At 45.3% G+C, this 70,682-nt stretch overlaps 1 protein-coding gene across 1 annotated transcript; it reads right to left on the minus strand.

Moving 5' to 3' along the window:
• Positions 1–2,628: 2,628 nt before the first annotated feature.
• On the minus strand, positions 2,629–56,738 carry trabd2b (TraB domain containing 2B). The gene is made up of 7 exons (XM_034531139.1): positions 56,595–56,738; positions 53,795–54,364; positions 24,537–24,683; positions 20,142–20,316; positions 5,893–5,989; positions 3,434–3,712; positions 2,629–3,335 (listed from the first exon to the last, which is right to left on the minus strand). Exons 1-7 carry the CDS (start codon positions 56,706–56,708, stop codon positions 3,098–3,100), a joined length of 1,620 nt encoding a protein of 539 aa, XP_034387030.1. The 5' UTR covers positions 56,709–56,738; the 3' UTR covers positions 2,629–3,097.
• Between the last annotated feature and the right edge of the window lie 13,944 nt (positions 56,739–70,682).

Consider the following 70,682-nt stretch of genomic DNA (forward strand, 5'->3'; position numbering starts at 1 on the left):
ATTTTATCTTGTAGATATTGCTTGGATGCATTTCATTAAAACATCATAAGCGGTGTTGGTAGCATCAGGTTAAAGCTGATGTCAAAATTAAACTCACTGTACTTTAGACATAGGTAAACTACATGTTTTGCAGGTTAGTGCGATATATATGATTTATTCATGGGGTTGATTATTTATTTGAAGTTTTGATATGGCTCTTTTAATGTTGGTATTGCTTTGATATCACAGGCGCACGTTGTAGTCAGTGACATGTATTTATGTATCTGGATTCAAGGCCAACGTCGAGCATAAAGAATTCAGCTGATGCCTTTAAATGACGCAGAGACGATTAAATGATTAAAAGTCGTTATCCCATATCATAAAAGTGAGTAAAACTAAGCCATGATGTTCCTTCCATTTATTACGCAATCACACATGAATGTCCTTTCTTGTTTTGAAAGTGCTACACAATTTTAACTGAGTCGGCATGAAATACAACCTACATTATACACGTCGTACATAATTTAAATCTTAGATTTTCTTGTAGAAAAAAAAACCTATATTATACACGTCGTACATAATTTAAATCTTAGATTTTCTTGTAAAAATACAACCTAAAACCAAATAGAATTTGTGTGTGTGATATTTAATGGTCAGTGATCAGTGTAATGTGATACACGTTGCAAGAGATGCTTGAATAATTTAAAATATATCGTTTCTACATAAATATAGGAATCATGGAATATTTGTGAATGCATTCGGGTCTACATGTTTTTGGGATGATTTTAAAATACCATGCAAACAGAAGCTCTGAACTATGTGGAATACAAAGTTGGAATCAGATCATTGGGTCCAGTTTTCATTGGTTCATCTAAACTACACTTGTAAATGATTTTTATTGGATTAAATATCACGTCATATTAGATTGTATAATTTTTGTTTTGAATATAAATATTGTCTACTCAGATATGGTATCCATAAAGCAATGCCTTACTCTGTTTCTGCATATCTACAGTCTCGTGCTCCGGTGATGAGGCCTTTACACCGATGCACAGGCGTTGTGCCGTTTGTGCTGTAGCTCAACTTATTGTGTGACGCCACCGCCACCTAGTGGCGAAAGTGCCAACTACAGCAGTGCGACACAGTTTGTCTTGTTTCATTTAAATGGCCTCAGTGGCCACTATGTTGACATTACATTTAGTGATAAACACATGGCATAAATCAATGCAAGGAGCCCATTTGGGTCGAGTGTCTGCCACTCGGGCAGCTGGACGCTACGAAAAGGTTCAGACTCTTAAACTGCGACTGCTCCTCCATCTTCTCGCCACTTTCTACAGTAAAGATATCTCTGTTACATAAAGAGTGCTGCCCTGTGGATGTAAAGCTTCAGACAAATAAAAGCAGAACTAGAATCTGGAAAAGATTGTTCTTCTTCTTCTGGCAATGAACTTTCAGCGTCCCTTGAGACGCGTGTAGAATGTATAAACTTTATTATAAATCACATTGCAATGAAGGAGACTCCTCCAAGCTAAACGCATTTCATCAACGCAACAATCTGTGCATGCCAAGAAGTCCTCTCCCATGTCACATGTATTTGACCATGACACAGTTGAATGTCCATCAATCAGCCGACATCAGCAATAACTTCTGTAGGCCTTGTTTTGACCACCGAGCCGTTACAGACTGGGCTCTTCATTGCACTTATTAAGCTTTAAGTCACCTGCAAGAGAACATATTCTTCTCCTGCTCGCACATCTTTTTGCAGCTTTCAGTGAGTAAACAAATAAATCTTATCATCATTTTTCATTATGCTCAGCGCACAGCAACGACTTTAACTTCGAAGAGCGATGTGAAAAGCCGGTGGCCATAATCAAAGGTCACATCATCAGCGTGTCGTGACTGTGGACTCAAACCAGCCGATCATGTGAGAGCACAGCAACATGGCCATTTGTTGGTGTCATCGCTCCCCCGACTTCCTGTTTCTCTGAAGGAAAAGAGCTGCAACCCTCTCTCTGACTTCCCCTGATGGTTGTGGTTGCCTGGTGCATCACCCCGAGTGGCACTTAGTCTCATCAGAGGCTGCAGGCGAATGGTGGTTCCTGGTTTTATCCAGCAGGTGGCAGATTGAGACCACTTGTTGCACACGTTTCCCCCCTTCTGCACTCACTGTCAACTCCATCTGCTTTTAACTTGCTAACTTATGTTTTCAGTACATCATTAATGAGAATTTACGGTATACACGAGGTTAACTCACAGTCCAACATCATGTACACTCATTTTTTTTTGTATTGGAGTCAATAAAAGCATTCGCATGTTAAACTAAACATGACACATTAAGTTTTGTAATATACATCTTTGACATGTACACGCGTCTCTGAATTTTGCTTAATTTTCAACACATTTCTGTTGAATACACCAAAATGCATTGACGCCACATACTTCATCCAAAGAAAGCTTACTGTGGTTAATCAATATAAAAATGTATTAGAAAGGGAATATGTCTCTATTATGTCTTCCAACAAGGAAAGAAAGTAATCGTGAATCACGTTTTCAAAGTTTATTCGTTTTTTCATTCATCTTCAAAAAGCAAGAAAATATACTCTTTTCTTCCAGAAATAATAAATATACAATATTGGGTTTTTTTTTATGAACAAAATGCACAATTTACAAAAAGCAGTGGCAACAGAGTGCTCCACCTCCTACACAGTCCTGTTTGACTGAATGTATTCAACTCATTTATCACAGAGCTATAACTGTTATTAGTACGTCCTACTCTCGTTATTAACGTCTTACTTTTCTACACAGTATTACAGGTTTTATTCGGCAGGAAGTTCCACCACTCAAACTCGTTACATCGTCTTCGTGGCTCTATGTGTTTGTTATTCTACCGTAATACTTTCACGAGGCTTGAAGAACACAGTCCATTCGTTGCTTGTGTCCCGCACGTTTTTTGAGACTCGACAAGCTTGTGGAGACTTCGGCGGAACCGGAGCGGATCCCTCGCCGTCGATGGAGGCTCCGCCTCCGTCTCCTTTCTGCAATACGTTGATGCTCATTCCTCGTTTATCACAGTCCACTGCTTTGGCGTGGAGGCAGCAGCGATAACGCGGTGCGGTGGTCAGGAGGTGAACAGCATGTGTGTTAACAGCCAGGCGAGAGTACAGGACAGCAGCGTGATGGCGCGGTGGGCTGAGGCCGGCCGGGCCGAGCTGGGGTCGGGCGACGTGGAGGAAGCTGGACTGGGAGGTCGCTCTGTGGCAGAGACCTCCATCCGACTGTGCTGCTCCTGATGGGTCAGCGGAGGCTCCGCTGTCACGTAGCCGTTGATTCTCCTCACACTCGGCGGCGGAGTCGTGCTGCGGGGGGGGGGGGAGGGAAGAGGGCAAGAAGTCAGGGCTGTTCTGGTGTCGTCAAGCTGAAAGTGCCCGCGGTGAACCGGTCAGGTATCTCTCACCTGTCCCCGATGCGAACCCACAGGTCGCTGAAGAGGCGGGGCCTCCCGTGGCCCCGGTGGGCTTTGCGAGGCCGCTTGTGTCGTCCGAACTCCTCCAGCTGGCTCAGGCTGTCGGGGAGCAGAATGTGAGGCAGCTCCTCGTCTCCGAGGCCGGGCAGGCCCTCCTCGTAGTCCAGCTCCAGCTCGGACGGACTGGTCAGCCAGCTGTCGGGGGACGACGTGCTGCCGTCGGTGGCCTCCGCGCCGGACCGCGCCGAAGGCTCTTTAGCCGGTTTGCTCCTGGAGCAGGAAAAGAAACAGATGGAGAGGATATGGAGTCAGTCGGGGGTGTTAGTCGTATGCAAAGGTATCACTGAAACCTTTGACTCATAGATGGAAAATAAGGAAACTATAACGCTGTCTCTCTTTTTAAATGTTATCGTTTGTGGTTTCTGACCACCATTGCTTTCCTCTCGTCATCTCTTTACCTCCATCAAGGACGTGGAGGCGTTGCTCTATAAACGCTGCGCTGAGAGGCAGAAATACCCAGCAGGCAACATTAGAGGAAGTGACCGTACCTTTGCATCTAAACTGACATCTGCCCAAAAGCAGACCACCCAGAAATGCCGACCACGCCACTTTTGCCATCCTCCTCTAGCTTCCACCCATTACTCATACTTTCTCCTCTCCTGTTCTTTAACTGTCAATATGGCTCGCATGTGACTTTGTGTTTCAAGCTAGAACATAAAAAAAAAAGCCTATTGCACACATCATCTAAAGGAGTTATCCATTGGAATACAAATAAAAAACACAGGATTTCTTATGCTCGTGTCAAACGTTAATATTACTAAATAATGTATCAAACATGATATGGATCCTGGGATGGGACTAAGTCAGGATTTCTACAGCTCACTCATTGGTCTAGTCCCTCCGGTCATCCTGAATTTGATGGTCTGCACTTCTACTTCTACAGACATCCCCCCCCCTCCCTCTCAGTCAGGGTGATGATAGCTCCAGGCCTGCGGTCAAGCTACTGTGGAGCCAAACCCACCTCCAGCCCACTCTGTCTGTCAGTCATACAATAATACCCTCTTTAAGACCTTCTGCCAGACGGCCGTAACACTCCAGCTCTGAGGCGAACAGCTTTCCTAAACACCTATTCTGCCATCTTGTGGTGTTTTTCCTTCGCCTGTCTTGTCACCTTCCATCAGGGAGGTAAATGTGTCTGTGCACACATTTGAGCGTGTGTGTGTGTGTGTGTGTGTGCACGCGCAGAGTGTTTCGTGACCACAGTAAGTCAGTCCACTTGTCAGCTTTTGAAGCCAGAACCACCGGCTAAAGCCCACAACTCCACACACTCCGTAAGGGAGATCGGGAGGCTGCGTTTACGGATGTGAAGTTTGCACGGAGAAGTCAGTGAACGCCTCGCCTGTAATGTTTGGATGGAGGCGTTTACTGTTTCTAAAGGAATGCCTTGTGTTGTTTCCAATTTCGCCCTAATTCAAGTGGCTTTCGTTCCGACATTCTCATGGGACCATGGATCAATCTCTTCGGTGAGTGGGGAGCTGCTCTGCGCCAAGGAATGGGGGTGCACACACACACACACACACACACACACACACACACACACACTCTGAGTTATTAGGAGGGGTTGTGTAAGGTTGTTGTGAATGTGCAGCAGGACGCCAAGGCTTCGTGAGTTGAAGTGTGTGTACAAACCTTCCTTGGCACTGTGCATCCCTCCACTCGCCCGGCATACACACGGGTAAGTGTTTGTGTGTGTGTGTGTGTGTGTGTGTGTGTGTGTGTGTGTTGACCGTGGTACCAGTGGCTGCTGAGAACAGGCAGAACCCCCACTGGCTGCTCGCCTTTGGCAAGCGAGGGAGGAAGGGAGGGGGGGGGGGAGGAGGTAGGTGAGGGAGTTGATGTGTGCAGTTTCAAAGGATTCCTGCATAGTTTTATTTGTTACAGAGCCCAATTTGGACCGTATCATCGTTGCGCTTCAATAAATCTACTGAGGTTAAATAGCTCGACTCTGTGTGTGAGATGGATGTTGCCTGGCCGAGGTGATGGATGTCCACGCGTATCTGCTCGCCGGCCAAAAACATAAGAGTGCACAAATGTTTTCTTTCGCAGTCCATATTCCCGTACAGTGTGTGTGATGTCACACCCTCTTCGTCTTTTTTTTCCGTACATCCTCTTTTTAGGATATCAAGTGTAACCTGTGATTGATTGCCGGCGCAAAACTGGCATCCTCCGGTGCTCGTGATTGCATTATTTTGCCTCCCAGAATAAAATACGAGACGATTATGAACTTTGGTAGATTCCGCGATGTCAAACAACCCCTGCATGTTGTCGTTTATGAACCCAAAAGCAATCATCTGCTTCTCCTGTTGTTTTAACAACATATTTATGTTTGTGCGTCTTTGTAACCACAGCACTTTAATCCAATCACATGCTCCGTGGGCTGTTGCACTCACTCTGGGATGGGCTCTTGGTGATCAGAGGGCACGTGGACGATCTGGTAGCCCTCCTGCCTCAGGATGTCCAGCACACTGTGGTTCCCCAGGAAGTGACCTAACGGAAGAGAAGAAAAGGCCCAAAAAGTCACGGCAGATCGGAGAGAAGCGGAACAGAGTTTGAAACAGGTTTTCAGACTCAATATCATCTTGAAAAAAACATTGTTATGCTTTTAACAGCGACTTCAGCGTCTTTAAACAGTGGACCCTCGTCAACCAAAGACGATGTTCATCCATCCGAGGTGTCGGGATCCACCGGATTGTGGAGGATCTGTGAGATAACAAGGACTGTTCAAGTCTTCTGGGCCCACTCGTTGGCAATAAGCTGTGATGTAGCCTGACATCACCCACACACACACACACACACACACACACACCCTAACAGAAGAATTCTCATCCAGAAATGTTTCAAACGCGCAGGAATTCACACACTCGCACACCTCCGCTCTCGGGCCGCAGCTGATTAACAACACGTTGACAATATTCCAGCCTCTCGCTGGCTTTTTTTGTCCGGGCCTTCTGCTCCCACTCAGCTCCTCGCCCCACTGCCAATTTTCATCATTATGATGTTCCTGATCATTCCTGAGAGTCGGAGAAAGAGGCACGCGGCGTTGCACTTTCTTGGCAGCCGAGTTCAAAGGCAGCGCCGGGAGAGAGCGGAGGCTTCTAACAACAGAGTGTCGGCGAAATCAGATGGGATTACACACAGGGAGAGAGCGTGTGTTTGTGTCTGGGTATGAGGCGTGCCTTTTATTTGTGTGCGTGTGTGTTCTTGTTTCGCTATACATATGCAGACAAAATATCCTCGCAGTTTGCAGGTTGAGGATGCATTTCTCAACGTAAGACGGTTGAAAGGGATCTCGTCAATGCAAATAAAATGCATGTGTACACAAGAGTTCAAATGACCTCCCTTCAATGACCACGACATGAAGACGCGTCGTCGTTCACCATAATCATGGTGCACGCACGCATGTCGGTGAATTGCAATAACTTTTGGAGAGTCAAAAGAGCTCTGAAGACGACGTCGATGGATTTAAGTCAAGGTCACCGTCTGACTGTGAGGTAAAGTGGTGAAGATACCGTCAGTGCCATTTAGATTGATTTATATGTTTAGTATATAGAGATGTGCCTTTTCTTATAAGCTAAAATATATTTTCCGCCCCCGTGCTCGTACTCCCGTCCTTTCCCCCCAAACTGACCGCAGTACACTGACTATGGATCCCTTTAAACTTTTCTGTAGTGTCACCATCAGGATAAAGATTACTTTTGTCCAATACTTTGGTTTTTACAGCCAGCGTGTGATGCCATGCGAACGGCAATCGATGTACTCGAGGGTTGACTTATGTCATAACATAACATATACAATAAGTAGTAGCTTATAATACCACAGTTAAAACACAATGATATATGAAAAAAAAAGCCCACGACACAAAATACCTCAACCTCGGGCATTCTTCTCTCTTTGCTTTCATCCCTTTCTCCTAAAGAGAGTCGGCTCATGACCGCATGCTGACAGATTCAAGCGCCCTCATATCTGTGTCAGGCAGCTATTTCATTAATTTCTGCAGGCCGGGGGCAGAGAAGAACACCTCCTGTGTGTCCAGCCGGGTGTGAGGTCAAGCGGACTGTTTGATGTGCGGACTTGATTTCCTCTGCTCTGCTGTCGGGCGTAGCACACACAGACAGCGTGTTTGTTTGTTTATTTGTATGATGAAGTTGTAGTTATTTATTATTATTATTATTTGTCTTTCACAGCCAAACCGACCACCTGCTTTTCATTCCTGAGACACACCTGCTGTAAATGTAAGCACTCGATCTGCCGAGTGTCCCCGTCAGTAAACCCCATTCTTTTGTTTCCTGCTGTAAACATGCAACCACTTCTTAAACAACAACATGCTGTATGCACAAACAAACACGACAGCGATGCAAACACACATGTCTGCAAGACACAATTAAACATTACATTACATGTCATTTAGCTGACACTTTTATCCAAAGCGACTTACAATAAGTGCATGCCACAGCGACACACATACGCCCCCCCCCCCCCCTCCCCCTCCCTCACACACACGCACACACACTGTCCTAATCAAGTTGAAGATCACCATGAGTTGGCACAATTTGTCAAATTAATAGAAATGTTTATATGACTTTTGGAAAAAAAGTTTATTCACAAGCTTTTCATCTGTGGCATGTGTTTGTTTGTTGCCGTGTGTGTGTGTGCGTGTGTGTGTGTGAGTGAGAGAGACATGTTGCACTCGTTGTCTGACTGCACTGTAGTACACTACACAACATGTAGCTGATGTGTGTGTGTGTGTGTGTTTTGTACATAAATAACTGTCTCTTTTTTTTTTCCTGTTTAAACATCAAGTGATTGAGACGCATTTCAAAGTCTTCCATATGGAGGAACTATAATTCACAACAAAGTCTGTGAATTATCTCGAGCAACCGGATCATGATTTATGCAAAGAGACATTGCAGTTGAGTCTGTGAGATTAATTTGGGGACCAAAACGATCGAGACTGCAGGCGAGAGGAAAACGTGTATTTGTGATTTTGTCCCACCAGCAATCGTTTTTCCAAAAACAGTAAAAGAAGAACAATAGGAGTCATACTTTTCTATTTTCTGCCCAAAGTCTTTAATAGAACATTGACCACATGACTTTGGAAGGCCTCCGCCAATTATAGATTTAACAATGAGAAGGCCAAATATTATTCCAAAGACATAATACTGTTTCCTCATGTTGTGTCACCATGAGCACATTGTTTTAATGTTTTGCAGAAGTTCCTCCATTTCCATGATTAATATTTGTATGGTTTTGTTTAGGGCCTCACTAAGAGCCTTTGCGTTTGAAAGATCGGGGTCTTGGTCAGTGAGTCCAAAGTGACTTGAAGCACGAGACGGGACGTGTGCACCTCACTTAACTTAACGTCTAATCGGACCCCGAACCTTAAATAAAGAGTTCGTTGCCGAGACGTCAGGAACTTGGAATGCTCTGATTACGATGCGTATGTTGGGACATCAACATCCCACTCAATTTAACATCATGCAACCCAGTGAAACCAGTGAAACCAGTGAGCCGGCCCTCAGCTTCTGTACCTTGAGCATTCGCCGCTGAAAAACATAAATCGGGTTTTTTGTTAAATAGGTGCACAATAAGACCTGGGATGTGATCTAAAAGTGTTAGAAAGACATTTATCATTTTATCTCGACTAAAGTACTGATTTGTCTTTAGCATACTTAACGATTCATTTCCAGTGTGAACTATATACTCAAAAGTCACTTCAAGGAGACGCATACTTCATTCTTGTGTCACTTTAATATGCATTTTGTCACTTTTAATATGTATTTTTTGCAATTGGGACCAGGCTCCGGTCTTTATCATGATCTGCATCACAGTGTCGTATCGGCAGAGTGCCGCGTGGTTTCATTCAAGACGGAAGCGACGTAACTTGTGGTAAAGTGGCTTTTAACCACTTACAACCACTTTCCCATAACGCCCGACCCACCGCTCTGCTGTCATCACAATCAAGAACATGTGCCTTGAATATTTCCGTTGGTAAAAATAAGAAGATTCAGGAGCAACTGGGACCTCATGGTGTTCCCCCTCCCGAGAGTAGAGCTAATGACCCAGTTTAATAACCTCTCATACTGATTTCCACCTACAGTAGCGACTGAATACTCAGTCCTCCACTTCTCCCCCCGTCTGTCTCAGTTTACTGTCGCCGCCTCTCGTCTCGCGTCATCTCTCTGACCCAATCGAGTCTTTTTAAACCAATCGTGCACGTCCGCTTGCCACTGCGGCTCCGTCGTCTTCCAGGAACTATTTATTTGTCTCTCAGTTTTTTTCTCTCTGTGTCAGTTTGTGTATGAATGAGTGTTTGTTGCAAAAAAGGAGGTGTTGTAGCGTGTCTCTCAGCTGGGCTCCACTCAACTCAGCTTTACTAACACCAGCCTGGGCATGCACTCCTTCTATATCTCTAGCCTCCTTGTTTGTTCCCTCTCTCTTTCACACCATGCCTCCTTTTATGTATATTCACCTTTCTACATCCCTCTGGACGACCTCTGCAAAGACAAGTGTAATGGAAACAGGGAGAATGTTAAGCCTTGGAGATGGGGGCCGAAAGAAAAAAGACGCGCACAGGAAGAGAATTATGTTTTTGTTTTTTTTCAGTTCCACGCAAACAAATGTGTTTGCAATTACACTGTGTAAACAATGGATCAACTGATGCACGCTTGCGGTTTAAAAACATCCCACGTGGCTTGCAAGCAGACCACCTCGTATGAAAATTGCAATCAGAGGATAAACAGTCCGAAAACACGAGGGCGGAGAGTTTACTGATGGATTGAGGTTATCAAAAGAGGAAGGACGCCGAAAAGATAGATGGATATGGAGGATAGCTTGAGGGAGTGGAGTGGAGGTGGAGGATAAACGTATAGGGATTGCATTGCCGTGCATCCTCCAGCAGCCAGAGTGCATGCTGGGTGCTGTTTCCACATTATGGTCCAAACAAACACAAGCTGTTGCCTTCCAGCCATTTAAACTACAGCTGAAAGCGGGATGAATACAGTGAAGAGAGAACCCCGGTAAACAGCGGAAAAATACTTCTTGATATTTGTTAGGAAATGTGTTCCAGTGTCGGTGTGCTTGCAGGCATCTCCATGTGGTTGTGTGTGTGTGTCACATTAAAGGAAGATTTTTACCATGTAAGGTATTGGACCACCGTGAGTCTCAAGGATCAACATTCTTTCATAGAATATCCTCTCATTTGGTGTCGTGATGTGTGGCGGTGGAGAAAGCCGCCTACTCGCTCGGTTTGATATCCCGGTAGCAACATTTTTTGCTAAACCCCGCCCCCAAACAGAGTCTGTCCAATCATTGCTTAGCAACCGTGTACGCTACAGCAGTGTGAACTACAGGGGAACCAGGGAGAGCGTGATGTTTGTTTGTTTTTTGTGGGGGGGGGTTCTCAAAAATTTTGACAGTTTGCTATTTTTCCTCTATCTTCATCATCATCGCAGATTATGCGTAAAAGAATCGGCCCGATCAGCCGGAGATTGAATTCTCAACCAGCTCTGAAGTTCGCATTAGCCGACGCTAGCTCGCTACAACTGATGAAATTAGTCATGGACGGTTGTCAGTTCAGCCAAATATATCCACAGCTTTGAAATAAAAAGCCTACTTTCTTTTGTATTTCTTTCATCGTAATATGTGCCAAGGAAGAACAAAGACCAACGCTTTGCTCAGGGTCATTTGGGTTGAAGGCTCCTCGTGCCTGATATGGAAGCGCCCACGTTTGTTACAATTTCATGGATTTATTGAGCTTTTATTTTTATTTTCTCACCTGTTAATCTGCCCACCGTGGTTGTCGTCCACCTGAAGCGTAAGACTCTCTCCGTCTTATCCTGCGTGGCACTGACACTCTTTCCTTGAACAACATATGACTAATGCAACAGAGATTTTAATAGGCCCAGCGTCCCCGCGCCTCGCTGTGCATTTCCAGATTTACAGTACTAGGATCCCTCTATAAATCACACAGCAGCCTTTGGATTACCAGCGCAGGAATACTTGAACCATTGCCTTGACAATGAAGCACCGCTTCCACTTGATGTGTAAATCTAACGATTCAGGATGTTAGATTCCATCTCTCGGCTCGTAGGCTTGAAGCAATCTGGTTCCCCCCCCCCCCACCCCACCCCGCCCTCGTCCTTCCACATCTCTCACTCATTCCTCATCTCCATAATGACTTCACTTCTCATCCATGCGGCATGACGTCTGTCTGTCTCCCGTCGAGGTGTCACGAGCAACGGCTGTTGACGGGGCTGTTCCCATCCAAGTTCTGGTCCTGGTTCTGGTCAACTCTGGAGATCAAGAGAGCTAGAGGGGGACCAGATCAAGAGGCCGACTGCTGCGTGCCGTGGGCCCGATTCCGGTCCATGTCAGAGAAGCACTCGGCGGTTCAGTGTTTGAGGCTTTAAAGATTCTCCACGTGGAAAATATTTAAACTGTGTGAGTTTGCCGTTGCAGTTTTGCAGAGCACTTATGGTCGGAGGAGACAAAAGGGGGTGAAGCGAGGGAAAAACAGCAGGGGGCACAGGGGGAAAGTGAAGGAGGCATACAAAGGAGAAATAAAATAGAGGAAGGTAGGAGCTGAGCTGAGTGGAGCGAACTAAATTTAGTGAAAATTGCTCCAATTGTTTGTTTTTGTTCTGGTCTCCCTGCTTGGGCAAGAGGAGTATAGGGAGCAGCTGGTCAATAGCGTAGAAAGAGACACACACACACACACACACACACACACACACACACACGCGCGCAGGTAGACGTGGAGTCCTAACGGAGCTCTGTCTCATGGCGGCCTTTATCTTTCTCATCTCATTCTTGCACCGTCGGTTCATTTCCTCTCCTCCACCCTTCAGTTAAAGTTGAGAAGGTTTCTTCCCTTTTTTTCCCCCTGTGAAAGGGTTTTTCCTGATCCGATGTGAGGTTCTGGGACAGGGGATGTCATATGTGTAAAGCCCTCTGAGGCAATTTGTGATTCTGGGCTATACAAAATAAACTGAATTGAATTGAATAGAAGGAGCTTTTTTTTTGGTTTGTTTATTTGTGTGTGCGTTTGTGTGTGTCTGTGTCTGTGTGTGTGTGTTTTGCTGGCACACATTACCCGGAGATGCTGCCCAGCAGGCATGAGTTCAGAGATAAAAGTAAGTGCATGTAGGCATGTGACTGTGTACGTAGCTGTATGTGTGCGCACACTTTTGTGTTACCGTGTGTGTGTGTGTGTGTGTGTGTGTGTGTGTGTGTGTGTGTGTGCGCTGGCAGAAACAATGTTCCACATCGGTTGGTTCTCAGAACCAGAGGCCGGCTGGTTTTCATTCTTTAATCAGGGTCTGATTTACACCTGGGACTCCAGGTGAAGGCAATTAACTACCAGGTTGGTTGGTACACCAGCTGTGCTCCAGGTCTCGAGAAGTGAACCTTTGTGTTGTTGTAGTCTTCGCCGTGTGCATGTAGGGCCAATGTTAATGCTCAAAAAGATCAAAGCGAGCAAGACTGAAGCACCCACGTGTTTATGAAATGTAGCATGAAGCTTGTTGGCTTTAAGAAAAGGATGTGAGATGTTCTTTCAGATGCTAACGAAGTGTGTAATCTTTGAACAAGCTAATGAGCTGTGTTGATTTCATTAGAGGCGGCGGAGCTAAAAGTTACCACAAGATGTTTTCACGCAAACTCACATCAGTTAGATTCCTGAACATTTACTAGATGTTACATGGGAACCACGTTAGAGCCAACTTGCTACAATAGTTATACGGTATGTGTGCTTTCATCTATTTTCTAAATGTTTGTGTTGTGTTGTGCACAACATTTAATGAAAGTAATAATGCGTTAAATGTTGCTTTTTTCAAACCAATTTAAGCAATGATTTTTAAAACATGTTTAAATACAGTAACGTTACTGTAAAGATATGTGCAAAATTATATATATAATATGTATATATATATGTGTATATATATATATATATGTGTGTATATATGTGTATATATATATATATATATGTGTATATCCATCCATCCATCCATTTTCAATACCGCTTATCCTCATTAGGGTCGCGGGGGCACTGGAGCCTATCCCAGCTGACATAGGGCGAAGGCAGGGGACACCCTGGACAGGCTGCCAGTCCATTGAGGGCACATGAAGGGACATACAACCATTCACTCTCACATTCACACCTATGGGCAATTTAGAGATCAATTAACCTGCAGCATGTCTTTGGACTGTGGGAGGAAGCCGGAGAGCCGGGAGAGAACCCACGCTGCCACGGGGAGAACATGCAAACTCCACACAGAAGGACCGCTCCGACCGGGAATTGAACCCACGGCCCTCTTGCTGTGAGGCGACAGTGCTAGCCACTACACCACCGTGCAGCGGTATACACATATATATATATATATATATATATATATATATATATATATATATATATATATATATATATATATATATATATATATATATATATATATATATATATATATATATATATATATATATATATATATATATATATATATATATATATATATATATATATATATATATATATATTTTAAAGTGTACACTGTTGCAATATAGCCATATTGGAGAAGCGGAAGGAAGCCAAGAAGAAAAGCATATTTTTTTTCATTTTGGTGACTTGGATGGAATTTAGCATTCTCCTTTGTGTATGAAACAGACCATCCATAAATTCTGATTTCTTGAAGATAAATGGTACATACAACTTTAGGTGAGAAGCCGGTTTTACTGCTGGGAGGGACATTTTCACTGTAGTGGACAAAGTAGCCCTGTAGTGGACCAAAGCACCACACTCTGCAGTGACACACATACACCGTCACCCTGCTGCTCATAACCCTGACCTTCAGGCCAAATCACATTCCATTTAAAAACAAATGAAAATGTGTGCTCTGTCCAAACTGTCAGAAGGAAAGCACTAATAATATCTCTGTATCTCTCCCTCTCTATTTGTCTTCTCCGCCGAGCAGAAGACAACACATGACGCACGTATATGGCATCTCCCTCACTTCATAAAATGTCTCTGCGCCGTGCAGAGGAGAGGACGGAGTGAAGCAGGCGAGACAGCAGCGAGGTGTGGCGTCAGTTCCATGAAGACCAGGCGGCAGCAGAGGAAAAGTAACAGAAAGATAGCAGCTTAAGACAAATAAACTGGCAGAGAGGCAGGTGGAAAGATGGAACTAGAGCCGGCAGCAGACAGTCGAGGAACAAAAAATGAATAAAAAAAGGTTGAGGAACGCATATATGCAAAAAACGAGGGGAAGAGCCACAGAGACGGAGTGACATGCAGGCCAAGCAGGCTCTCTCCCTCAGTCATCACTTCAACACCACAAGCAACTGCAAAACACATGGGCCCACTCTGCCTGCACAATGGGCTATTATGGGCCCGTGCAACAACTTTCAGAACCAAAGCGGCCCAGACTTCAAAACAAGCAAGGCTACATGTATATTTTTTGACAGTAACTACTCAATTTTGGTGATAGAAATCTTTGAAGATCTTATGACTTTGTGTCGCAAACATGACGCGTGTGAGTGTGTGTGTGTGTGTGTGTGTGAGTGAGTGAAGTGGTGTCCAAGCTGCGGCAGCGTCAGGAAATTCCATGGGATGTTTTCAATAAGGCCGGGCGGCGGCAGCCAAGGAACTGGCAAATGAAAACCTGCTGAAGCACACCACAGAGCTACAATAACACACTGCCTACCCTCGCAGAAATCCTGCACTCTTCAGCAATGATATCTCTGTGTTCGTGTATGAAAATGACAGTGTATGTTTGTTGTTTGCCTGTAATTGAGAATACATATTATACTGAGGGAGGGATGGAAAAATAATCGCATTGAGGCTTGTATCTGTTTACAACGGCGACAAAACACGTGTTTAATGTGTGTACAGTGTGTCTGGAGGCATGCTTTCCCCTCACTGCTATCATCTGGTGCTGCTGTGTCATTTTGTCCAGAGGGAAACAGTGATACGTTCCCTTGGCCTCACCAAGAACACTTACGTCATGCCATGATGGGTGCATTTGATTTTTTCCCCATTACATAACACTGGTAGGGACCACGTGGTGAAAAGGATGAGAGGCTGTGAGGAGACAGAGAGTTTTTCTTTTTCCCATTCCCAGTGTTTGCGCTAAGCTAGCTTACTGGCTGCTAGCTTACTGGCTGCCAGTTTACTAGATCCTAGTTTACTGCATCCTAGCTTCCTGGCTGCTAGCTGTAGCTTCATATTTAACGGACAGCTATGAGAGTGGTATCAATATTCTCATGAAACTCTCAGCAAGAAAGATAATACGTTTATTTAGCCAAATGTCAAACAAGCTGTGAGACCCATAGCACAAATATCTCCGTATAAATTTGTTGTGGCTAACGTGTTAGCACATGTGTGATGTGACAGTGTTCTGATGACCCATTATATATATAAAAAAAATTGTCATTGCTTCCAAAGAAACACATTTTCAATGCAACAAACAGAAACTTATTGTAGCTAAATATGCAAAATCCCCAGACCTTCCCGGTAACAACATGTTTTTTTTCTTACCATGGTGAAGGCATGACCTGTCCTATTATATTCATATATTATATTTATTAACCTAAACTTGACTAATAAAGAAAAAGAGGCAGTAAGTAGAAAACAATGATTGAGAAGGTCTGTTGAGCATAATAATTACCAACTCCTGTTACACTTCCTTACTTGCTCGATTCTGTGTCCCTCTGGTCTGTTGCTCGGCTAATAGAGCACAGCGGTTTTAACTGAACAATTTATTGTGACTTAACACTATAAACCAAATTAACAATGCTGATTAGCTGCTTAGAGCTGCAGGATTAAATGACCAGGTTCATTTAATGAACCTGGTCAAGCAACATCTTTAACATGTAGTCACTTGATACAATGGCAATAAAGAATACTGACTAATGGAGTTTTACTGATGTATCTTCGGCTCATGTTAATGTTCTCTCACTGCATAATAATTCAACTATTCCAACTATATGCTTCATTAGCGTCTGAAATATGAATATGAACACGTGAGACCGCGAGACTCAAGTTGACTGAGTTGCTTCTGTTGACCATCGCTATCATAAACTCTTGGCCCGACAGCGCTCTCCAGTGAGAGAGTAATACTGCCCGGTCAGTCTCCTCTATACCGCCTGGGGTCATTAAATTATGCCTGCTGGAAAATGCCGTCTGTAATTTGCATTAATAACCTGTTAGTGAAAGTGTAGAAAATAAAGAATGTCTGTTACAACATATGTGTGCGAGATGGAGGAAAAATAGAAAGAAAGTGCTTTCGCAAGTACAAAAGCATACATTTTGCACTTAAAAGTACTTATGCTGCAGGAAGGTGTAGGTGTACAGCGAGAGGAAAGGGGGAGGCTGGGAAGTAAGGTGCTGAGCAGAGATGGATTTCCTGCCTGAACTATTTTATACACACGTCGTAACGTTTAATTACCCCGTGAAAAAACTCCTGGACGGACTTCGACATCGGTAACTCTAGAGGGCCTTGACCTGAGCGCTGCCCCGACAGCCCTGTTTTCCTTCTGCGTTTTGGACACGGTTCAGACTGGAAGTGACGGGTCCAAGGGAAAGGCAGCTAGAGGGGCCATTAATATTTATCTGTCGAACGGCAGAAATGTAACCTGATAAACACAAAACTTGACACGGACATAAATAGATGCAATTATTATGAAGTTATGACTATTCTATTTTATATTCCCCAAGAATCATCCGTGGAGAACCGCTGCCTGCGGTTACACACGTCATGTTAATGTGATTCTATTGAGATCTGACCCCAAAGATTGGACTTTATGGGATCACATTAATGTACGCCCACATTTGGCCTGTAAATGGCAGTTATACGTCTCCCCAGGCTGTATTTATTAAAAGAATATGTCTGGTCAATCTTAACCCTCACACCTCCGATCCTCTCAGATTGTTATCGGACTGTAAGCAGAAAGAACTCCTTTCACTAAGCGAGCCTGACCACTTCCAGAACTCCTTCTTGAAATCTTAAAATGTCACGTTACTGGGAGGCCGGGCAGTCACTTAATACGTCTTGGCATCATTGGATGATAACATTTCATGGCTGGTTACGGCCAATGGGAAACTTCTGTAAAGACATGAGTCAGATTCTTAAAGACAGAAATAAGAGATGAGAGAAAGGAAGCTTTGTGATTAGAGCGTGGGGGAGACTTTTTTATGGCTCATTTACGAGGCCCTTTTTTCAATCTTGTTTTCAGTACATCTGCATCTAGAGACGTGTGTGTCAGCTGACAAAACCTGAGACTCCATTTATGTATAATCAGCAAATTTAATCCGTGCAGTTCCAAAAAGATTGAAATTACGGCTGCAGAAGGAGACATGATGAGTGTGGCAGACAGATGTTCAGCTGTCTGCCACTGGAGGAGATTAGGAGAACTTTAGGAGACTTTTTGCTTAGGGAAACGGTGTGGTGGAAAAGCTTGGGTTTTAATAACCTGTATTCTAGATCTGCAATGAATTACTGACAGTTTGTGTGTGGTCATAAAAGTCGTGCATTGGTGAAAGCATTCAAGACAACAGTGTTAAGTGAGTGGCTTTTATCAGTTGTTGGTTTCAATCATTACATTCTTTTGATAACTACAAATTATTCGCATTTAATCCGTGATTTCTAAAGTAATACTTTAATTCTTTTTTTATAATTTTTTTTAAAGTAATTTAGTATGCATAATTTTTTTTCTTTTAGAAATTCAAAGTTCTTCTTGAATGAACCTAGACGACAGCCCGCGTAACTAGTTGCGTAATTAGCCTCGGTCGTAATAAATCAGACACTAATTACATGCAGATTGCGAGCGCAAAATTGAGAGAACGTGCAGCACGAATTCTTTTCTGTGCTCTTTTATGTACGTGAATCTGGCCCTCAATGCCTACCTGAGGCTTTTACTGAGCCTTCTGTGTTAACTCTCTCTCTCTGTGTGTGTGTGTGTGTGTGTGTGTGTATGCGCACACGGCTGGCTGTAACTGTAGTGGTTCCCATCACTTCACACTAGCTGTCTGTTCTCCACACGCACATGTTCCCCTCCGGTCTGTTCAGGTAGAACACGCTGCAAAGCTAACGCAAAGCTGCCGTCCTGAATCTGGAAAACACGAGGCTGCATCAGAACCGATTCTCATGGTGAAACTGCCCGTCTTATGAGGCAAAACAGGAAAGCCGGTTATATCCACATACAGAGCAGGTCCATGTTTCTACAGTAGCCCAGAACGGACAAACCAAACTCGGTACAGTGCAGCTTTAACTTTGCCTTATTAGTATAGAAACCATATGGATGCTATCCTGCAAATAATAAAGCATAAAACAATAATGTCACTTTTTTTTTTATCCTAAAGGTGATGCTCTGTTTGCTTTTGACAAAAGCCAAAGACATATCTCCCAGTTTATATTAAATATTGTCATATCTTATCATGTCGTTGTGCATGTAATAAGAAAAAAAATAAAATATATTTTTTTAACTTTCTTACTCCCTACTCGCAGGAGTTGGACTGGGTCATTGGTTCATAAACACAGTTTGAAAACTAGAGGGACGTATCACCAGTCCTTATTTCTTCATACGCACACTTCAGAGGAACACTTATTGAACTATAATTGCACCATGTTACTCCTCCATCGCTATCATAGTTCATACGCTTGCTTACAGTGTTCAGTCCTTACGCGCGCACACACACACACACACACACACACACACACACACACACACACACGCACACACACAGCTGGATGGTGCAACAGCAGCCTTGTCCAAACAATACCAAGAACAGTGGGAGCAAGAACTGCTCAGAGGAGGAACCAAGGCAGCATTAATCACACACGCATACACCCACCCATGCACACACACACACAGCCTTAGAGGCGGTACCACCCATTGCACAAGCACAGACACACACGGTCATACAGTACACAGACACTCACCCACCACCTGTTTTTGTGGGCAAACACTTACATGTACACATGCACAAATGCACACACACACACACACACACTTCCCTCAGGACACACTACACCATTCAGGTAACATTAGCAGCATTAGCCAGGAATGCTAATTGAAACAAACAGCTCATGGTTTCTTCATTTCTGAGGTGGGAGCTGGCTGTGATTGAGACTTCTGTGTGTGTGTGTGTGTGTGTGTGTGTGTGTGTGTGTGTGTGTGTGTGTGTGTGTCTGCGTACTTGCAAAGACACCCAGTTTTGCGTGCCAGATATCTGGGAACCATTGAACACTATTATTTTCTTGCTTTTTCTCCAGCTTTGCTTTCAAACACAAAATAGAGCAAATTGTTTGCCATAAACACACATTAGTGCTGACAGAATCAGTGCTCCAGACCAAAGCAAACCTGATCTCTCTTAAGCTTAACAATTGCATGCAAACATATACTCTCAGCTCCGATCAAAATGTATTTGGAAAGACCTCATTTAATGCAAAATAGAGACCCAGGATGCAGTTGCCGCCATGATGGATTTTCCTCTTATCGGCCTGCAGTTTAAAGAGACGTCACATAACCAGCGGGACAAAGGTCAGCCACCGGAGCCTTTTTGAAGCGGCTCAGGGTCGGGAAACTAACCCTATACTTCATACTGCACATCCCCCCCACCCCCATGCAGTATCTGAGGCTCCCTCACCTGCACCAAAAGCAAAAAAGTACGTCTGGTTGGGATTCCTCTGCAGCAGGGCGGACATGCGGCGAGCCATTCGCTCGTTGCGTTTGTAGATGAGCTCCTTGCGGAAGTAGCTGTCAATCTGCAGGGCGATCATGCGGTCATGAGCTGGCAGAGAGCTGTTGATGAAGTGAGGCAGCTGAGAGAGTGAGAAAGGGAACATTTTTAATTAAATAACATTTATGATGAGAATAAAAACGCACATGAATCATTGAAAGCGTACATCAAACACCAGAACAAATAACTGGTGTTAAAGAAGTTTAGAGGGTTGTAAAAAAAAAAAAAAAAATCCAAATGGGATGGAAAGAAAGAAGAGGACGGCGTTGGTGACGACCTGGCAGAAGTGAGTGTGAGACCTGGCAACCGGGAGTGTTTGTGATGCGACAGCATGACAGAAAATGACCAAAGCTCTACTGGTTTTAAAATGAGAGAACGGGAGGAGGGCGGGCCTTCGCAGAACATTTTTTACTGAGTTCACTAATGTGTTTACGTGTGTGTGTGTGTGTGTGTGTGTTTGTCTGAACGAAGGCACGTGCAGTGCCCCCAACAGTGTGAGCGTGTGAACGTGTGTTTAATTGCTGTGTGATTTATTAAGAGCCGGGCAGGCACAGACGGCCCACGCTGGCTCTGCGCCACGCTTGGCTGCGTCGGTGGATTCAACAGGCTGTTAATCTGTGAGGATGAGCGCAGGTCGGCGGAGGGGTAGCCAGGGTTTGGCACCGGGGTCGTAGCTGTCCAACTCGCAGACACGCCGAAACACACACAGTCTGTCTTCACTTCACTTCGCTTCCTGTCAGGGTATCGTTGTGCCGGTATGTGACCTTTCTGGCCCCTTCTCTTGATACATATATATACAATAGTATGTGAAAAATGAGAGATGGGTGAAATCCCAATACGCCAGATGATTGTTCTGGTGACTGTTTTTTTTTAAACTATTGTGGTGCAACATTTCTTTTCCATGTGTTGTCATTCCTCTTTTGGACTCTGAGCAAGCCTCCTCCCCCTGTGAATGTTTCTGTGGGATCTCGTATGCAGATGTGTTTCATCTGTAAATGTATCGAAGTGAGACAAGAACACACACACACATGCAAACATACGGGCGCTGTCTAAAATTGACAGTAACAGTAAAACAGCTGCAAATGATGCATAACTCAGTGTGTGTGTGTGTGTGTGTGTGTGTGTGTGTGTGTGTGTGTGTGTGTGTGCGTGTGTCTGTCTGAATACTGAATACATGGGGGGATTTATTGCCCCACATGTGAACAAGGTGCATCCATTCATAATCTGACAACCTTTCTCTCACTCCCTCAACTGCTCTTCCTACAGTCTGTTTCACATAATGGTTGAAAGGGTCTAATTCAAAGCTGCGTCGCATATTTATTTATTTCCTGGTGGATGTTCTTGAAAGGAGAACAGATAACAATTGTACATGTCCGTTTACATGTTCTTGTGGGTATCCTTAACAAATGCAAGTAAACCTTTTTTTTTGTATTGTTTTGCTCCTCGGCCATCGATATGTGGAAAAGTTGTATGAAAGCCTGGAAGTCTGATACATTTCCCTCCAGTGATGTCACCGCTCCTCATCTCCGATTCAGGCAAGAAGCTCAAGGCTACATTAGCAACTACTCGTGGAATGAAAAGAATATGTGATCGCTGGTTCTGCTACATCGATTTTGCAATGCAGTGTCAGTAAAAAAATATTTGAAAATGATTTTTTCACTGGCCCAACCCGAGTGGAGGACTCCTTCAAACACATTCACATCAAATGAGTGCCGTCCGTAAATACCAGTGTGTACGATGGTGACATTTTATTAGAGAATATAGATCAGCCCTGTTATATATTCTTTACAAGCTGCCAAAGAAAAAAATCTACTAAAGTTTTGCTTCATAGATCTCAAAGATCTCCATGTTCTGTGAAATGTTCTACTTTGAGGATGAGCTTAAGATAAAACCATGTATGCAGATCACTTTTGAATGTTTTCTGCCACAGTTTCACTCTCATTTGGCAGATTGTTAATGTCAAGACCTGCAAATCCACATGGTTCGTGTGACATGAGCCGCATTACTTACTAAGTGAGGAAAGAAAGAAATTCTCACGGATATCTGTAGCCTGAAGCCTCGTAATGGCTGCCTGTGTTTTTTCAGGGTGCGTGACCCAGGTTCATTTCGGATCGACGGGGCTTCATGATTGAGAAGTAAAACGAAGCAGAGTTAAGGAGGGAGACAAAGCTTCATCGTTGCTCCAGCGTGAGTGTTTCATGACGAGGTACAAAAAAGTGTTCGGGTCAAGGTGGGAGTGCAGCGGTGAATGCAGATAACTTATCACGGGAAGGGCCATTAGCTGCTCTGTATCCCGACCCGCACAGGAAATGTGGAGTGACGGGGAACTATTTCCTCCTTCCTCCCTCTGCACTGACTTGCAGTTTGTCTGCTCTGCCAGAAATTCACTCTCTTCTATTCCTCCTTTATGGTTTGGCTCTTTGAAGTCCTTCTGTTATCTTATCTTATCTTTCCTTACCTTTTCATTTCCCGTGTTATTTCCTTCTCTATCAAATTTTCATCTGCAGACATTTTCAAAAGAACTATCCAATTGCAACATTTTCCAATTCTTTGAAGTTGCTTGCCTTTGTGTTTTTTTTATTTTATATATATAAACCTAGTACCTTTCACCTTATTTCTTTTCTGTCTCTCTTCAAAGCATTACCCTGTCCTGTAATGCTCCGCTCTGAGGCCCATCATCAACCTCTTTCTGAGATGATGAACTGGGGGAGCATCAGGGGTGGTGGATAAGGTCCAATCTATCAAAAACACCTGCTTTTTTATGGTGCTGGAAATTCACACAAACACACACACACACATACACAGAAACACACACACACACATACAGAAACACACACACAAACCTGCTATAGATCACCGGGCTACAGAAGCAGGCATCAGGCGTCTGATTGTTCGAGCATGTGCTGGGGAATGTTAATACATGTTATCATGACATGAGGACCAGCAGGCGAACTGGTATGATTTACGATGTGAAGCGCTCCTGCAGGAGACAAACGTAGCTGCGACTGTCTGTGAGCTGCGGAGCTCTCCGTGGCCCCCCTGGGGAGAAAGCGATGGAAAGACTCAGACGGCCAGGGTGGAGACAAACGAGGGGAGATGTTGTCTCTCGTGTTAATGACGCTGCATCTCTGCAGCGGAGCCGGTGAGTTGAGGTGACACGGAGCCTAATGACACTTGAGGATCGGCGAGGGAGGTTGACACGGCATAAGTGGCTCACGAGGAGGGCTTTTGAGTAAATCTGCATTCGAGGGGTGGAGACGGAGTGAGAGCCACTGCACGCGGGGCCAATGTGTGTCGGTGCGTGCGATATATTGAGTGGCCTTTTGACAGCTAGCAGAAGACTGATGAGGAGGCCATCTCTGCAGGAGCAGAGGCTATGTTAGGAAACGTAGAGTTTAGAGGAGGTCGGACGGCTAATTTACCGCTGAGTCCAGAGCTATTAGAGTGCCAGACTATCAAGTAACTTGAGGCTGAGAGGGATTAGGATGGCAATGTGCAGTTTTTTTTTGCGGAATGGATGTGCAAGCCTTAAAGTTTGAGGGCGACGATAGCGTAATGGCAGAGAAGTGGGTAGAAGAGGGCTGCCAACTCAAGTCAGGGCTCTGACAGATTTGGGTTTTTTGAATACCGTTACGGCTTTTGGACTAAAGCTGCAAAGTAGATATTATTTCATAACATCAGAAACCTCACCATCCGTTTTGTCCAACGAAACCAAAAACAAAAAAATGGACAGAGATTCACTTTTCACTATACACTTCAGCAGGCGGACGTTTTTTTAGCTGACATCGGGCGAGGGCCGGGTGCACCCAGGACAGGACCAACATTCACGCTCACATTCACAACGACTTTAGACTCATTAACAGCTGGCACCGAAAGGTATATTCCTTTTTGTGCAGATTATTGTTACTCAAAAACAACAATATGGATGGATGTGTACGATTGCCGTCATGTGAAGTCTTTTGGGAACGATGTGAAGAAACGGGTCGTTGGGAGCATGAAGGCAGCAAGACATCGACAGCAGGTTGTTGTTGGACCGCATCAAACTTTGTATGTAGGACAATATGGGAGATAATATTAGATACGATTAGATCTTTTGTATTATGTTTGGCAACATTATGTTGTTCACACTCATTCTACGTTCTTCTCGTTTCCCTTTTTGAAATTGGCTCTTTTAATTGACTCTTTTCGTGAAGCTGCAGAGGCGAACAGCTCCAATTTTTTATTTTTTATTTTGGGATAATCCTTTTCAGGAAACGTCCTCTGCACTTTTCTGTCGTCCAACGTCTAAAGGAGGATACCGACCTGTGAGGTGTCGTGGTTGAAGATGATGGAGCTGAGGTCTCCACAGTTGTAGTGGGTAATGAGGTCCTCGGTGGTGTAGGAGCCCTGCAGGCTGCCTGCTCGCACGCCCTCGTGCTGCAGCAGAGTCTGGTTCAACGCAAACAGCACCTGCAGGGAGAGAGAGGGAGAGAAAGACTGTTACTTTCTGCATGGCCAGTGTTCATCTTCTAAAATATAACGTGACCCTAATACACAATGAGGCCGTTATTCCTGAGCGTCGGCTAAGTTGGCTAAGTTGTTTTGCAGCGTTTTGATTTCTTTCAGGATATGTTCATACACTTTCCATACAGGCTGACTACAGGTGAATGCGGACCACAAGAGACATGGCAAAACTCCACCGACTTTCTTCTGTAGGAGGGAGAAAACAGGGGAAGAAAAGGGAGGGTGAGAGAGAGAGAGAGAGAGAGAGAGAGAGAGAGAGAGAGAGAGAGAGAGAGAGAGAGAGAGACTTCAAAAAACAAAACCCTTCTTTCTCTTTCACCAGACCAGGGTGCTGTAAATTTACAGCAGCCATTAAAAAGTAAACCCTCTTTAGAGAGAATTTATAGCGTGCAGCCGCCAGCCGGCCAGACAACTCCGCAGCTGTCCTCGACACCAGGGGTTAACCTAGCTGCTCCCGCCCTCCACAATCCCACGCCACCTCTGACAAGCAGGACCGAGTTGTCAATCACCATTAAGCTCTCTCTCTCTCTCTCGCAAGAGATGTTTCTTCTTTCTGTGGACAACGGATTTCACACAGTTCCACATCGCGAGACAGCTCGAGTTGAACAAGTGACTCGGCTCATCGCGTCTTCAAACAGCGCCCCCCCCCCCCCCGATCCGTGTCTACGATCCTAATTACCAAGAAACCCGACTAGCGCTTCAGAAAAATACTACGGGGAGAACGTCAGCATCCAGGCCCCGATGATTTGTGGAGCAGCTTAAGGCCGATACAGCTGCACAACTGATTGAGCCCAATGTCAAAAGTCTGGGTCGTAATTCACACAATTATATTATGTTTTTTTAATCATAAATGCCCATATCGTGCTTATTGACTGTTTCAACTCCAGGTAACCCTTACGCTGGGATAATCACAACCAAGCTCTAAGCTCCACCTTGTGACTCCCTCTCTCTGAGGTCATTGTGTTCGCTAACCGGTCTTGTAGGCTCCGCTTTTTTTCTTCTTTCCATAATGCAAAGAGACAACTGATGAGCTAACGACGCACATATCTGTTTCACTGTCACGATCCTCTCTTCTTGCCTTTTCTCTTTCTCCCCCTGTCCATTCTCTTCTCGTCTCTCTGCCAGCTCCTTCCTCCCACCGTCCCACCACAAACCGAGTCTGGTCTTATTATTTCTTTTTGACGCCGCCGCTCGGCCAGAGGTGTATAATCCAGGAATGGGTCTCGATCAAATCTGAGACCATTCACCAAACCCAGAAGCCCCCCCCCCCCCCCCCCCCCCCCCCCCTCCCCCCCGCTGTGTGAGTTATGACAGTATTCCTCATTTCATTTTTTATTTCCATCCCACATGAGATTATTATAAAGCTCTGAAATGATGCTTGCAGGAGAGATGCCAGACCCAAGCGAGGCCATTACTCTTAGTTCTGCCTGGCGGCCTCTTAGCTACAGATGCTGATTCTGGTCCAATAAGTTGCCACTGCCCCAAGTCGTTGACCCACAGGGCTCTTCGCCACGTCTTAAGGGTTTTTCCAATGCAAACACCAGAGCGGGCCCTGGGTAGAGTCAAGGGGCCCGGAGCTGGCACGGCGCACCCACCTGCCAGGCTGTTTGTACGACTGCCAGCTCCGGGAGTTTCCCTGAGCACGGCGAGCAGCAGCAGACATGACAGACGCAGTGGAGGATGCGTGGTAAGAGCGCAGGGTTGTGTGTGGTTGATTGTGTTGTTAGGGGAGCTGTTATTTAAATATTGTCCGTCTCCCGGGGAAAGAACATCTCTGCAGCTGTAACTATGGCGCCTGAGTTTGTGCACGGCTGAATGAAAGAGCATGTCAATCACTGCGGGAGAGGGTGAGGGGGAGAGAGGGGAAAATACAAACATTCCCTGTGTGTGTGTGTGTGTGTGTGTGTGTGTGTGTGTGTGTGTGTGTGTGTGTGTGTGTGTGTGTGTGTGTGTGTGTGTGTGTGTGCTCGCTCGCTCGCTTTTTATATGCATAAGTGTGAATATGTGTGTGTGTGTGTGTGTGTGTGTGTGTGTGTGTGTGTGTGTGAGCGCGCACACGTGTTGGCTGACTGAGTGGGTGTTCTCATGCTGAAGTGGTCCACTCGCCCTGACAGACTGGCTTTTTTATACAGCCAGGCCTTTTCAAAGTAACTAACATTGACTTCTCTCACCACACAGTTTACTACTGCAGGTTTCTCTCCTCTCTTTTCTAATACATGCGTGAGAAACTCCCATTGTAATTAAATGAAAGCTTTATAAGAACAAAGCTGGAAGGAGCGAAGCACACGGATGGTTTTGGAACCGGCGATCTGAGCGCGGCGCTCCAGAAAAAAAATCATTAGCGTTCGCTGGAAAGAAAACATTAAAAAAAAGGGTTGAGGGCAGGAGTAATATAGTGAAAAAAAGAGAAGAAATCAGAGAGATCTTTCATGTTTCAGAACATGTAATTCATCAACGTGTGTGCGCATTGCAGCAATTGACCTTGAAGTGCGTTAAATCCTCGGCTGTTTGCTTGCTAAAGTGTCAGCTTGTTTGAAGGTTTAATGGGTCTGAAGCATGAGTAGGTGCCGATGACAAGGGGCTGGAACTGAGAGAGTTCCCCTCTTGTCGACTACATAACTCCCCTTTTAAACCTCCTTCATCCGAATCGGAGAATGTGAGTGATGCTAAAGGGCCTCGAGCTGCGAAACAACAGAAGGAAGTGGCAGACTGCACTGAAAATATAACGCAGGATTACATTTTCCTTTACAGCTGGAGGAGTCTGTAAAGCAAATGAGGAGAACCCATCATTAACAATCCTTCCCCCTCCCTCATGTCCACTTTCCCCAAGTCACCCATTTTTCTAACCATTGACGCAATAACGCAATTCTGCAAAAACTGATGGAGAAATGAAGAAAGGAAAGCAGGAGAGAGTTGAGAGTGTGAAGGAGTGGTTTAAGACAAACAAAGCCTTGTTCTCTATGAGAGGAGCATGTGCTGGACACATGGAGGTGATTCATTTGAAGAGTTCGGGTATCGGCCTGGCATGGGCATTACCGGGCAGTCAGGTGCTTGAAAGCACCACGGTGCGTGCCAGGAGATCTGAGAAGGTTCGTTCCCTCACACATCTGCCTCGCTTCCCCCAGCGTTACCCACACGACTTCCCTCAGGAGATCTATTCTTCTCCTTGTTTCGCTCACTCAACTGTTGTCCTCTCAGGTTGTATGTGTCACACGTAGGACAGGAAACAGCCACTGCTCCTGCAATCGTCACGATGGCTGGATTTTGGTGTGTGACCTTTTTGAATCAAATGAAGCAGCGACTATTTGAGGCTCTCGTGGTTGCGAGCGGTTCTACTAAAATGTTTATTTTCCCCTTTTTAAATGTCCGCTATTGCCCCGTTGGGAGCTGTTGAGATGAAATACAAATACTCCGAGTCTCTTATTTAGCACCTTTAAACTTGTGCACACAATGTTCTGTGCCAAATGTTAATTTCAGCATGCTCATAAGCTAATTCTGAAGACTGGTAACCGCTGTACGAGTGCAGTGCAGAGAAGCTCAGATAACAACAAAACGCACACACACACACCCACACACAAACACACACACACAGAGCGAAAGAGACTTCATCCTCTGTTCAGGTACACAGAACTTCACAATATCTTTGCAAGCCGTTTTTTCTGTTATATTGATGCTCTGAATCCAGAATGTGGAACATTTAAAGATATCGTGGCGTCTTTTGAATTCCCTCCGCTCGAACATAAAAGGGAATTCCGTTCTTTCTCCGTCTTTGTCTCCGGCCATCCAATCAGCCCCTGATAAAGAAAACAGTCCAAACAGTTTGAGGTTGGTGCGTTCCCCTCCACCGCTCTCGTCTCCCCGAGAGCCGCTTGTGTTTCACCGCCTGAAAAAGAGAAGATCTAGACCTCTGACCCGGGACACGCACTGCTGGGTTCCTCTGGGCCGAGTCAACTTCCCCCCTTTGGCTGGAGACGGTAAGAGGGGATTGGGTTCACAGCACCCTGGGGTGACTGAAGGAAGGGAGAAAGGGAGTTGAAATAACATCCAGGGCAACCCGAGAATAGGAGAAGTGCGATAGCTCGTCCCCGCGGCAGCCCCCAAAATAGGGTGGCCACCAATCTGTGTGACTTCACGGCCACAGTCGAAGAATCATAAGAGGTTTCACAAAAAGCACCCGTGTGTCCATTTCCGTTCCACCTGTGCTCTCCCAGTATGACTTCATGCTTAAATGTGCATGTGGCGGCGGTATTTTAGAAGCCTTTTAGTTCATGCGAGCTCTGAATAGCACCGTGAAACACGCGAGACCGCGTCAACGTTGTCTCCGCAGCCTCACGTGATGGCTTCCCTGTCGTCTCCTACACGCTTAGCAACAACTTGTCTCTCCAGGGTGAATCGCGTAATCTGTCTCAAATGCCTCAGACATCGTCAAGGCGTTAGCCGGAATAGTTTGGCAGCCCTTTCTGCGTGTGTCGTTAGCTTATTTTGAAGGTCGCGCCACTTTCAACTCATCACGCACGGCAAAAAGCCGGAGCCTTGCCGTCGATGCCCAGAACGCACATACACTCGCATATGCAGCCAGCCATAAGCACACACGCCAATAGCTTGTACGCACCGCATTCCTCTTTGAGCAATAACCTGCATGCTACCCAGATTTCTTCTTTTCAGCCCGAGACAGCGACGATATTGTGAATATTGTTTCTCCTTCGTCTCCGCCTTTCTTTCTCTTTCCCACTTCCCTTTCTATCTTCTCTCATTCCCCCTCTTTCTCTGTCTCACTAAGTCTCTCGCCCGGGCCTGGTCCACCCCCCCCCCGTCTCAGCCTAGGAAATCCAGGGATTACCAGAGGGACAATCCCAGTGGCAGAGGCCTGCTGCTCCCAGCTTCCACAGAAAGCCCCCTAGACCCCCCCCCCCCTCCCCCTCTTCCTTCCGTCCTATCTTATTTCCTGTCTGAGGGGGTGAGTGTCTAATGATGTGACACTTTGAGCTTGGAATGGTAAAAATCGTCTAAACATCCATCCCCTCCTCGTCTTTTCCTTATCCTTCGTTCTTCTGAATAAAGTTTGCTACTATCTGTTACCACCCCCCTTCCTCCTCTTCTCTGCGTGTTTATCTTCTTCCCTCCCATGAAACCAGACCAACCGGCACCCATACACCCTACATACTGTATACGGCCCTCCAGTCTCCAGAGTCTCCTGTCTCTCCTCTTAATAAGAATCTCCAGTGAATGTGTGTGTGCGTGTGTGTGTGTGTGTGGGAGGGGGGGGGGGTCGCCTCTACACTTGTCTGCAAATAAACCCGTTGTTTGACTTGGCAGTGCTGCCGCTGCGCCAGTCATCCCAGCTTTCCTGCCCCCCGAGAAAACAGAGAAAATAATAAAGTATCACTTGAGCCGGACAGACAAAGCACACAGCTGGTCCCTCACTGTGAATGCCCACAAGCAGAAGGTGGAAACGAGTGGTGGAACACTGTAGAAGAAAGTTGTACTTCTTTTTTGTTTTCTTACAACAATTATTTTGTGTTTTGTTTATTCGCCCCCCACAACGACTGAAGGGGGGTCCGAGGCTTAAGAGTCATGGTTGCTCTTGAACTAAATGGTTGGGAATGGTCACTCTTTTCTTTTTTCTTCCTCCAATGCTATATTTGGTGTATATATAATATAATTTGGCAGTTAATAGTTAAACAGTCCCTTAGCTGTTTGGGTAAAAAGTATCATGTCATCATTCTTAATGGTGTATCTGCTTCATTTCAAGAATCTGTTGGGGGTTTCTTTTGCTATGGGAGCACGGATGTAAACTGCACTTGAAACTAATGAAATGATCTCACCCGCCATCAGATCCATCAGATTTCGTCAGCTGTTTTAAGGCAAATCAGATTAAAGAACTCGCTAATATCTACACTCGATCGGGTCACTCTAACCGTATCTCCCTCAAAGCTCGTGGTCCCACATCATTGCCTCCACTAATCCCAACGCATTTCAAAGTCCGCTGGTATTTATTTTTTTCCCCAAGGGGAAAACCTCTCGTCGAATTCCAGCGGATTTATCCGGCTTCCATTATGATGTGTGATGCTATCCAAAACCAGATGAGCCGGGTCTTCTCCGCAGCATGAGAAAGGAGCGAGCAGAAACAGCCGTGTGTGTTTAAAGCGTGCCTCCCCGGCCCCTAACCGGGGTCGCACCACTCTCTCTTATCTCCCGCAGTCTGCTTTGGTCGGTCTAATGGCTTCAGACAGAATAATTCCCAAAGAATGATTTGTTCTTTTTGCAAAGGCCACATTTGAGGTCCGGCTGAAACACGAGACCAGCACATAATCTCCTGCAAGAACATACATTGTGTAATGGAGTAAAAACTGTGTACAAACCGCCATTGTCCAAACTTTTAGGAAGAGCTGGTCCAGGTGACTGAATTGGTTTATTTTTAAGAGAGGAAACCTTTGCAGAGGTTTCTCTGTGTGTGCGTGTCGAGCTCTCATGCAGCCTTCAATTATAACACATCATCCTCACGATGATCAAATGATGTAATGTCGATCAAACAGATTTCTTTTCCTTCGCGAGTTTTGTGTGTCTCAGCGAGCATCCAAGACTGATTTGTTCTCGTTTGCACTATTTGATCCGCAGACTGGATTCATCCTGCATAGTGGACACTTAAGTAGCATGGAGTGTGACCTCAGCTATAAAAGAAGCATATTTCATATCAAAGGGATATGAACCAGAGGCTTTATGTATCACTCAACATCTGCATGTTGTGCATATGTGTTTCAGTGGAGGAGAAGAATGTAAATGGAGGAGAGAAAATATTAAGGGAGAGAGATGGAATAAAATGAGAGACAGCAGATGTTTACACTTAACCAGCAGAGGTAGAACGAAGGAGAGGAGGGAGCGGACCTATTGTCCTCTTCCTCTTCCTCCTCCTCCTCCTCCTCCTCCTAACAGGTCTGGAACACAGCTGGGTTGTTTTACCCTCCACCACCTCCCCTCTTCATCCCCCCAAAGCCCCTCCATCCTCAGCCCTGTCCCCATCCCTCAAAAAACAACTTGCGTCTCTTCATCTTCCATCAATTCTCAAACCCTCAATCAGCAGCCTTCCTCCCTTTCCCCACCCAGGTTCGGCGCTCTCAAGGACAAATCTCCAGAGTACACAGTTCAGCAGCGAGCCCTTCATCTCTCTCCCACCCATCCCTCGTTCTCTTTTCTTTCATTTGGTGGCAGCTCTCCTTCCACCACTGTCACTGATCTCTGTTTATTTAGCTTTCATGTCCTGCCTCCTTCCTGTGCTCCACTTGGTGCACACTCACAGACACACACACACACACACACACCGCCTGTACGCATGCATGTAGACACTGTGTGTGTTTGTTTTCCATATGTGTCTGTCTTCACTTCAGAGTTTGTCCAAATTACACAGTGCTGTCTATGGAGCTGCAGAAGGAGGAGTAAGTGGACCAAACTTCCTCTCCTCTCCTCTCCTCTCCTCTCCTCTCCTCTCCCCTCCAAGAGTCCATGCTGAAGCTAAAGCGGCGTAATCCCACACAAGTACACTATTTCACGGCAAATCAGAGGGAGAAATGTTCAATTTCACGCAAGCGCATAGAGCCTGCAGCAAAACAGAGAGCGACAGAGCAACATTGTGGCCTGTACCTTGAGATACAGACTGTGAAGAAGTCGTATACGCGTGGCAGTGGGTGTCATAAGAGTTTTTAGGTGGGGGGGGGGGATCACGCTATGAGTGAGCGTCGCGCTGCCCTGTCATTTCCAAACCTTCTGTCAGCAGCACATCCGTGAGGAAGCGGAATCCAAATTGTCTCCCTGATGAGAACAAGCTGCCTCCGATGAAGTGTGGAAAAGAACACACACAAATGTATACAACCTTCCTCGACTATTGACTCGCACGGTTTTACCATAATTTAACTCCGGGACCACCAGAGAGACTTCTGATGGGCCTAAGAGATATAAAAAAAAAACCGTATTTTTAGTGTTGGAAAAAGTTGTAATGGCTGCATCCTTTCTTACAGTAATGAGTGGGAGATTAAGCCCCCGCCGTGCAGCGTTCTGCGCCGCCACTGGTAAGCTCACGCTCAGGAACAGGCTGGGTTTTGTTCAGGGATGGAGAGTAGACTGTGGGTGTCACCCATTGCTTTGTGGACAAGAGTTTTAAAGCCTCGAGTTTAGCATTTTTTAGCTGTTGCTAATTTGTGTTTTTTTTTTCTCCATTTTTTCCAACCAGAGGTGAACCGAGAGGGAGGAGTCAAGTAAAGCCGAATGCTGAGTAAGACATTTGTTGGCAAGCAAAATGTTACAATAAACTCTTGTGAACTGAAAATACCCGATGAAAGGGTTAACGTTCTAATATGAACGGACGGACTAACACAATGGTAGCGACCTGTCAATAACAAGGACCTGACTCTTGATACTGCTGAATACCACAGAGGACTTTGTATGGAGCGCAATAGATGAATTCTGCATATACATACAGTATTTGTTGAAAAACAAAATGTATCAAAAAGTCTTTGCTCTCGCACATATACGTAGAGGACGCACCTGTATTAACGGGGCTGTGTAGCAGCAATCGAATAAAACGGTTATATTCATTGAAGAAAGGCTCATTTAATCCGATGAAACACTTTAATCAAATTCAGAATTTTTGTTCAAGGACTTTTGAAGCTTCGTCCGATAAGTTCAATAGGTATATGATATAGATATGCTCGAGTTGAGTGGCCATCTCTGTCAGCACGCCGCCTTATACATTGGCATATTTTTATCTATAAAGCTATCTTGGGTCTGCTCCCCCACTACTTATGTAACTGCATCTTTAGATCCCAGAGCAATTATTGCTTACGTTCCAATGAGTTTTATTTATTAATTATGCCCAAAGTTCACTCTGAATTTGGTAAGCACTGTTTTAAGTTCGCTGCACCTGCTGCTTGGAATGCACTGCAAAAAACTCTCAAGTTTCTGCCAATCGGCTTCTAGCTCCTTTACTTCGAGCTAAACACTCAACAAAATCACGACTGTTTGCTGTGCTGGCTCCTCATTGGTGGAACGAGCTCCCCATTGACATCAGGACAGCAGAAAGTCTCTACATCTTCCGTCGCAAACTAAAAACACATCTTTTTCGACTATACCTTGAATAGAGAAGGTAGAGCCGTAGTAGCACTCAACTAGCACTTAAATGTCCCTTACCGATAGCACTTTGTTGTTTAGCACTTTAGTAGCACTTAAATGGCACTTACAGATAGTACTCTGTAGTTTAACGTTATTGAAGAAATTGTACTTGCTTGATTCTTGTTGTTCTGAGTTTGGACTCATGGTTTAATGCACTTATTGTAAGTCGCTTTGGATAAAAGCGTCAGCTAAATGACACGTAATGTAATGCAATGTAATGTAAAGTTAAAGGAGCTCATCAACCTTGAAACTTTGAAGACTCGTGTGAGAGAAATTGGAGCGGCTTCATACCGCACTTGTTCTTGTTTTGGTGTGAATCCGGAGCTTTAGTCCTGTTGCCTTATCTTTTTGTAATGTATTTTATCTGTGTTATGTGATTTCTGTTGTGTCTTTTGACCGTTGCAATTTTTCTATGCTGCTGTCTTGGCCAGGCTTCCCTTGAAAAAGAGGTCATTGTATCTCAACGGGACCGACCTGGTTAAATAAAGGCTAATAAATAAATGAAATAATAGATGCTACGAATGTGGAAAAAAAGACATTTGGGCTTACTTTAAAAAAGAGACTAGAAGAAGAAAAAAACATTACTTGTATGAACTGAAAAGGTGATAAGAATAATATTTATGAGCCAGGCTTCCAATGGGTTTTTGGCCTCGCACTGCTGCAATTAGCATGAGTGTGTTTGCTTGTTTTTGTGAGCGAGAGAGAGAGAGGGAGAGAGAGGAAATAGAGACAGTATTTGTGTCTGTGTTTGAGGAAGATGGAGGCCAGAATAAGAAGCAGCCGAGCCAACATGGAGACGGAGCAAAACCGACAAACAAACAGACAGGAAAACCTCTCTGAAGCACCGAGTGGGTGGCGGGGAAGGCGGAGAGAGAGAGTGATAGGCCATGGGAAATAACTCCACTATGCTGCCAGTGGTTTGGAGGTGGAAGGCAGCGTTGGGACGGCCTGTGGCGGAGGGGCTACAGAAATGCTCGCCATAGATTATTAGCGCTTCCTCTCGCTGGCCTTGACTGTGAGCGGTGCTGGCTGTCACATCAGAGACGGGGCATTTAACTGCCTTCAGCGGACTCTCATTATTTCATAAATCTGCAGTTCAGGCTCACAGCTCTGTTGATTTGAGCCTCCGCCAAGGCTGAAAGAATGTTTTTACAATCTCTTTAATTTCTTTACGACCTTGATTCATATTTGTGTGTGTTTGCACGTGTAGTCGGAGAGAGCAACCCGTTCTCGTTCCCGACACGTCGGGATGCTCGCTCGTCACTCTTTTAAGGGGTTAAAGTAACAACATTCAAATACTTTACTCAGCTTAAAGTTGGAGTCACTTGAGACACAAACAGCTGTGAGTCCTGTGTTTTTTTTTCAATCCAAGCCTTCCTCCTCAATCTCCCAATTGTGTCGTTCTTTTTTACTACGTCGCCTGACTCCTCTACTATTGGAGTTACTCGACAGCCAGGTGCGTCTCATAAAGACGCTGAAGGGTGCCTTGTGCGTTGGTATCAGACGCAGATGGCTCTGACAAAACGTCGGTATTTGACCCCCCCCGGGGCTGGACGGAGGATGATGAGCTTATTCTCTGTTGTGTGTCTGCATGCACCTATACCAACATGAGCTGATGTGACAATCCTAGCACAACGCAACATGAATATACTCCTTCATGAAGCGGAGACTCGTATTTCGACCAGTTTATTTTTTTCTTTCTCACATTCTTGGCTCTCCCTTTATCTCTGTATTGTCTTTGTTATCAGGACTCTGGTGATGTTGCTGCATGTTTTCGAGTCTCACCTGAAGCCTCTCCATGTCTGGAACCACACAACTAAACCGCAGTCTGCTAACCGCCACCAACTACCGTCTTTGTTTCTGTCGCTCTTTCTTTCTTCTCTTGCTTGCGACGCACACACACACACACACTTCCATATTCATCCAGCCTCCAACCACCCAGACCTCTCAGCCCTGTAGCCTCCTAGGGAAAGTGCTTGGTATGAAGAAATCCAATATGATTAAGACTATGATTGCTGCCTCTAATAGTTTTAGCACCCATACCCTCTATTAAGGAAAACATTGGGTTTGGACCGCAGCTCAGCCCAGGCTTCTGACACAAGGGATCAGCCTATGGGAAAGACCCATAATTCAGTGTGTGTGTGTGTAAGTGTGTGTGTGTACAGTAGATGTGAAGTGTACGTATGTGGACACATAAATCTGTCTATGTATGTGTTTTTGTGCTTTTCCTTCGTCTGTCAGTGAGTTTGTGTGTGTGCGTGCAACCCACACGGCTCAAGGGCAGGCTTGGTCAGTTTGGCTGAGGGTTTGTGGTCAACAGATCACAGGATTGTGGCTTTAAATGGGCCACAAATCATCAAACAGGCCACACGGATTGAGTGGATGCTGCAGCAGACGGGAGGAGTACTGCATACATAAGATTACAAACTTCTGCAGTCTGCCTTCACTGGAAGGAGAAAAAAATAATAAATCCTTTTGGAAAAACAGCTAGTAGCAGAGATCAGCACAACGCTAAGTGTTATATAATGAAATAAGTATATGGACTGCTGTAGAGGAAAGATCAGAATATGTTAAACACCATCTTGTATCAGGTTAGTTATTATCAATTTCTGTGACATGCAAGAGAAGCTTTCTTCAATAAATATATTCAGACATTTTAGGCTGCTCTTCAAAAGATCTCTTTTGAAATGAAGTTTCTTTTGGCTTTTTAAGTAACCTCAATCTTGTCTGCAAACCGTTTCTCTTTTGTGGAAGAGTTCATACTCCGTCAGACGAAGTTAAAGCAAAGAGAATGGCGCAACACAATAAATACACTGTGGTGATTTTTTTTCTCTTTTCTTCACATATTAAATGCTGGTGCAAAGTTCCAAATTTGAGTCGGAAAAACTGCAGCTTTAATAAAAGCTGATTAAAAGGTGCGGTTCCTTTCCCGAAGCCAATTTGATGGCGCGGAGACACGGAACAGAGAGATGACCGAACATGTGCGGCGACACGTACGTGCACGTGAGCACAGTGCACGTACGCGCACACTCTACTTCTTTGTGACCACGGCCGAACCTTCGCGTGAACTATCTCTTAAATCACTCCCCGAGGCCTCAGGCCTGAACTGAACTGGCTCCGGAGCCACAGACACACAAACTCATTTTCGCACACTCCGTACACACACACACACGCATACACACTCCGCTTAATGGTCCCACCACAGAGGAAACACTTTCCTATCTAAGCTGCTGTGAGTTTCCAGAGCTGTTTATTTATTTGGTTTATTGTAAGAGATGCCCTCTTTGTTCTGAGCTATAAAATAGACCGGCAATTCAACAACACTGAACCTAATCTCGGTGCATCAACGAGCACTGAAAACATAAAAATCGCTTCATTATGCCCATGTCTATTTACATGTGTGTCACTGGTGGTATTGTCGAAACATACAAGGGCTTTTTCTTTCACACCAAGCTCTCCGTTTCCATCTCATCAAACTCCCCGCTGGGCCAAAAGCCTATCTTAATTAACAGCAGGATTTTACTAGATCACTGTTGGTTTAGTACCAGCTTCACATCGACTGTGACAGTAATTAAGTGCTGAAGTCGCGGCTGAGGCTCCAGTGTGTTAAAATGAGAATGCTGTGTGTGTTATACACACACACACACACACACTCACATGATGTTATCGACTTGAGGGTCACTAAAAACAATATCTGTCAAAGGCAATTGAGTAGAAATGGAGCCACATCCAGCAGTGCCACAGTCTGTGTGTGTGTGTGTCTCTGTGAGTGTTTATGTGTTCGCCTGCATGCATGAGAGTGTGCCAGTGACCCAATCGGCAGTGTGTGGTTACGGGTGAGTAGCCGTGGTTTCAATGGCTACACACACACACACACACACACACACTGTCAGAGCTGGCTGACAGAGGACCTACACAGTTCAGTGTTACAACAGAAGAATGGAAGAGAATGCTTGTATTACGCAGCTCCCACAAATAAAAACCCTGTCCACCACAGCCATTGTTGTGAAAATACCATAAAGGAAGTAATACACAATTAAACACACACTGGTATAAACATACATACACAGACAAACACGTGACAGACCTAAAAGACCAAACCAAATCCCTCAGACGCACACTGATGTTTGCCGACCAGGGGGCGTTATCTTTTGAACAACAGGAACAAGCTCAAGAATGTTTATCCCGCCAAAACAAAATGCTCCCAATTTCTTTTCTTTCTCCCCGTTTCCTCAGGCCACCATCTCTTTCTCTCCACCTCATTTCCTCTCCCCTCCCACCCCCCCACCCCCACGTGGTTCATTTCGGTTCAGTGGCTATGGCAACACTCCCAAGAAGGTGGTTCAGTCCACAGAGAGCCACAGAGGCCGTTCTCCCAAACCTCCGTCTCCGGCAGAGACCTCAACCTTCTCTGCAAAGATCCCAGAATGACTGTATGAGAGGAGATGAAGGGGACTGCTGAGGAGAGGAAATGGGAAGGAGGGTCCGGAAGACAAAATACTGTCAACACTTAAGAGAGAAGTCAATTAAGTCCAATGTTTTTTTCATCTCAACAAACTCTCCTTCAAATGTGAGCCAGCTATCAACGAAGCATGGAAATGGCTCATGTTGGATGACCGCTTAAAGAACTGTGAGCCAAACACAAAGGTTATTTATGCATATGCAAATTGATGCAGCAAAGGCCCCCAGCCAGATTCCAACTGGGGATGATGCAGTCTGTGTATAAACCAGAAGGCCACCATGATGCCATGCACATTTGACCACCTATAAACCATCTTGTCTGTGTAAAGTCCAGAATGGAAGGATGTTATCCTGCAAGCTGTCACTACGCCACCGAACCTACTGCGCCGCCCATTTCTGTCATTTCTAGTTCCCATTTCACGAGGCGTCCACGTTATTTCGTCCACTCTCCGAGGGTGTAAGTGAGCAGCAAGTTAGACGGCAGGTGAGGAGAGGACCGCAGGATAAAAGTGGAGTAGAGACTGGAGGAGATGCAGAGCTCTGCTGTCTGGCTCGAGTGTTGAGTCGAGGGTGTGATGGCTTGTGTCCGTTAACACTCGCGCCTGTACGTTTGCCCCGCTGTTGCCACAATGGTGGATGAGGTGTCGGTGTGTATTTGAGAGTGCGTATCGTCATCGGCACTGCCAGTGTCGTTAGCGAGAGTGTAGCGGTGAACAACGCAGACGCACTCGTAAATAGAGTCCTGGGATGGGTGACACGGACACATGTTAATCATTGAGGGGATTGGTGGGATTCCTTTCATGTGAAAAACATCTGAATGTTCCCTCGCTCCCGGCCTGACCCCTCAGCCGCCTTTATCTCCCTCGATCCTCTCACTTGCTCTCTCCCTCTCTTTCTCCACTGACAATTTCTCTCCTGACTCTGAGCCCTTAACCTTCATCTGTCTTGTACGCCCATTTTATTCCTTTCTTCCCGTCTTTCACTGCCCTTCTGACCCATCTGCTTTTCATCTGAGCCCGGATAGACGCAGCGGAGGAAACTGGTGGTTATGGCCAGGATGGAGTTAGCCGGGGACGGTCACATCCTTTTAGATTATTATTGCTGATTGATCGACGCATGTGAACGGTGTGTCCGTGCGATTGTGTGCAAGTCAACGCGCGCATCGTCATGTGTGTCTATGCGCGTGCATTCCTGCATGCGTGAATTTGAGTGGGTTATCAAGCTTCACCGGGGGATCTTTGCCTTCCCATAATAAATGCACACAGATATTTGGCACGCTCCCGACACCCCCTTCCTCCCCAAAATACAAAAAAAGAAAGAAAACCCCTCACAGACACATTTACACACAGCAGTTCTCAGTGCGAGGAGCTGTCAGTCCCTGTTAGGCTTGGCATTCTCGTTAGCACGCGGTTTGGATCCCCTTTCAGAGGAGCTGAACTCGGGACCTTTTCCCCCTTCAGCATTCCAGAGAGCGGCGGACAAGAAGGAAAGAAGACAGACAGGAAGTGAGCGCCAAGCACCACTCAGGATATCGGGGAGTTCGTATTTAATCATTTGTTGAAATACCTCCCGTACTGTGTACGTTTAACAATTCAAAGAGGGCGTGGCGCTTCCAATGCCCGACCTTTAATAATCGCGTCTTCATCTAAACTGTTGGAGATCACGCTCGGTATATCGAAGGCCAGCTGTGGACAGAGAAATATGGCTTACCGAAGCACATTTACCTTACGAACAACTGCACCTCGAGTTTCAATTACATTCCTTCCAAATGAGCCGCCGAATACCCACGGCTGATTAAAAGGAATTTATTTATGTTTCTCTTGGGGAGAAAAAGTGAAATAGAGGTTGATTTTTTTTACAACAGCCAGATCAGCAGGTCCTCCTGGGTGGGCAGTGCTGCCCCAGAAAAGCTGGACCCAAACCAGACATCCTTCAAAATGATTTCATCCACAATCACTGGTGCACTGACGACTGCAACCAGTCCAAGAAAAGCAACGTTTTTGTGCGTGTTTATCTCAAAGAAAAGCAAGAAGATTGCTTCAAGTGAGGGGGAACTTCCACCATTCCTACAGACTTGCCTGAAAATTTCTCCAAAACTTGGCGTACTCCCAACCAAAAAGCTCCCGTGTCCACAGTCCACACCATGCCAGGTTAGCCCGAGTGAAGACGGATGGAATTCTTGGAACATCTTGCAGACTTAAACCAGACTTAACACTTTCTGAATTCCTTTTTTCATCCCGCTGATGGTTTTGAGAAACAATCTGTCTGTCGTTGGGTTGTGGGTGGAGGTGAGGTGTGAGGAGGATGCCACAGGGTTCGACGGTTTGGTGGCCTTTGGGGGGTTCAGCTATTTAGGGTTTGGTCTCTCTGTTTAGGCCGACTACTACAGGTTTGAAGCCAAGGAATGCTCTGTCGGGCCGATATGTGATCAATTAGTGATCATTCTCTTGCCAAGCTTTTGGATTGGTTCATACACAAGCAACAGATAAAGTAAATACTTCAAAAAGAATTAACACAATAGTCTTTGAAAGATTCTAAAAGTATAATTACACGCAGAAAGTGTCGGCCAGACATCTGGATCTCAAAGTCAGTATCGGCGGTGAAAAGAAGCCTCTTTCTGAAAAATATGAACTCAAAATGAAAAAGCACTTTTTAATTTATCAGTTTGTTTTCTTTCTCTTCTTTCAGCACCTCCTATGATTTCTCTCGTTCTTTCCTGTCCTCGTCATTCTCATCTCCTCTTCACATAGTTTCCGTGGAGCCTTCCAGCTTTTGTTTGAGTCAGGGGGCCGTTTTGTGTAAACAGCAGCCGGGTTTAGGTAAGATAGTGAAGTCTACGGGGTTTATACGGCCTGAGCGGCTTCTCACATCAGTATTCCTTCTCTGATAAACAGGATAGAAATGCATTATGTCTCTCTGTAATTGTCTTATATACATTTGGACTGATACAAGACATAACTATTCATTACAGATGCTGAGTTTTATGACATCGAAGCCAATGAAGTGATTTACAAAACCCTTTGTAGTTCACTCAAAGCATAAGTACTTATTTATTGAAACCTTTTGGACGTGCAAGTTTGCCTTCTCCGACAGCAGCAATTGACTCCCTTTATTTGGCTCAACTTGCTTCCTTGGCAACGAAGCGCAAAGCTAATCCATTACATGCAGCGCGTGACCCGACACACAAATTACATACTGTACTGTTTTGTAGAGCTAGCATGCCATTGTTTATTATAAAAACCTAGACGTGAAGGTCAATACCATTTTTTTTTCAACATCTGTATACTTACAATCATGAAAATCCTTACAGACACACACACACACACACACACACACACAATAATGTAGGTAATTTTGTGATCATAACACTCCTTGGCCTTCCGTCAACAAACAGGCGTATTAGGTTTCAGGCAGAGCTATTGTGCTGGATGCCTTTTGTCTCGAGGAAGCTGTAGGAAAATGTAATTCAGGACTGCAGTTGCGATCAATTTTGTCGAGGCCAAGACCAAACAAAAGTCCAACTCCATCGATTCAAAGACAAGCCAGTGCCTTCCTTCTGACCATTGCCACAATAGGTTGCAAACATGTCAGGTGTGTTGGGCTTTGTATTGTACTTGTATTGGACAGGGTTTTCTCAACAGCATATAAATCCAATTTAAGTGAGTGTATCATCAGAAGCCAGCTGGACATTCATCTCTAGACAGCAGAGCCATGAAGGCAATTACGCCTTTGATTTCCATGTAATTCAGACTTCATGTGTGTCAGTCTCGGGCAAAATAACAAGGCCTCAAGAAAATTACTGAGATACGACCAAGATAAATGAGGTTGGAGTCAGAGAAAAAGACCACAGCTTTATAAACTGATCAATAACGCCACGGGGCCCAGACTGCACTCGGCCCTGCAGCCGCGGAGCAGATAGCGAGGGCGGCGGCGTTGCAGTGTTGTCCAGCTGGGACCTCGTTGTCCAAACGTTGTCGTCACTCTCATCCTTTCTCCCATCCTTCACCGTATCCCCTCATCCATCCCACTAAATACCCCGGCTGTTAGCGGGCATTAAAAAGCCATTCACACTGCTCTCATGTGCTTGGGTTGGCCGTCACCAGAGCTGACTACAGAGGCTTTGAGGACGCCTGGCCTCTCTCGCCGTCTCTCCTTCTCCACCTCTCTCATGCACTCTCCCCTTCGCAGTTTGGCAAGCCGATAAAATAGACTTGTGTTTCCATTCCAATACTCACGCGCTCTCTGTGAGCTTTTTTCACACAGATCTAGCGTTTGGCTGTCAACAATGGCACGCACGCCCTCACCATGTGTCCGTCAGGCTTCTGTCAGGCCGCCCGAGGCGTTGACACAACTACCTGAAAAAATTGACAGCAGAAAAAAAAACATCGAAAACACGGAATTTGTTCTTGCCGAGCGCGAACATTTGCGAGTCCATATTGTTCATATTATCGGATGTTGAAAAGATGCACCGTGACATAAGACGCTGAGGGCCACATGGCAAGGAAATATCTTTGTGGTGCTCATCACAGCGGACCTCATCATAATTAAGCCTGGAACAACAGGGACTGGATGCCACGCAGAGCCAAACCCAATCCCACTGGGAATGATGAGGATGCAATCAGACCAAACCAGTGGAAAAAAGTTATTTGCAAACTCTACAAAATTCTGGCCACACATGTTTTATTCCAATAAGACAAACACTTAATTCAGTTTATCATTTTGACCCTCTCTTTAATTGAGATACTGTAGACTGTGTTTAAAACTGTGTTTAATGGTGCCGATTGGCGATAATTCTGTGGCACGTTCTGATGTCTCAGCAGATTTATGGACGTTTATTCAATGTGCATCGTCTATAATGAGCTAAAAATGTGCGTGAGAGGAGAAAAAAAAAGATCAGTTTTGTTGCCTGAAACGGGCACATTTTGATGTTGTTAGAAAGTGGTACAAGACAACTAACAAAAATACTTTTGAAAAGTGTAAATGTGTATATCCTGTGCTAGAAAGTAACACACAAGTGGCCCAGACTCTTTTTTAACAGTGAACGACAGACATAAAAGGGTTTAAGTATTTCAGAGTTGCCCTCCGCATTAGGTGGTGTATTATGGGATGCTGTTACTACCCCAAGGCAGGTGGTCTGGCACAGAGCACACAAAGGGCATCAGAAGACTACAGATAGCCAAGAAAACCCCTCGTAAAAAAACGCAAATAGTTATTTCACACTCTGTTTTATAGATACCACGTGTTGATTGGTGATGTCTAGAGGTGCTGGTAAGGCAGATTGTTTTGTAACCTTTGAACGGAGCCAGGAAAGCTCTTTCCCACATTTCAAGTCTTTATGCTCGGCTTAAAACTGAACGAGTGCATTTCTCCAACTGTCGACTTCCTGCTTTACAACTATGCCCCTCATGATGTAAAAAAGGTGTGAGCTGGGCTTCAGTGGGTGAGCTACAAACACGCTGTGAGAGCTTTCAGGAATACCAGGATCACGCTTTTAACTTCTATTCCGTGTGTAAAGTGTTTTTAGTATCGCCAGACGTTATTGCAGAAGTGTCATAAAACCGCACTGAACCTCTGGAATATATATTTATGAGTAGAGTGCAAACATAATTTAATTTAGTGAATGCAAATGAGGCGTTGAAAATGTGTGCATGTGCATGTTTAACCGCGCATAAAGACTTGAGGGCCAGACATTCCTCGCGTGGCCACGACAACAAATTTGGACCGCCTGTTCATCGTTAATAATGGGTTTACTCCATCAATCCATTTCCCACACGGTCCCACATCTGTGATCCACACAACATACACATTCACCTCCGCAGACCCTTCAGGCTGACATATTTCCTCGCTAATCTGTTTGCACAACTCTGGTGTGACCACAGGCCGATTACACATCGTCACATGATGCGCACGCCGACGAGAGAGAACCACGTGGAAAAAGGATGTAAAGAGCCAATCCGCTGAGAGACCCTTTCTCCTCACCTCTCCCCATCTCACCCATCGTTTCTCCTCCATTCTGCCTCTCCTCCTGCTGGTTCTCTCACGTACCCCCCTCCATCTCCAGGTCTCACACTCAGATAGTGAGTGGGATTACAGCTGCCCATCATGCAGGCTCTCCCTAAACAACGGCGCCCCTCGGAGACCGCGGTCCCCGCCACAACTCTCGAAGTAAACTCGATTTCTCATCTCATTTACGACGCATAAACTCTGCCATATGTTGAATATTATGTTTAAACTGTTCCAGTGGAGGCCAAGAGAGCTTAAGCCTTGGGAAAGGTAAAAATGACTGTTGGAAAAACTGCGCTGGTGAATGACAGGTGAAATTGACCGTGATGTGAGGGTTAAAAAAAAAGACTCAAAGCCACGAGAGAGAGAGAGAGAGAGACTTCACAGCAGCATCCTTTATTTATTTTATTTTCATTGTTGTCTTTTTTATTTTGGCACAGAGGAAACTGCTGAGTGGAGAAAGTGAAAGGTTTCCTGTGTTATTGTTGCTCTTGCTCTCTCCCAGTACCACAGAATTGAACCATTTTATTGTCCTCTGTTGTCTGAGTGGCGTGGGGGTTGCTCTGCTTCTCCTCGCTCCCTGCTGCGGCTCCTCCACTCCTCATAATCCCTTTTTATCTTTCTTTCTTTTGGTCCTTTCTCCCGTGGTAGGGATTGACCTGGTGACATGTCAAAAGCAGGGCAGCCAATTTGATCATTTATTTCTTCTTTACGTGGCAGACGGATCAGAGTTTTCACATGGAACCCGTAGAAAGAGTGCCAAAGAGCTCCGTCAGTTTTGGACATGACATTAGTGGACTTTTGTCACTGTCCAGACACAATGAACTCATCTTACAGTGCAAAAAAGAAACTACAAATAATCTCCATTCATTCATCCGTATTCGCTAAACCGCTTATCTTGTTAAGGCCAAATTTTGCAAAACTAATTGACTCAGGCCTGTGTCGTTTCAAGGAACTGAGAAAGTCATGTTCAAAAGCAGTGCAGAGGGGTTGGAGAGAGGGGGTGGTGGTGGTGGTGGGGGGGGGCTTCTGGGGCTTCAGCCAAAGAGATGGGGTCGTCCAGAGGGCGAGGAAGAGGGCAATCGGCTCCCTCTGTCAATCCGGCTCAGAGAAAGTTCCGGGAGCTCTAATTTAAAGGTGAAACAGAGGCCTGCATGCACAAACGCTTGAAATCCTTTTGAGCTACCGAGGGCACGCTGGGGTAAAACAAATGTATTGACCGGGGGGAGAAGGGGGGCTCAAGGGGTCTTTGATGAAGGCCGCAGTAACGTGAGGCCTGCTGCCCATCCAGGTGGTCAGCTGCTGCTGCTTTGGGATCTGTTTTTAAAAATACACGTTGCTGTTTTTAGTCAACATGGTGTGGCGTTTGAAACTCTGCCAAAAGGCAATCAAATCCATCGCGAGAATGTGCAGCCGCATCTCGCTCTGATGAAGACGGACGCATTCATAAGACTCGTACTGTTTTGTGTGACAGGGAGGAGCCGGATTACAAAGAGCTGTGAACCGACAGCGGGAGAATGAAAGCGTCCGCAGACGGTAACATGTTTCGTGACTCTGCTTCGTTTTTTTTTTTTTTGACCCGTGAGGTTTTCCGTGTTGTTGCTTCCACTGATCTGCGCAGTAATCCATCCCTGCACAACTGTCTGTGGTCGTATGAGAACATCTGTGTCTGACGACTTCTTAATGGCTCTGGAGCCGCTCTCCTGTCTCCTGCCGGCCCGTCTCTCTACCTGCGGTCTCGTCTTCCCTCCGCCTGCTGTTTTGTCTTTGTTGTTGGGGGGGGGGGGGGACTTTGGTCGTGAGTTGAGGACCAGCTTGATGGATAGTGGTAGCAAAAGAGCACCCATTGGACTGGACTTAAGTATTTCCTTTTTCTGCTGCTTTACACTTCGACTCATTTACAATTATGAAAGAAATATATTACTCTTTTATTTTCTTTCTTTATTTGATAACTTCAGCTATTTCAGCCTGTTTCACCTCTTTCACAGAGGTTTATAACATTTGACTTTGGGCCAGTTATGTCAGTGGTTGAAGCCTTTATGATTGCTTGGAATACTAATTATGGGAATATTGCTTTGCAGACCAAGACTTAAAAAAAAATCAATGCTTATTGTTGTTATATTGAAACAATCTTGACATCTAAGCAGTGCCAGATTGTTTAATCATGAAAAACCTACATTTGGGCCAAACCAACACTTCTTGTATGAGACTAAGTAGAATCAGAGTGTTTTTACAGGTTGTTTATACAGGACTGATCCAAGTGTGAATATACACAGTGAGTGTGTGACATGCACAGTGAGTCCAAGAAATGACGTGCATGTTCCTCACAAGCCTGACTGGATAAAATAAACATGAAAAGCAGAACTGAAGCATTATCATTTTACTTGCAGGATCATGCAAGTAAGTAAGATAATAGGTTTTTTTGGGGGGGGGGTTATAGAAAGGAGAGCTGAAGTGCTCCACTGGGTTGTGTATAATGGGGACAAAGCAGAGGGGGCAGAGAAGACGCATGGGTCACATTAAAACCGGGTTCAGGGAGAGGGCTCTGCTAATGCTACCTAATCCCTGACAAGCCTGGCTCAGACAACACACACACATACACTCAGTTGTTCTCTAGCGGCACCTATTTATGACCGTTGGCCGTGTGTGTGTGTGTGTGTGTGTGTGTGTGTGTGTGTGTGTGTGTGTGTGTGTGTGTGTGTGTGTGGTGTGGTAGTATGTGTGGCTGATGTCACTGGCAGACTGGGACGCTGAGTTCATCTCAGACCACCAAACGTCTGACATGGAAAGTTTCATGCCTTGGCGTACTGGCAATCTTTTTTCCATGTTCGCCCACACTGGGAGATACTGATCCACCACGTTGTCCGGTTACTTTAATGATATGCCATATTTTTATGTCTGTTTTGTACTTAAAAATTGTTTCCTCGGTGATTCAAAAAAAATAGATGGCGTGGAGAGAAATGTGCACGGTACTCGCATTACTTTTCCCCCATTTAGCCCCGATTGTCTGTGTCTGTTAGTGTGTAACATTCTTGCTACTGCACTCCTGAGGAAGATTTACACAATCATAAACCACCAAGGCGGTTCATGTCTGGAAGCAGATTATTCACAAAGAAAAATGACCAAAAGCAACTTTTGTTTGAATTCAAGTGACAAAGTCGGGAGCAGAGGAGGAAATAAGGCAACAATCTATAGAGCTACAACATCTACAGCAGGCAGTGGGTCGGGGTAGTTAGATGGGTCAACAGCATATTGGACTTTGGCTCAGGAGCCCTGTTTACTTCCTGTTCCCTACAAACAGTCAACATGGATTTTTTTCTTTTTACCACTATCGTTCCTTAACTTAAACCAAGTAGTTATTTTATTATTTATGTCCTCTGGTGGTTGCAGTGACTGACACATTCTCAAAACACCTTGTTTGGCCTGTTTGATGCTGCCATCGAGTAAAAGCCGACTCGTCACTCACTGTCCTTAACCGTCCCCGAGCCGGTTGGGGTCACACAGCTGAGTCCGTTGCTTATTGTTTAGGACGGTGTGTTTGACTCAGCTTGCTCTCCGGCCAGAGACACAGTACTTCTGTGCCCTTTTATTGGGTTTCGACCTCACAGTTATACAAGTATTGTCTAAGAAATACATCCTTAAAGACTAAACCAACCGGATAAAAAGACCAATATCACGAGCCGATTACTGTTGTGTTTCATTTAAGCCTCATCTCAAAGTCAAAGATTAGATAAAACATCTCCAAGGTAGAATGTGACTATGAGTCGTAGCATCCGTAGAGAAGCACACCATCGCATCGCAGATATACGTAAAATGACCCCAAGGTTTTAGGGGGCTAACCTGGTAAAACAAAGGTTATAAAACAACGACGTCCCAAAAGACAACAACATTCCAGAGGGGCCGAGTGGGTCTCTGAGGAAATCAGTCGGTCACATTCCTGTCTGTGATCAATCAGCCTCTGGCCCAGACAACCTGAGATTAACCTCCGAAAATAACCTCCAGCTTCATACACTTTACTGCAGATTTCCTTGTTGTGATGAGCAAATATGTTTTGTAGAAATATAATTTGTGTGTGTGTGTGTGTGTGAGTGTCTTTCAGGCTACCTGACTGCAGGAAAACACGCTCAAACACTATTCACTTGACTGCAATTTCCACTGTGAGGATGACAAAATAATCACACAGAAACAGAGTAGAGTTTAAGTGTGTTTAGTGTAGGCGTGTGCTTTTGGTTCTCATTTGAAGGGACCACGACTGCAGACTGAAGATGGATCCACAGTGTGACGTGAGGCCGTTGGAGCAGAAGAGGACCGCTCATTCTCTCCAACAAAAGGGAGAATGTGGGCGAAGTAAGGAGGGGAAAGGACTTGGCACATTGAACACTAAAGTATGGAAGAGCACTTCGACCTGCCACACTCACTAACTCTCCACCTCAGAGGCTCAGTGACAATATGGCGGAGTCATTACTTCAGGTCTCTCAGGTACAGTACTCAGTGTGACGAAGGATGTGACCTCTGTTGGATTCCCTGAATGGAGACAAAGCAGCGGGTTTATTGAGGACCACGGAGATCACAGAAGAGTTAATAGTTCACGGAAGAATTCTTCAGAATAAAGAACCCATTTATTCTTCTTCTTTTTTTATGTTCCCACTTTCCCTGCACGCTTCACTACTTCTTCAGCTGTTTGCCACTTTCAACTTTATTTAAACGAGTGAGCGGACAGAGTTATCGTGATAGCCGTTTTGCCTCGAGTTTTCCAGTTAAGGAAATGCTTGAGATTGTGGCACTTTGTTTAAGTGGAACATTTCTCTGCGCCGGGTTCCTGTCAGCTCTTGTCTGCTGCCTGCCCTCAAATGTCTCTCTCTCTCTCTCTCTCATTTCTTCTCACAAAATATGAAACCAGTAAAAGAAATTGTGATTTGTGATTCGCCCCCTGTTTTCTCAGCGGTCCATAACATCCAGCCTCTCCACATCCCTCCATCTCGCCATCAGCCTGCAGTGTTCTGGCCAGCACATAATTGTCTAAGTGCTTCTGGATGGCAGCGGGCTATTTGGTCATTAAGAGGCCTATTAAGTCATTAGTGCAACAGTGGGACTGCCGTCTGCCTGCCGACGGGACCAGATGATCGGCCTGATACGTGTTGCCTCGCAGTTTTCCACATATTTGCACAGGTAATTATAGCTTAGATGTGAAACACCCTCAGATGTCATGCTTAAAGAGGGAATACATGTCGCCAGCACACTTTATAGGTAATCTCCTCCTCCTCCTCCTCCACCTCTTTTTCCACTTGGCGTGTGTGCAGATGAGCAATGGGACGACCAGAGCCTCGGGACATGTCGGAGAGAAAGATAGCGAGCGAGAAGGAGTGGGAAGGTCAGAGAGGAGAAAAGAAGAGCAGACTTCAGAATTGCTTTTTCCACCAGGACGACACATCGCTTCAAACCCAAACCGTGCACACCCGAATGTAAATATTTGGATATGGGTCAGGTTGGATGTTACTTAATTCCTGTTTAGGTGAACACGGTCGAAAGAAACACAACGCAAAGTATTCTGCATGATTTCATACGACGCATGAGAATCTTATTTTGATTTCGGCATCGCTGTTACTCTTAGCAACCCTCGCCCGGCCAGGAGACGTTTCCTACCCCCGGGCTCACTATATTATACTCACTGCTTACCATACATGCTCATCAAATAAGCGCCGTGTACAGCCAGAAACCTCTGGATCCGTATGGAGGAAGACATTTCTCCTGGACGTGTGCTGTATTTTACTTTCACCGTTTTCAAATCATTTTCCGAATATGATTTGTATCCTAGGGCCATATACTTTGTGAGGAAAACCAAACACCAATATATATCAAATTGAATATCATATAAAGTATTAGCGAGTTATGGGAAACGCAGGCCGCGTGGGTCTGAACACATTTAAAGGGAATGTCTCTGGCCCAGAGAGACAGAAGTTTCTCTTTATGACCACTGTGTGTAAATGCAGTGGTTGCTATCCTCGCACTGTGCACTTTTCATCAGACGCATCTTGGAAAAACTAAATGGAACCACATATTCTTTTATTTTACGACAAAGAAATACACTGTTGTGATATTTTAGCCACATATCCCGGCCTGTGAGTGGCCCACAGTGGCCACGGCATGAGTGTTGAGGCCTGCAGCGTCAGCACAACAGAAAGCTTCATCTTGACAGCTAGCTGATGGAAATAGACATGTCAGGTTGTCACTGAAGCCGTAAACAGAGGAGGACGCCCTCCTGCTGAGAGGAAACTGGATTCTGTCACCTTCCACCCTCCCATCCCTAAAAAAACCTTTTCCTGCTCCCCTCTCAAGCCGTGAGGTGACAACACTCGGGTGTTCCGTTGTCAGCCATCGCGCTCTCTCTCTCTCTCACACACACACACACAGTTGCACAAGTCGTGGCATAAAATAGCCTGAGCTGGTGGAAAGTCATCCCGGTCAGAGGTTGGGCCAGGTATTCAATGGGCGCTGCCTGCTCAGCAGTGCCCAGACTGACCCCCAGCAGACTGCCAGTCTCCTTACCGCTCTGCTGCTCCGCGGCTCCACTACCACCTCCCGCCGCGACCCTTGACCCCTGTCCGGGAGACAGGCGCCACCGATATGATGTAATTTCTCTACGACGTGGGCCAGCGGCCTCGGCTGCAATGCGACCCAGGGAAAATAAATACGGGTGTTTATTTGGTGGGAATGAGAGAGGCCCACAGGCCGGAGCCGCCCTCGAGTTCCCCAAAAGCAGCTTTCTGTCCCACACCTTAACTCCAATAAAATACAAATTAGACTTTGCGGTTCGGTACCACGCACTGTGCCATTGTGATGCGAAGACTGTCGATGTACTCAATATCAGAAGGTATATAAATGCACCTTGTATCTTCTGATGGATTATTATATGTATTATTTATATATAATAAGCCATGATGGTAGTTCATTGATCTGCCCTCGAGTGATGCGGCTGTAAAAGGATTGTGCAGCTCGCACCCTCTGAGTCAACTATGCTCTTTTCCAGCTGTTCCCACTCGCCGCACAAAGCATTCACAAAGACATCGGTGCCGGGCCGGCCCCGCCCAGCTGTCAACCTGCGTCGGCCTCCAAAGAACTTGAGAAGAACCATGCACCACGACCCGCCTTTGTTTCCACAAACTTTGAACTGCCTCGCACAGAGACACCCGCACCTCTCTGAGGTCTAAAGAGACCAAAGAAAGGTCTCGGGCAGACGGAGCTCTCGTTAGACCACAATGGGCTGAAAAGGGCTAGGCCCATTTACCGTCTCTCTCCGTCCTTCCCACGCTAGCGTCAACAGCACCACCACTGACTGGAGATGGCTGCATTAAATCTGCACTGCCCCCCCCCCCCCCCCCCCCGCCCCTCCCCGGCAACAGCTAACCTGTAAACCTGGACCACTCTTGTCTACTGCGCTGGCACCATTGGGACCAGGTGCCTATGAGAAACCTCCAATGTGTCAGTTGATGAATCACCAGCACTTATGTTACTAAGAGCCCCCAGTTGAAGTCAAAGTTACAGGATATTGTGAGCAACTTCTTTTATTGGGAACAAATAATATGTGGGCTGTCAGGGTTTGGAACGTCTCCCAACTCAGATCTCCCTTTAAGCAACGCTCATGTTTCAGATCTGTGTTAGCGGTGAGACGATGCACATCCGTCTCCGCCGCCTCGACACTTTTTTCTCCTTCCCTCAGTCAGTCTCTGTCTTCTGCCTTTCTCTCTCTGTGTCTCACTTCTCTTTCTTCTGTCTCACCCACGCATTTTCTCTTGGACCTTTCCTCTATCCATCCTCGTGACCTCATCCTCGTTACAGTCAAGCGTAGAGGGAATCAATCAAGCATAGTTTTCAGATTAAATCGCAAATTATTATAATTGAGAATAATGGTTGCCATGTCAGCTTCAGTTCAGCTCCGAATTGTTCTCATAGGTATCTGGAAATGGGAGAGGGGGGGAGGGGGGTATCCGACGGCCCTTGTGCTCTGAATGGGGTGAAGTTCAAGTTATCCATGATCCAATTTGAACTGGATTTCCATGGCAATAAAACTCTTATCTGAATTTGAACACCTGTCTTGTAAAACTGTGACCATCCCTTGTTAAAGCAGTGCCTGTTCTTCTCCCTGAAGATCTATAGATCGTGCTTCTTAAAGTCGAATAGAAGTTCTCAGGAAACATATAAACACGGCTTTCTAAAGTCGGACACCGTCCTGCTCCTCAGCCCTGTGAGGATGTTATTTAAAACAATGTTGTTTTTAGGGGCAACTGCCCTGCCGTGCTACACTAAATACAGATCAGTGTCAGGGACAGTTAGACTGAGACTCCTCTTTAGAGGAAAAAGACCGGCGGCCTGAATCCCTTTAAGATAACAGGAAAACAACACGTCTACAGGACATAACAGACGACAGACTGCAAAGCCCTCCTCGCGGCGTTAGCGCGTCTCCTTTTCATTACTGTGAGGCACAGTGTGACTTGCTCAGCTTATTTCTAGGGGCCGTAAAGCTCCCAGGCATGTGCGGGGCATGCAGCGGGACTCTTGACAGCGTAGTTAGGAGGTGCTGATGAAAGGGGAGAGGCTGGGAGCCCCCCGCCTCTCAAATTAGCCCCAGAGCCCTCAGACCTGTCTCATGGAGGCGAACGCACTGCCAATGTGCATGTATGGAGCTTTGCGTGCCTTCGTGTGCGGTGTGCCGCGCATGCACTGCACATGTGTTGCGATTGGGAGTGCTGCATGAATACACACACTGACAGATTTCTTTCTTCTTCTTTAATTTAGATCACGGAGCATCCTCTGGGAGGTCATCAAAGATTCTTCTGTGGGACCTCCCACAGTTGGAAAAATGGTCTTCAGCTTGGCTGATCTCCAACTGACTAATTATTGAAATAGATGCATGTTCGCCTCATGTATTTATCATCAGGCAGATATTAAAGTTGGATGTTTTGCTCATCAAGTAATGAGGTTATTTTGTACATCTTCGAGTCTCCGATTACAGTTTGAGCCACGCAACACCGCAGAGGGCCAGACAGACAGTCTGCATTAATGAAAGAGAGAGCTCTCTGCTCTTCTCACCTTCTCTAATCCGTCCTGCATGTGCATTGCTCAGCCTGACACCCTCTCCGCACATTCAGCTGTTGAGTGTTTGTTTAGTGAGGTGGATGCACATCCATAACCGTAAAGCTGTCTCCAGCAGAAAGGTTTCCATCACTTTTCTTTCTCCTTATATTGTTTTCTCCCCCGTTCTCACATTCTCTAGAGCTCGGCCTGCTTTTACGACGAGCAGAATGAAACAGAATCTCACGTCTCCTCGTGCGCCCTCGAGGCCGGGCTTGTTCTTGGACATTTCCCCATGCTATTCCTCAGGGAATCAAATGCAAAAAAGGAGGATATAAACAAGCGTTCATTGCTTCTCTTACCTGGGAGAAGTTGAGCCCGTTGAGGGGGTGACACTGCTCCTCCACCCGCTCCACCGCCCCCGTCGTCTTCCTCATCCTCTCAGCCTCTTGAGCCAGGAACAGGTCCAGCACAGGCGTCCCCCTGGACCGAACGTCCCACTCCGTCAACGAGTTCACCATCAGCATCACCCAAACCGGCCGTTTCCTCTCCCAGTTGCCGGCGATTGCGTTGAACAGGTAGTCGGCGTACAGTCCGCGGCCGCGCTGGTCAGCAGTCATCCAGTAAGGCATCATGTGTTTGACGTAGTCCAGGTGGTGTTTGAGGCGGCGGTACAAGTCCCGAGGCAGCAGCGTCTGCAGGTTCTCCCCGTGGGGCAGCAGCTGGCAGCTGGTCAGCTTGGAGATGGTCAGAGGGTCGGTCAGGTCCAGCTCGAAGAACACGTTGCGGCTGTTGTGGAAAGCCTGCTTGGACCTGTCGGGGATGAAATCCCAGACTCGTGTGTAGGGCACGTGGATGGTACCGAATAAGTAAGAAGGCGGGTGGGGAGGCGCACGGTTTACTCTCCACAGGAAAGAGTTCATGTCACTTTGCTGTGGAGGAAGGAGGGAAGCAAATAAAGAAAAGGAGGTAAAGATTTTGAGGACAAAAGGAAACAAACAAATACCAGAACCATCATTTGAAAGAGAAACTAAAGCTCCTCTTCTGTGGTTTACTGGCTCATAGTCCCGGGTCAACAAGTTAAAGATTGAAATAAAAATGTGAGACGACGGCCAGGGGAGGTATGAAGTCTATCCAGCTCGGGGTTTGCTGCTGTGGTGCGGGCAGAGGGTTTATAGAGGGGCCTTCTGGACTGTAAACAGACCCCCGTGTATTCTTGAGGTGCATACCTCGATCGCCAAAGCCTCTTTCGGGCTGGGAAGCATTTTGAAGGCTCCAATGCAAATACACTGCACTGGAGCTCGTAAAAATCCAAAAGCTGAAAAGAAACCTGCTCTCCTTTCTGACCCCACCGTGTTACTTTTGTTTGTGAAATGTTTTACACCAGTCAGGGAGATCTGGTGCCGACAGCCTTCAGCAAGGCACTGTGTTTGTCCTCGATACGGTTTATATTACAGGAAGTGTTTGTCTGGTGCGGTTATCGTTATGCAGAACAATGTCACAATGGAAATGAAATAATCACAGCCGTGCAAAAATGAGCACGACCTCGGGCCGCATTGCGTTTAAAATATGTTTCTTTTTAAGTGCTCCGCAAATGTGCTGTGCATGTGTTATGACTTTGATGTTGGCATTATTCAAATATGAAAAGAAAAAAAAAGAATTAACTTCTATAAACAATATCCAACTTCTGGCTTCTGAGACACAGTGCAATCAGGCATTCGAGGGATGAAACCCATCACTGTAAAATAAAGTTATTCTTAGAACATGTTCACTTAATGTAATCAAGATTTCTTTCAACATGTGTTCCAATAATACTGCACGCTGCCAACGTTGAACACAAACGTTTTCATCTCATGTGGGATGTTCTGCTATCTTCACAATGAACTATAATGAAAGTCATTTCTGGCGCAATCTCTCTCGCTATAAAACAAATCGAAAGTGCCATATTTCATTTCAGGGCCGCGTTTCTTCTCCGCAGATACGTTGACATGTTTGAGCAGTTTGCTTCTAACTTCATTTCCACATTGGCAGGGAGCAGCAGGCCCACGCTGCAGACTGAAGGGGAACCCTTTGGATGCCATGAGACGCATTACAGTGCGTTCATCTCCGTCGTATTTCCGAAACACGGAAACTTAAAGAGTTATTTTTTTTGTTTTATGTGCATGTGCAGCATTTATTCGTCTGTTAACTTGCACGTGTGCAACAGAGGCCAAACCCCAGAATTGAAGAGCTCTCGACGTGGAAAGGGTGGTTGTGTCCTGAGGAGGAGGCGAGATCCCCACTCTGCGTGGCCTTTTCTGGAGAGCCGGGCTCCTTTTTTTATGGGGGTAATTACTCCTAACCGAAAACAGAGAGCGCTGCACTGACGCATTGCAAATCACAGAAAGCGAAGGAGCACCAAGTCTTCAGTGATGTCTGACAACATATCCATTACCGGCGTAAAGGACATAATAACGCGCTCGTGAAACAACACTGAAGAGCCGGTGCCATATATTAAAAACGTGCCATGGAGCTGGGGGTCACATTTGATTTACCTCAGAAGGCAAAACGTGTTGGATGTGATATCTGCAGTTATACTTGAAATCCCCCCCAAGCCACATCCATAATTTGACCAATATGCGCCGATAAGTGCCGCGTGTGTTGCGCTGAAACAGAACCACGCCTGTAAGGTCAGTGCAACAATGGAAGTCAAGTGAGCCGTGGGTGTTCCCCTCTTGCGTTTGTCACATAAAAAGCCATAAAGTTGGCGAGCGTCAACAATTTCTCTTGGCAAAAGGCTTTCAATTCTGAGGCCCGCATCTCTTCTTGGAAGTGATTTTATGAGCCAGCTCTTAAATACCTGAACTTCTATACAACCATTTTAGTTAATCATCAGTTAAAAGTTATAATGTCAGCCATAGCTTATAATAAAAGGTGTATTCAAATGTGTAACAAAACAAAAAAAGGTAACCCGTGGCCTCATTTCAGAGCACAATTATGATAAATGATATCAGGTGTGAACACATGCTGAAAGTGATTATTTTATTATTATTTCTCCAACTTCTTTATTTTATTTTCAAGAAACAACCCTTTAGGATGTCGACAACAAGTGTGACTCTGTTAACTTTCTGGATCACAGAGAGGTGGAATGATGCACATCCAAAATGATAACGTCCGACTCACCGTCTTCGGTGCGTCGCACTGCCTCGGTCTCTCTGGTCGGTGAGCGCCCCAGGGTGCCACCGTGTGCAGCAGAGCGCTCAGGAAGACCACGCTGACTCCGGGCAGACAGACCATCGTGTCGAGGTGGTGAGACGCTTCTGACAAGCTCTGGGATGTCTCCTTTACGCTCTCTTCTCACTGCCCCCGTCTCTCCTCTGGAGGAAAAAAAAAAAAAAAAAAACGTTACCGGTGGCCTCTCGGCTCACATGTGCCGCGCCGCTGGAGGACCATTCCCGACGCGCTCCGCAGCTGAGTTTAGTGTCCGTGTCTGAAACTTTTTCTCACTGCTCTTTTCTTCTTTCTTTTTTTAACCCGGTGGAGAACTGAAGCAGGAGCTGCTGACAACTCTTTGGAGAGTTTCCGCAGTGCGCTGCGCAAGTTAGGAGCGTCTTGACTGGAAGAGAGGGAGGTGGGACGACTTGAGTACCCCCTCTACCCCGTCCCATACACTCTCAAACACACACACACACACACGCACACACACACACACGCACACACACACACACGTACACGCACACACACACACACACACACACACACACACACACACACACTCACACACTGCTTCTTTTAAGAGGAGGGAGCGCAGGTTCAGAAAGTGATGACAGACTCGAAAAGTAAGTTTGGACATTGCCTCATTCACCGTCGTTTTCCTGTCTTATGGTATCACTATATGTATTTATTAATACTTAATAAGGAGTTTATATGGTTGGTTAGTATATATTTTTTTAAATCATTTTGAAATAAACAAATTGAGAAATCAATTGTTTCAGAACTTTTTTAGTTTGATGGAGTGCATTTTATAATATATTACTGCAGCGTTTCCTGTGGTGTCATTCGCAGCTTCAAGATGTTTAAAATTATATTTATAATTAGAGAAATCCTTCTTCAGGGTTTTCAGCCTCATCTCATCTAAAGTTTAATTGGATTGCTGTCGCTCTTTAAAGAAAAGTGTCACCATGTAACGCAGAGCCAGGAGGTCAGGTGGCACACCGGTTTGTTTCATTCGGTTTTCAACAGAGTCATTGCAAAGATGTAAATAAGGAATATTTCACATGTTGTCATGTGCTTCCTCTCCAGGACGATGACATTGATCTCTGTTTGACAACCCTGCAGCGAGACATTCAAGGGTCCTAGGAACAAATTCAGACCTCATATTGATTAATGGCTACAAATAAACAGGTCACAACTGTGAGAAGTATTTCATTTAAATTCAGTCCAGCGCTCTTCTTAAGACATATCAGTCGTGATGTGGAGCGGGCGGATTTGAAATAACCGTTCGCGTTGAGAGAAAGCCCCCACCCCCATCCTCCCCATGCAGCCTGCTATGGCAACGCTCCACTACTCTGCTATGACCTCAGTTATTGTCCAAGTGGCAGACAGTGTGACAGAGTCAAGTAGTGGGACATTTATCATGGAGACCCCTCAAACAAGTGGCACCGGGCCCCTCCCTGCAGGCCGACGGCAGACAGACCTCGGACAAGCAGCTCTTTGTCCTCGGCCGCGTCCCCCACTCCTCTTCTCACCACTCCGGGCTCACTTGTGTTACTTGGCATGCTATGTTAGTGGCGGACCGTCCCCGTGTACGCTCATTGTATTTTCTGTTCAGATGAGGCGGGTCGGGCGTTACTGCAGAGCGTCTTTGATCAGCTCGTCTTTTTACACAGTTTCACCTTGTAAAACGGTGACACTTCTGACCTTTGACCCGTTGACTTCTTTTATTGAGCGCCATTCATCGAGCTCCGCGAATCTGAAAGGCCGACGAGTCAATATTCCTTTGTTTTACACATCTGTACAACGGTGTACTTGAATGCGGCCTGGGATGTTTGTTTTTTTTAGATTTGTGAAAGCAGCACATAACAGGAATAACACGACACAGCCACGCTGATCTAATCAGAGCTCTTCATCCTCGCTACTCTGTTTCTTCTCCGTGTTCTGAGACAGGTGTGGGATTTCAGTGAGCGGCCTCGTCTGCTCTTGTGCGGCCCACCTGTGGACTCAGGTACTTGCACTGACCACACCTTGCAGTGGACTTCTCTTTGAAGGAGCCTTTCCACATTCTTGGCCGGTTAGAAGAGGGCTTATGAGCGGCTGGCTGCAGGAGATTCCTGGATGGGGTCCAGCGCTTACAGCATAGTGCACATATAGCCGGGGACGAAAGAAGACTTTAAAGTTAATGTTCTGTTATAGCGGACCGCAGAAACGCACATCTGGGGAGGCGTTATAGGGAGAAGTTGAGAGAAAGAGAGCCCATTCCGATCGAAAGGTATTTTCAAAATGTTAAAGTATATCTGCAACTGAACCCTGCGGATACTTGTGCCTTCCAACACTTTCATTGACTTTGCGTATCCATTACACACAAAGTGTACCCCAGATGGGAGGTACAGGGAGTAGGAAAAGGGAGAGTGAAGAGACCTTGTTAATGTTTGTGGCCTGTGTCTACTTGTCCTTGTGGCTGTGCGCCTGCCTGCCTGTCTGATGTTGTGCAGAAGTCCCGCCGCAAAACCCCAGAATTAACTCCCGGCCTCAGCGTCATTACGTGTCTATTGGTATGTAATGACAGAGGTGCTGCTTCTATGACTGCCACTGCTACTCCGCCACATGAAGAGGACATGGGAAGATAGCGGCGACTGAGGCTGGAGGTGTGTGTGCAAACTGTTTTGTTTATTATGTACACAGGGACCCCTGGTGGTGTGATGAAGCATGGACATTGTGCACAGTGTGGACAGAGGTGTGGACACACGAGTGATGGTTAACCTGAGGGCAGAGAGATAGCGTTTCAAAGAAAATGTGGGTTTGCTGGATATGAAGGAGTGGCTCACAGCTTAAGGCGGCCATACCTCAGAGACCGACTGTCCACACTGACTGCTCTGTCTCTGCTCTCAGGCGGACTACAGACACGCACTCCCTCACTATCTCCACCCGTCTCTTGCTCGGGGTCTAATATCCTCTGTCACACTTTGAAGATGTCTAGGAATAATATTGACTGAGTCTCTGGTGCAATGTTATTGTGGTTTCCCTTTCCGGACGTCCCGGGGAAACGGGCGTGATAGGAGGCGGATCGAGAGGGAGAAGAGTGATGTTAGGGAGTGGAATATGTCAAAGAATGTCAGAAGGGAGTCCAACATGAGTCACACGAGACGGCTAGAGGGTGAATCTCTTCGCCGATGATTGGTGTGTGTCAGAGGCTCTCACCGAGTGATTGTGAAAGAGGTACACACTGATTCAGATGGTGTTTGGGGGGCAACAGGGCTGCAGGAAGTTGTGATATTGCGGCGACGTCCCCCGTGGCGAGTCAAAACATGCAGTGGAGGGCTGTCTGTCTATCTTCATCATCCAGAATGAGCAAAAGCAGGAGGGGAAAGATGAGAGGAGGAGATAAGGTGACAGGGGTCACGGTCGGGGCGGCCTTTCTGAAAGCAATGTCTCCAATGTGTTTTTTCTTCTTTCTCTGCCATGCATTGTTTTGGGGTGATGTAAGGAACACTGAACACAAATCAGAGTTGCGCTGCTTATTGTTCTCAGTGAGTGATGAAAGTAGTTTTTAATTCAGGTTTGATGGGGCACTTTATCACAAGCAATGAGCCAAGGAGCACAGCTTCATCAAGCAGCAGCAAGACTTTTTTTACATTAAATCCCCATAACCTCCTTACTGTGGACTGCATGCATGATATAAGAGTTATAGGGATGACCATGAAGGGATTCCAGAGAGTTAGACTCTCCATTTAAAGAAGTCCTGCCTTGTTAGTCACAAACTTACTACTACAAACATACACTTTCAATCATAGTATTCAGGTGCTTTCTCCTTTTGCACAAATACACACATTCCTGATGACTCTCCTCGCAAAGAGCCATATCTTTATTTTCTAGACCTTATAATGCTCTCACATCAAAGGCTTGGCCGGCAAAGTCCCCCATGATGCACTGGGTTCTCTCCCACTGATCACCGGCATTATGAAAACTGTATTATCCATATCGGGAACCCCCTGTTATCTTCGCTCTCATTTTGCCCCATTTAGCCCTGAGAGCCAAAGCAAGAGAGGCGCAGGAGTGAAAAGACCCCTCCCGCCGCTCAGCGGATCTCCCTTTTGGCTCCTCAAAAGATGTGGAGAAATAATGACGTTTCAACAGCCATTGAGATGCTGCTGCACATCTCAGAACTGGACAATAGATGTATTCATAGCATAATATTATGGAAATACGGTATATATCGCTAATGTTGGTCCGTATAATACTGTTGGAGTTCATTGTCAATGTCCTGTTTGTGGTTTATCCAAGCAGGGGGTCAACAGAGGCGGCCGGTGCTAAATAATGCACTTTGCTGTGATGGGGAACACAGTATAAGCAGCATGTGTTATGACGCCATTAAATCAAAGCCTCTGGTCTGCACTGATGGGAAGGAACCACACATGAATTCATTCGGGCCTGAAGAATCAGATGAGCTCTTCCTTAAGTCAGGAATAATCTGGATTTGAATTTGACCTTCTTTTGAAGATGTCCATTTGCTCTAATGAGGTCCTTTTGAAGATTATCTTATTGCCCAAAGAGCTTTTATGCTACATGTACTGTACGGTAAATTCGTGGCATCAAAGCGTTGTGTCGGTGTAAAGATCAACAGAGCTGTAGCCACCGTCTGCCCACATTATGCTCATACACGGGGCTCTTCCTTGCTTTTTTAACGTGAGTTACAGTTAAAATCTCCACCCGTGTTTTTCCTGCATTCATCCGGGTTCTTTTGGTGTATGTGGAGCACATATCTGTACCCGGTGCCATCGTAAGCCGGCTGCTGCGGCCTCTGTTGAACATAATTGTGTTTGAGGGGGAAGTTAGTCACAGGCCGACTTGAGCTTTGTTTACCCACATCTGTGAAGCCAGGTGTCCAAAATACCACATAGTGTTAACGCAGCAGGAAAATGGCCACCGTCTCATAATTTGAATCAAAGGAGCAACATGTGGCTTGAAAATGTGCGTTAAAGTATAAAAACTTAAATGTCTGACTATTATGTTGGCATCTTTTGGGTCAATGTGGTGTGGCGTGTTAAAACTCACTGAAGTGTTGGCACGCGAGGGCACACATCTTGACTCACGGCCCTGTGAAAGAGAAACACATGCAGGCCTTCGATCTCTGTGATTAATATGCTGGACTTCGGCGGTGAGGTCAGAGGCTGTGTAAGGCCGTGGGAGAGAGGCCTGAATAATGTGAAAGACCCCCACTTTTCCTCCCCACTATGTATGTAATGTTGTTTTGGGAACACAATAGGACATTTCATGCATCCTCTCTAATCTCTTTTTCTGTCCTTTTCCCACCACACCTCCTTTGCTTTTCAGCTCTGTTTATTTTCAACATTAGTGCGACACTTGGCTGTTCTGCTCCGTCAAACGCAAAGACTTAAGTTCATGTGCCGGCGTGGATATATACAGTCCTCTGAATATGAGACGTGAAGAGAGGAAAGAGCGATAGGGAGCAGGGAGAACCGGGAAGAGTAGAATCTTAAAAAGGAAGAAAGGTGGCGATGGAAAGCAATTGATGTGAAGAGATGCAGGGATGCCAGAGAGGGAGATGATTAGGTCTGATTGATGACTCTATATTGATACAAGGCAGACACAATATAGTGTCTTAATGGGCATATTTCAAGTGTCTATAGTTAATGGTTTGTAGAAAGAAGAGACGTTAGAGCTTTCAATGTCTGTCTCCATAAAAACAACCCGGCTGTGGAGTCGGATAAACACACAGACACACAGGCCAAGAGGTACACCCACACCCACCCACACCCACACACACATGTACACCCACACACACACACACACTCCAGACCTCTTGCTGCTCTCTGGCATCGTTCCTACTCTTCACTCACACATAGAGCTGTTCTGGTGCCTGACGGGGAGCAGAGGAGCTGTCAACAGGCCCAGAGCCTGTCAAAAAGCAGGCTGCGCTACCACGCTACACACACACACACACACACACACACACACACACACACACACTTTGATATAAACACAGATCCATACAGTCAAAACATGTCAAACGGCATGGCTTCTATGACAAAATGCACACAAACACATGCATAGTAGGTCAAGTGACACACACTAAGCAGCACGGCTTGTGCGACTCAACTGTAACACAAAGAACCGAAGCACATCAAACAGCATGACCCTTATGATTGAATACACAAACCCAGAGACAAGTACACAAACAGTGCCCCCATGAAAGCTCTCGAGAGGTAATTTTCTGCTGCTTCAGCTGATCCAGAACATGTGTCAAGGTTTATACTGTAATCTACTGTTAGAGACCGAGAAAAGAAAATAACTTTTCATCTCTTTCATTTCTAGATTTATTTATGGTCTAGCCCGAGCTCTGTTTGGGCTGCCAACGGACATGTGAGGTGTTGCCATGTGTGTGCACAGCATGATGATCATATCATTACCCACTTACGATGACTTTCCGTGGTAATAACTACTTCACTGCATCATTAAACATAGTCTTAGATTGGATCCCAAAATATCAGTCAAGATTTTCCCCAGAGTAATCTCTTTGAGCAAACCAAGCTCAGAGTACAGCTCGGTCCCTTGTGTCTCGAGTGTAGCCCATCAATAACATCACGATGACAGCCTCCAGTCTCCACCTGGCCTCATAGAAGATGAATTAGAGGCTGAATCTGACTGAGCTCTGATGCTCAGCTCCCAGTGGAGCATACTGGGAGCCTTATGCCCCACCAAGCAGGCCATTAATACAGGAGGAGCAATACAGATGTATATACGATATCAGTATATGTATATATACTTTAGCCTGGAAGATTTGTTCACTTATTGTGTAGATAAAGTACCATAACATTTGCACTTTATTATGTTTCTCCATTCAAGTCCCCCATGTGGGCACTTTATAATGTTTCCTCCATTGAAGGGCTCCCGAGAGGGCACTGCATCACATTTCCTCTCCTGAAATTAGAATTAGAGATCACTTTATCATGTTTTTTTCCATTCAAGGTCACCCTAGAGGTCACGTTGTCATGCTTTCTCCCTAAATGGCACCCTAGTGGCCATTGCATCTTTATCTACTATAGGGGCATCCAACATGCACTTTTGAAGGTTTTTTTTTCTACTAACACCCTCACATGAATAAAAGCTGGTTACATTTTGTAATCTGTATTTCCCACAAGACTAACAGTTGCCAGCTATTCTGTACATAGCCACAGTGCTGCTTTGAGCTAAATGCTAACATCACAATGACAAGCAGGGAGTCTAAGTATGTTTCACCATCTTAGTTTCAAGTATTAAGATGCCGACATTTACTAATTAGTGCGAAACACAAAGTACAGCTGCGGAATGTTGGTATTTTGTGGATATTGCCAATTGGTTGAAATTGCCTAATTGAAATTCAGTACTGATGATGCCGACTACCTCTCTACTTTTGATCTTTTGCAAAACATAATAACATCATTTGTGAAAACAAAGTCATGAACACAGAATAGTAGCATGTTAGACGTCTCACATACACCAGTCATACAGCACAGACATGAGGTGCATTCCAGAGGGAGACGCCAGTGACCCTGCTGACCATTGTAGCTCCACAGAGGCCTGATGGGAGCAGCCCAGTCTGACTGCAGAGGGTTAAGTCATACATTGCAGTCTGGGGAGTCCCGAACTCTGCAGCCAACTCAGTGAGACCGTCGGCTGATTTACGAGCCGGAGCTGAACCGAACGAAGTCTACATGGGTCGAGGCACGCTACCATGATTGAAAGTCACATGCAAGCCGATGTACCGGCCGCTCGCTCAACACGCGGCACACGCCCAGAGATAACTGTGTACTGTTCTGATCGGGAGGGGTCTTAAAGGAAGTTGACAGAGAAGCACTTACAAAGTAATTTGAGCACACGGGATACGGGAGTCCGGTGTTTGGTGGCGTTTCATTTGTGTCCCTCGTTAGTTCCTGTTGCATTCATGCACCTCGATATACTGAATATATTTTAATTTCATACTTTTTGTTTAACCGTTAAAAATCAGGTGATAGCGGCACACTGATGGTTGGTCTGTCAGTCCAGACTGAAATTTCCCAAAAAACTACAGGATGGATTGCCATGAGTGTTTATACAGACATTTATATTCACCACCAGAGGATGACTTTTTATTCCATCCATCCATCCATTTTCAATACCGCTTATCCTCATTAGGGTCGCGGGGCGCTGGAGCCTATCCCAGCTGACATAGGGCGAAGGCAGGGGACACCCTGGACACGCCGCCAGTCCATCGAGGGACTTTTTATTCATTTTATTTAAAAATGATTGGATAGGCAGTTTTAGCATAAGAATATTTATTATTAATTTAAGCTAAAGCATTTTGTCTTGTGATATAGTGGAATGTGGATAAATCAGAAAGCATTACAGTATTGAGTTTGCAAGTGCGTAACTATCAATAGCTCGCTAACTCATAGCTAACATTAGCCTAACAGCTAACTTCATCATCATCCACGCTCAACTTATAGTTATCAACTGCACTGTTGGCCGACACAGGGTGCTAAAAGGTGTTTGGATACTGTGGGAGCAGATCACAGCTGGAGTCAGCCCCAGCTATCTGGCAGCATACAGTGATAGCATCTCAGAAGATGGTAGCTTGCGTGGCGTGTTGTTAACCGACAGAAGAGGGAGTTAACAACAGATGTGTGATGCAGCTTCAACAGAGCTGCAAACAGAGCGATCCGAAACTAAATATTTTGCAACCCCATGGCGACCAAAATCAGCCTCCTATTGTGCAGCTGGTGGTCATGACTGTGTTGAACATATATTGTATCTTCAGTATAACCACACTAGCTGCTTTGTGACAATATTGTTTGATTCAGTTCCAAAGCTTTGTCTTTTTAAAAAAAATGTTATTGCTGAAAAACACATCCTAAATTAGAACTGGATCAAAGAAGACTGTTCGGGGAGTGACACATATTCTCTGTTGAAAACAGTTGACATTTGGATTAACAATAAGTAGGTCACTCGTAATAAAACATTGTATAATCACTATCATTAATCACATCACAGTTCAAATTTATATTCATTTCACATTTGTTTTATTATTCTGTTCTCAGTTTGGTCATAAAAGTGCTAATGGTGTAACTTCTGACAGCCAGCTGGCTCACTATAATTGTCACATGTTACTACTGCCAGCAGCTATTCTTCCCAGTTTTCCCAGAGAAATAGTTTCTTCCTTCTGTATTTCATACCGTTGCCACTGCCTCTCTTGCTCTGACTGACGGTTCAGTCGAATGTGCAGAACATCTTTACTTTTGTCTCCGGCCGTGCCTTTCACATCCTGTGCTGCAACATCAAACGGTGCACATAAAAGCCTCGCCGCGGCACTGGGAAGAGACTCGCTCTTGAAATGTGTTTCTCATTTCACGCTATTATCAAATCACTGGACATGTCCGCATGCAACTTTTGTTTGCAGGTCTGTGGATTCGGAGCGTAAATGAGCCACAGAGTCGGTACTTTGAGCTCTAATCCCGGACGGAGACTCAGCTGCATGTTTAGTGGAAACATCTCCCAAGCCAGACATCATTCGGGGAAGGAAAGTGAAGAAGATGTTGATTAAATTAATTAATCATAGAGTTCCTGTTTGTCTTGGCTTTGTTATAGTTGCTATGTGACAATGGTATGTGTGTGTGTGTGTGTGTGTGAGAGAGAGAGAGAGAGAGAGAGAGAGAGAGAGAGAGAGAGAGGGAGAGAGAGATGTAAAGGTAGATGGAGAGAGAGAGTTTCTGGTGTGAGGGGGAAAGAAAATTGGTGCAAAGAAAAATCCCAAGCGTTGTCTTTGAGAACATGAGTTTTGGGTTGTGAAGCACCTTCAAATTATTGAAGAAGGAAAAACTGATGTAAGACGAAAAGAGCCTTTCAGGAATATAGTTCAAATATAGTTGAGTATCATAAAATGTGTGCGACAATGTGTGCAAACTATTTTCTTTTTATAAAACGGTTGATTAGATTAGATATTCCTTTATTAGTGAAATGTGCAGGATTACAGCAACAAACAGGTAAAGAGACATAGTAAAACATAAAGTAATATAAATATAAATAAAAAACAGTAAGAAAACAGTAATTAAGTAATAAAAGCAGTAAAGAAATATACAATAACTGAATATTATATATATATATACTGACAGAATAAATATAATTATGTTGAACAGTGTATTAATATGTTATTAATGTATTAATAATTGCTCAGGATAACCCAAACTATTGAAGCACATGTTTTGATTTCCACAAACAAATTTAGTTTTTGCAAATTCTTTTGTGCTAATAATGACATTGAAACTATACAGAAAAAAATGAAAGGGTTTATGAGTGAATTGTATCACCGCATTTGTTTAAAATGAACAAAGACAAATATTGTGTTTAATGCCACTAGACCAAAGGACATTTTCAAACGCAATGGAGTTGTGTTTAGATCAAATGCTATTGATTCAGTCCACTGGCAGTTACTCACTTTTCAAGGAAGTGAGATTTTAAGATACAATTTTACATTTGAAGAACTTTTTCTAATTGCAGTATATCAGAGAGAACTTTCTGCAAAAGACTCTTTTCAAATAAATGGAACAGGAATGACCAAAGTTGCAAGATCATAAAGATGAAGAAGTCATCTTTATAATGAAAGCAATGCAGTGGTTTTGAATTACTGCACACTAAATCATTTTTATGCAAAGAAGTAACTCCAGCTCCATCATTACGTAGCGCTGGACAAGCCATGGGCTCAGACAAGGGCTTATGATTGCATCTTAATGGGTTTAGTGGGAACAGGGTGTCACAGAAAGTACTGGGGAATTAATGATTAGAAGAAATGTCTCCTCAGAGTCGAAGGTTTGGAGCGAGCTGCTAATGTGTCCTCCGGCGTTTAAACCCGAATCCTCTCGGTCCGATTTAAATGGATGTTCTGTCAGACACGCCAGAGCTGAGGGGCTGGAAAGTGGACACCTGCTAATGAAATGACTGCAAAGCCCAGATGGAGTTGCAGGGGTGACATGTGTGTGTTTCACCATTAAACTCATTACAATACAATGATAGACCCCCATATGTGTGTGTATGTTACTGCTTGTGTGTGGTTCTATACAAGGTTCCCCAGTGTTTTTAGCAGACCTGTTGGAGGTTTGACTGAGAAGCCCGGCCTTGCGTGCTCCCCCTGCAGCCCCTTTGATTTATCAACCAGCCTCTCCTGATCCGCTCCTCGCAGGGCTTCCCAGCCCTCAACAAACCTCCAGGAGCCCAGGAGGCCATTCAGCTCTCAGGCAACAGGGCCATAATGCGGTTAACCATTACTCTTTAAAACAAATCTTATAATGATCCATGCTGCGGCTGCTACAGAGACGGGGGAGTTGGATCAGAGCCATGTTCCCAACTGGCCCAGATCCAGAGCCTCTCGGCTCACTGTCTGACCCCTGGTCCAAGACTCAATTTTGCCACCTAGGCTGAGCCAAGAGCCGCTGCCGTATACAAACAACGCCGGGCAGCTACTGAGATCCAATTCTGACTCTGAGCAACCTCCACCCCAGTGTCGAATTCCCATCCATAACCCATTTTTAACCACTGTGAAAAACTTGGTCTGAACCTCAGCGGTCCCAAACCAATGTAGCTAACAATCACAAGAAGGATTTCATTTTCTCAGAGAGCTCCATCAATCGCAAGAATGCTTTCCCCTGAACACATCACGGACTGTACCTCTCTGGCACACTGTACCCACACATGGACACAATGAGGCAGCGTAATGAAACCATCTATCTTCTTGACACTGAAGGCTAGCACACAGAAGGAGCTTAGTGTCTTATAAATCTTTCTCATAACCCGAGCCGGTTTGTTCTGCTCCATTATCGTGATCCAGATAAAAAATGCACCGTGCTCTCCGTCTCCCTGTTTTTTCCGTGTTGAGCATGGAGGTCCAGCAGAGAGACTTGGCAATAGATGTAAGGGAGATGAGACAAAGGCGTAGGAATAGGAGATGAAGTTTTTTGAAGTTGTCTCGAGAACCTCCCATAGCGTCCCCCTCGGGAGCTCACTCATAAAACCCATAAAAACGGAGACCTCAAGTTCACTTGGTTAAGGATCAGCAAGCACACAGAGAAGGCAGTGATGCTCGCACAGATATGCTTTGTGTCAACCAAAGCCGAGAAGACCATAGTTTTCTTGGCTTTGCGTGTGTGCGTGCGTGCGTGCGTGCGTGCGTGCGTGCGTGCGTGCGTGCGTGCGTGCGTGCGTGCGTGCGTGCGTGCGTGCGTGCGTGCGTGCGTGTGTGCGTGTGTGAGTGTGTGAGTGTGTGAGTGTGTGAGAGAGATGGAAAGAGACAGAAACCAAACTCATAAATACTATTTATATGTTTATGTGTGTGCATGTGTTTTGTATTTGTGTGTGTGTGTGTGTGTGTGTGTGTGTGTGTGTGTGTGTGTGCGTGTGTGTGTGTGTGTGTGTGTGTGTGTGTGTGTGTGTGTGTGTGTGTGTGGTGTGTGTGTCATTATAAACCCTTAGCATGCATAGAGTTGATTTGTGTGGATGCGGTACATGCACACGTTTGGTTGTACGGGTGAGTAAGTTGAAGCTATTTGTGTTACGTTTCTGTGTACGTGCATGTCTGTTCTTACGATTGTGTTGACTGAACCTAAGAGAGCATGAATAGAAAATCCCCCAAATAGTATTTACGAGTTTTTGGGGGTTTGTGCATGTGTGTGTGTGTGTGTGTGTGTGTGTGTGTGTGTGTTTGTTCGTGTGTGTATTCATATGCCTCCTGCTGTGTGAGAAAGTGTGTGAGATAGCAAGGAGCACTCTGTCGGGCCAAGGACAACAAGAGGTTCCTCTTGGACTGAGCAGCTAGTCATGAATCAGGTGTGATATACCTGCACTCGGCATCAGCACAGCGCCAAAACCAACACACCCAAAGGTGGAGCTCAACTTCTCTCTGTGTGGAAGTAATTACTGAGGTGTTGAAGTTGTCACTTTTCCTTTGCTGTTAAAAACACATTCATTTGAACTCTCACACAGAGACACTCTATTTCACTGCCCTCTTCACTCTGTAGGCTGAGCGGCTCACTTTTCTCGGAGCACTGAATTTGCATGTGCTTGTTTGGCCAATAACGATGGACGTACCAACGCTTTCCACTTCAGACAACTTTTTTCTTTGCATAATGTTTACGTTTTTTGGGCCGTTGAGGTCGCAGTGACCTTCTGGTCTCGCGTCTGCCAGCTGACCGCTGTCCGGCTCCGTGATGAAGAGGGTATGACACCAGTGGCTAAAACATTCAGCAAACAAATTTAAAAAATGAATCACGTTCAACATATAAATGTTTTGACGAGATATTGTTTATACTTCTATTACGGGCAACCGAGTTGGAAAAAAGGTCTACGTCAGACTTGGAGATATTAATTACTGATAGCAACAATATTTCCCTCCTGGGGAAAAAACTAGAGATGCCTCAAAAGCCACCATTGCTGGAAATATCGGCGAGTAGCGCCGGTAACCATCGGGAAAGTGCGTGAACTCTCTTTTTCCTGTTTTGTTGACAATGCATGAACGGCATTACTTCATCCGGCCGCCATCTTTGTTTGGGTCAAGAAACGTTGATGTTTTTTTTTTGGTTTACATGACGAAACACAAGGACTTGTGCACTTATGGAATATTGTTGTACTAATAGACATCGCATTTTATTTTTCCAAGCGTAAAAAGATTATGATAATGTATTAATTCTTTTTTTTTTAATAGTGACAAAGTCCCTCACTGTATTACATATTGATGTTTCAAATCAGATTCCATTTGTTTCCCTTTCGAGCGCCGTGTGCATTTCAGAGTAACACATCTTTATTTACTTAAAATCCTTATGGATGCAGTGACCTGTTCATCGGCACATACATGGACGTGCCTCGTATTGACGCCGCAGTAATCTGAGCCATCCCCGTTATACGACTGGAGCTGTGAACTCTACATTGTCGGCACTGATTTGCAACTGGAGTTGTCTCCAGCTGGTGTTTCCATAGATATGTATCTACACGCAAAAGTACTGATTAACGAGTGAGTCTGTACCTGTGTGACAG

Source organism: Cyclopterus lumpus, chromosome 4, assembly GCF_009769545.1.
Source record: "Cyclopterus lumpus isolate fCycLum1 chromosome 4, fCycLum1.pri, whole genome shotgun sequence".
Taxonomy (NCBI): domain Eukaryota; kingdom Metazoa; phylum Chordata; class Actinopteri; order Perciformes; family Cyclopteridae; genus Cyclopterus; species Cyclopterus lumpus.

Excerpts from the sequence above, each read along its gene's own strand:
- trabd2b (XM_034531139.1), bottom strand. The coding sequence starts at position 56,708 with ATGGTCTGTCTGCCCGGAGTCAGCGTGGTCTTCCTGAGCGCTCTGCTG. Across the intron at positions 24,684-53,794 it reads ACGGGCTCAACTTCTCCCAG|GTGCTGTTTGCGTTGAACCA; the intron begins GTAAGAGAAGCA and ends CTCTCCCTGCAG. Across the intron at positions 20,317-24,536 it reads TCAACCACGACACCTCACAG|CTGCCTCACTTCATCAACAG; the intron begins GTCGGTATCCTC and ends TCACTCTCTCAG.